Raw genomic sequence first — 69,583 nt, forward strand, 5'->3', positions numbered from 1 at the left:
CCAGGAGAGCATTTGACTCTTGATCTCGGGGTCGTGAGTTCGAGCCCCACATTGGCCATAGAGATGACTTAAAAAAAAATTCATGATGCAAAAGTCAAAAGATCAAAGATAGTGAACAGAAAGTCTCTGACCCTGCTCCCCATCCCCCCCTACTTCTCCATCCCAGAAGCAACCCCTGCTTATGGTGACAAGAATGATCTGCTCCAAATATATGAATTTGCAGCCTGGCCAACATGACTCGAATTCAAGGCCATCCATTCACTCGCTGTGTGCCTTTGGCAAGTCATGTGCCTTCCCTGGGTCCCCGTGCTGTCAACCTGTCCATCAGGAATGATCATCCTTGCTACACAGAGGGACAGAAGTTGCATGCAAAGGTAGAACTCAGAAAACCGGAGCTGATGTTACTTTGTACCCTGGGACAAATTTGTTTTGAGACAAGTGTGCCAAGTATTTGTTGGTTTGCGTGTTGTTTTACTGCTAAGATGGAGCTTGTCTTGACACACTCCGTAAACCTTTTTGCCAAGTTTATCTTACGGGGGTTTGCCGATGAAGTAAAAAAAAAAAAAATATGCATTGAGCGTGTGTGAACTTTTCATCTTTGAAATGTGGGTTTCATCGTCGTCTTGGCCAGGAACAGGAGCGGGGTTTGGCCCAAACAGTAGTAATCATGTCAATATAATAACATCTATCGTGTATGGAGGGCCTCTCTCCTGCCGCACCGTGGGGTTTACGAATGTTACAGGTACCATCTTAGTCTCCCCCTTGTTACAACCCTTCAGGAAGCCTCTATCAATATTCTCTGTGAAGGACTCTGAGGATCAGAGAGGTCAAGTAATCTGCCCAAGGTCACACAGTAACTCAGTCCTTTAGAACTCTATTAGCTTTTAAAATAGTATCTACTTGGGTATATTTTTTTGGGGGGGAGGGGAGGTCTGGACAAAGCTTTGCCTCTCTCTTTGTTTTTACTTCAGGGACAGGAGTGAGCATGGGAGATCGGGGTATGCCATCCTGAGGGACCCCCCCCACCCCCAGCCCTCCTGGCAGGGTTCAGAGCCAGGTGGATGCTGGATTTGACATCCCGGCTCATTGTCCCTCTCTGGGCCTCAGACTTTGCTGGAAATCATATCAGTCCTGCTTCTTCTGGGGCACGTTGAGGATTAGATTCAATGCCAAGCTTCTATAAGCATTCCCTGCCCCTCTGAATCAGGTCATGGGGTGTAGAGAAACGGTGCGGGATATTCCAAGCTAGGTGGTACAAGAGGGGAAACTGAGTCACTCCTGTACTGGCCCAGTGGGCGGAGCTTGGGGGTGGGGGTGAGGTGAGACCATTCAGGAGTGAGGACCCCGGCTCTCATTATCCGGGGGAGTCCAGGCACAACCCTGAGACCTGAGACCTGCGAATTGTCTCTCTGCCCGGCCCTCTCTAATCCCAAAGCTGATGGCAGGGTGGCATAAGGAAGGAAGAAGGGCTTGTGTCCCAGGCAGGGTCGTTAGAGCAAAGTCCCGGGTTCCACCCTCACACGGGACCCACGTGGCCCCTCCCTCAGTCCCTTCCCACCGACTGGGGGCTGGTTTCAGGCTGCAAGTCCCCGGGCTGTCACTTCCCCTCTGGGGGCCTCCCGGGTTTCCCCTTGAAGCCAAATTATTATTACAAAAGCCGATTCAACCCGTTTGGGAGTTGAAAGGCGCCTTTAATATGTTGTGCGTAGAAGTAATAAAGTACAAGGGGCGGTGGGACGCTTTGAAGTCGCAGAAGGACGGACCGAGTCCCCTTCACCCACCGCAGCGCAAGCTGCCTGCCCGTAAGGCAATGGTGGTAGCGATAATAGCCATAGACGAGCGTAATGCGATTAGATGTCGGAATGGAGGTAAACAGGACCCCGGACAGAGCCAGCCACTCGAGAGGCGCGCAGGCAAAGGCAGCTGGAAAGCAGGTGCCGGCCCTCTCCGCGCAAGGCAGGGAGGAAGGGGAAACTGAGGCCCGGCGCACCAGCCCTCGCGCCCCCGCCCCGCCCCGCCCCCGGCGCCTGCTGCGTGCGGCGGGCAGCGGCCGGGCCGGGTCAGGCCGTTCTCAGCGCTCGTCCCCTCCTCCCCCTCCCCCGGCCCCCGCCGGACCTCTCCCACGACCGGGGAGGAAGTGGGAGAAACGGACGGAGAAAAAAGTTGGGTCGGGCCAGCGCCGCCGCGCTCCCCATCGCCGCCCCTGCGGAGCCACGCAGACCCTGGCGCGGGCGGCCCGCAGGACCCAGGCGTCCGGGGCCCGGCGCCCGTCCAGCCCCGCGGCCCGCCGCCGGGTGGGGGAGCTCGGAGAGCCGGGAAAACAACCGCCCAGCCCGCCCCTCGCCAACCCCTTCCCCCGCTACGCCCCCGGCGCGGCGGGCGGAGGCGACTCTTTTATATAATCGCGGGCGGGCAGGTTGGCCGCTGCATTTAGGGACGCGGGAGCCCGGCGGACCCGCGGCGTCCCTGGAAAGCCCGCGCCCGGGGCCCCTCCGCCGCCGGGCAGAGCGCGGCCTCGGGAGGGCCGGCGCCCGGCCCGGGTCCCCGCGCGCTCGCCCCCCGCCCCCGCCCCCGCCCCGGCCCCCGCCCCACCCCCGCAGCCCGCGCCGCCGCGACCCACGCCCGCGCCGGTCCTCGCAGTGCGCGCAGCCCTCCCCGCCCCCGCTGCCATCCTGCCACGCCCCGGGCGTCGGGGGCACAGCCCGCGCCCCCCCGCGCCCGCCCCTGCGCAGAGGCTGGGGGCCTGTTTATCTGGAGGCCCCCACCCCCCTCCACCCCGGGGGGCCCGCCCCCCCCGCGCCCCGGGGAGCTCTGGGGCCAGATAAGCTGGCAAGCTGGCACGGCGCCGCGCAGCGGGGCGGAGAGGTCAGAGGAGGGGGGCGCGCCGGGGGCGGGCTGGACCCCCCCCCAACTTGACAAAACCTAATAACAGCCCGGTCTCCCCGGCGCGGCGGGCGAAGCCCCACGGGAGGGCAGAGACGTGGCAAGAGGGGACCTGCCGAGCCTGTTCTGGCCTCCGAGGCCGGGGTGGGGGGGGCGGGCTGGGCGTGGGGGGGGGCCGGCGGCTGCGGCACCTTTAAGACAAGGGAGGACCCCTCTTGCCCTCGGAGAAACCAGGAAGGGAGTCGCGAGCATCATACGGGGCTTTGGCTGTACTGTACAGTTACTGTAGGGCAGTGACGCCGCCGCCGCCGCCGGAGCGAGGGAGCGACGAGGGGAGAGCGCGAGAGGCGAGAGCCGGAGACGCCGACCCCGGAGGCGAGCGGCCGAGGAGCCCAGTCGCAACTCCGGGCCCCGGCCCCTCGCGCCCCGGCCCGGCCCGGCCCCGGCCCGGCCGCGCGAGGTAAGTCAGCGCCCGGCGCGGCCCCCCGCGCGGGGTGCAGGGCGGGGACGGGCCGGGGGCGCTGCGCCCACCTCTGCCCTCTCGGGGAGGGGGGATACGCGGAGCCGCCGACGCTCCGCAAGTAGTTCTGAGGAGGGGGTGGCTGGCAGCTGCCCGGAGGCTGGAGGTGCCCTGGATCCCGGGCGCGGGGAGGGGGCGCCGCCCGGGGAGGGGGGTTGGGGGCGAAGTGCATGGGCTTGTGCCCCGGCCTGCCCCCCCCCACTCGAGTGCACGGCTTTTCGGGGATCCCAGGCGCGCGGGGAGCGGGGGAGGGAAGCGGGGCCGCATCGAGGGTGGGGGAAGCCGGCGTGGGGAGATAGGGGGGCGCGTCGCGTGCTAAGTTTGCAACGAGGCGCTGGGGGTGCCCTCGCCCCCCGGGGGCCTATTCGGTGCTGCGTGCATACGTTGGAGTTGGCCAGGATTGAGCTCCATGGGGGATGGGGGGGAGGGGGCTGAAAAAACAGGGAGGGGGGCTTTGCAAAGGAGGGGGAAGGGGTGGAGTGTCCCGGTGGGCGGGCGCGGCCGCGGCGGCTTCTGGACGTCGTAGTCCCCCCGTCGCTTGCGGCCGGCAGGTGGCAGGCGGCTCGGACTACAAGTCCCAGGGTGCCTCGCGCCGGCGGCCCGCCGCGGTCCGCGGGTAGGGGCGGTGCGGAGGAGGGGCGGTGAGCGGCGGGCCCGCGGACCAATGGGCGCGGAGCGATCGCGCGGCGCGGCGCGGGGGCGGGCCGAGCCGGCCCGGGGGCGGGGCCTGAAGCCGGGCTCCCCTCGCCGGGGGCCGGTGGCGGTCCCCGGCTTCCGGCTGCGCGGCCCGCGGGCCGGCCCCCTCCCCGCCCCGGGGCCCCTCCCCGCCTGGTTGTGTAACCGTCCCCAGCCCCCCTCCCCTCGGCCCCCCGCCCCGGGGGGGGGGTCACCCACCCGGCGCTCCCCGGGGAGGGCGGCGGCCCGAGCGGCCGCGCGGCGCAAGCGAGCCCGGGGATGCGCGGCCTAGTGCAGGCCGGGCCCGGGCGTGGGGGAGGCGGGCGGGCGGACCCAGATCCGGGGTAATTTGCATCGCCCTCCCCCCAGCCCGGGTGGGGATTGGCCGCCGGCGGCGGGGGGTGGCGCGGGGCCAGGCTCACTGCCGCCTCCCGGCCCCTCGGAGGGAGCCAGCCCAGCCGCAGCCGCCGCCACCGCCGCCGCCGGGGCCGGGCCCCCTCGCCGCTGCCCCGGGAAGGAGGTAGGAGCCCCCCGCGCGGGCGGCGCGGCGGGGGCCCGCGGGCCGGGCGGGGGCCGCGCGCCGCGGCCGGGGCGGGGGAGGGGGCCGCTTCCTGCCCCCGCCCGGGCCTGACTCAGCCCTGGGTGGGGGGACCGGCCTGGCCCCTTGCCCCGCCCGCGCGGCCAGGCGGCTCCGGCCCCCGGGGAGGGGGCGGGGAGCACCCCAGTCCTCCCGCCCGCGCCCCCAAAGCGCGTGACCCCGTCTCCTGCGGCCCGGACCCCCCTCCTTCCCCTTGACGCCACCACCACGTGCGAACCCTGAGCCCCGGCAGAGGAGGGGGTGAGCTGGTGGGATCCGGCCCCCCCCCCCCCCCCCCCCCCGCTCTTCCTCCCTCCCTGGCTTGGGAACCAGCCCCCTCCCCCTGCCGCAGGCCTGGGAACCCGGCAGGGGCCTGAGCCGGGCGCCGGGGCCGGTGCACCCCCAGGCGCAGGCCTTTGCGGGTTCTGGGAGGCTCTGCCCGCGCTGGCTGGCTGCGGGGGAGCTCGGTGGACCGCAGCGAGAGACTGCTGTCCGACCAGGCTGGGGCACCCAGTGGGCGCCCACCAAATGTTTGGGGAATGCAGCCAGCGGTGGAGTGAGCGGCAGGGGGAGGCAGACAACTCCTCTGTCTCCCCCTAGCCGGGCGGCGGAAGTGAGAGGGCTGCTGGTGCCCCTTCCCCGGGCGTGCCCACCTGGTTCACCCATGGGTGGCAGGCTTGGTTTACTCCCCCCTCCTCCTCCCTGCCAGCTGCCTCCGGGAGCAGGGCCGGCTGGAGAGGGCATCCGGGATTCCATGTCAGCCCCCCCCCCAACAACACGGCCAGGGCGTAACCCTGAGTGTGCCGCTCCCACACTGGGGGGGCCTCCGCAGGACCAGCCGATCACTTCCTATTGGCAGAGCTGGTCTTGGGAGAGGTCCGGGGCGCCCAGGCCGGGCCCTGCTGCGGCCCGATGGAGGGCTGCAGGCCGCGGGTATCTTCCCCTCTGGGGGCCACCCCCCCGCCCCCGGCGAGGCCCCTGGAGCACACCGGGCCTGGCACTTGTCGGCTGGGCTCGGGGCTCTGTTTACCGCCAGCCATCGCTGTGGAGACGGGAGCCTAGGGGAGGGGGGGGCAGGAGCCGGTGACTGGAGGAGCGAAGCCCTGGGATCCGCATGCCTAATGAAGGAAAGAGGAGCCAACGGGGACACTGAAATTTTAATTCGTGGGTCACTTTGGGGGGGTATTTATTATTCAGTTCTGATTGGCTGCGTGGTGACCAGTCAGCACCCTGGCCCGGGCCGGGAGCCACGAAACTCTCAGCACGGGCAGGCCTTAGGAGAAGCAGCACTAGGGTGGCCGCAGGGAGCCCAAGCACCCTCTTCTCCGCGGGGGATACTGAGGCCTGGCAACGCTCAGCCTCCGTCCGGCGGGGCAGGGTCCCGGGGCAGTAGCAAGGGGCCTGTGTTCGCTTTTTTCCCCTTGGTTTCTCTTCCTTGGGGCCCCCTGACCCGCGGCTGGTCCAGGCCAGTGGCAGCCCCCGATGCCCCCTTTGCCCTGCGAGGGAGCCCAGCAGGGGGCTTGCGGAAACCCTCCGAGCGGGTGCCCAGCACGTGCCGGCGCTGGGCGGGGGAGACCGAGGCCTGGGGGGACACAGAGAGCAGCCCAAGGTCACCTAGCTGGAGCTGGGTCTGACCATCGTGGTCCTGCCTCTCGGCTCAGGATGAGGCCCGGGTGTCCTTCCTCTCTGCTGAGGGACGGCCGCCCACCGTCTTCCAGAGAGCCTGGGGGTTGAGAGCGGGCACCTGTAGGCCAAGGGGAGCTTTCCTGGGGCTCCTGAAACCCTTTGCCCAAAGAGGCCAGGGAGGCTCAGAGAGGGCCAGCAAGGTGCCCAAGGTCACACAGCACCGGCCGCGTGCACTCGCCTCCCAGCCTTCTGTGGCAGGCACTTTTATGGCTTGCCAGCGCCTTTCCCACCCCCTCCGCGCCACAGTCCCGCACCTTGGCCCCTGGAGACGGGCAGGGCTCTGGGTTTTATGACCCATTTTACCCAAGATGACCGAGGTCACCTCGCAAAAGCCACGTCTCAGGGCCAGCCCCTGTGCAGCAGAGCTGGCCCGACGTCTCCCGGGGTTCCGACTGCCGGCCCCCTGGCTATTGCATGACTTCGGACAAGCCCCTGGGCCTTTGGGGGTCTGGGTGTCCCCCTAGGTAAATTGGGGCTTATAGGGTCCCCGGTGGGTGGTGCCTGCAGATCCACCTGTGTTCTCGTTCTTTCCCCTGCTCTTGGACGGAGCACCTGGGTCAGCTCGGGGCACAACCAGGATTCTGCGGGAGTATGTGGCCGGTCGAGCCACTTGAGACACGCGGCACCCCCCACCTGTCACCTGGCGCTCCAGGCACCTGAAGGAGCATAAACCGCCCTGCAACAGCCCTGGGCGGTGGGGCCAGAGGAACAGGCTTGGGTGGGGGCCAGTGTGGTCCAGTCGCGGCCCGGCCCTCACCTCCACCTGGGGTTTACCTGGGGAGATCACTACCCCTCTGTCAACCTGTCTTGCTGCCAGCCCGAATCTGTGGTCCTGAGGGTTTAGCCCGGGGTTCCCCAGGAGCCTGTGCAGGGTCCCTGGCGTGCGGGGTCAGGGCCCGGGCGAGCCCCTCCTGCCCTCTCCTGGTGACCAGGGGTCAGCCGACTCCAGTCCTGCCCCAGGCTCCCTGTGTGACCTCAGGCAAACCTCTCCCTTCCCTGGGCTATCACAAGGCAGCTCTGAGGGGGCGTGGGAATAAGCTGTCCTCGGCCCCAAGGCCCCCCCCCCGGGGTAGGGGGTTTAGTGCCTTGCTGGTGCCTGGAGGCAGCGTGGAGGAGGGGGCACGGAGCCACGGTACAGAGCCAGGGGGCTTGTGTTCCCGGTCAGCTCTGCGATGTGACCCTGGGCCAGTCACCTCCCCCCTCTGAGCCTGTTTCCTGACCCGTAAGGTGGGGCATGACGGCAGACCCCGTGAGGCTTGATGTGGAGATGATCATGATCAGCCCCTGGACCCCGACCCCCAGCCTGTTGAGGAGCAGCCCTTGCCCTCGGGCCCCAAGTCCTGAGTTGGGAGCACCAAAGTGGGAAAGGTGCCCTGCGGAGAATCCGGCGCTTGTGAGGAGCGTGGCCAAAGGACCAGCCCCTCCATCTGTCCCCCCAGCAGGCTGTGAACGGCCACTCAGTGGAAGTGTCCCCACCCACGCCTTTCTGGTTTAACTGGAAAACAAGGTCCCGTCCCACCTCCCGTCAGGATGTGTTTGATGGCGGGTTTGCGGGCACAGGACTCGAGCTTCCCCGCGCCTGGGGCTCCCAGGCTGAGCCCTCCACCTGCCCAGGCTGGGGGCGGGGCGGGGGCGGAGCGGTGCAGGTACCTCCTGGTAACAAGCAGGCCTGGGGGAGGGAGGGAGAGGTCTGGAGGTAGAGGGGAGTACAGCTTCTGGAGGCCACGCAGGCCTCTCCTGGGCATTTCGTACCAGCAGGTGCAGCCCGAGCAAGGGTGGGATAGGCAGTGACGGGATTCTGGGATTCTGCGAAGCCTGGCTTTGCTTACCCCGGGTGATGGGAAGCTCATTCCTTCTAACTCACCACGAATGGCTTCGGTCTTCCCGGGGCTTCCTCTTGGAACCCGGTACTGGGGTCAGGGCTGTCACTTCCTGAGCCCTGCCGGCTTGAGCGTGGGAATAGGGCGAGCGTCAGCCCCGCCCGTGAGTGGGGGGTCAGATGGGGTCCCCTTGACCTCCTCGGCGCCCCTCCCCCCGCACACACTTCCCACTGGGCCCGCAGCCTTCCTGCCTCTGGCCCTTTAAGGGCTGGGCAGGAAGCCCCTCCCCATTTAGGGCAATAAATGGACACAGAAAATGGCCGAGGGCCCGTGTGCTGGTGCCGGCCTGCAGGGAGGCCCGGAGGACAGGGCGGGCGGCAGCCGGGCCACGCCGGGCCGCTGGTGCCCCCCACTCCCTAATCGGGACACTGCATTCCTGTCCCATTAAACCCCAGCCCGGGGACCGGGCCAGGCAGGGATTGGCACCAGGTCAGGGCGGGGTTACCCGTTGGGACCAACCTTGCAACACAGGCCGCTGGCCTGGGAGGGGGTGGGGGCGGCTGGGCGTGGGCCTGGCAGCCGCACCTGGGCACCAGCCTTGCTGGGCGACCTTGGGCCGGCCACCCGCCCTCTCTGGGCCCGGTTTTCCCCTCCAGGTGACGGCTCCTGTGCCCTGGCTTCCACCTGCCCCCCCACGCCCCCTCTCCCTTGACACACAGTAGGTGGGGAGGGGCCCGACTCCTGCACTAAGGCTCAGAGGTCAAGTTCAAGGCCGCCCATCCACGCCCATCCACGAGGGGAGGGTCGCTAAACAGCCTCACTGGGCCTCTGGGGCCCGGGTCCGGCACACAGTAGGTCCTCAGGCAGAGCGCCCAGTGGGCGAGAGCGGGGCCCGGAGCCACTGTCCTGCCCCCGAGGCCAGTGAGGCACCGAGCCATGCCTCCCGCCCCGGGTCCAGCGCGTGGCAGCGGGAGAGCGGGGACTCGGGCCCTGGCTGCTGTGCGTGGCACACAGTAGGTGCTAGAGGTCCCTCTGGTTTCCCGGCATCCTCTCCGTGGGTGGGGGACGGAGGGGCGCTAACTCCGCATCAGCTGCCCCCCAGCACTCCCCCGGGAAGGCCTCGGGTGCCAGTTACCTGCCCACCTGGTGCTGGCGGCCCCCTCTCCTTCCCGAGGAGAGGAGCGTGGGGAGGGGGAGGAGGCCGCCCCAGCCTCACCTTGCGCCTGACCTTGGGAAGCCCGGTGGAGGCAGCCTCCTTCCTTGTCCCTCTCCCGGGCGCCCACCTCCAGGCCTCGGCAGGGTGGCCATTCCCCGGGCTCGGGACACCCCTCCCACAGGCCCGGGGTCCCTCCCAGGTGACACCTGCTACTCCTGGGACCCGGGGAAGGTGCTCCCGACCTCACCCCGAGGCCCCGGCACTTGAGCGGCAGCAGCTCAGGCCCGAGGGTCAGCCCCAGCCCGGCCGCCCGTCTGCTGTGTGACCTTGCCTGGGTGTCCTCACTACTCTGAGCCTCTCCTCGTCTGCGGAGGCCTGGGCTTAGGGCTTCCAGCAGGAAGGATGAAGTAAAGGTGCCCAGTTAGTTCCTGAACCAGCCAGGGCTCAGGGGAGGCCCCCAGGAGGGTGGAAACCGGCCTGGGTAACTGCCGCCTGGGAAAAAGTGCAGCAAACGACCCTGGGTTAGATGGGAGGTGGGACCGGAGCCCGCCAGCTGGGTGGGCGGGGCCGGGTGTGGGCGCTCCAGCGCCTCGCTCTGTGGTCTTCGGTTCATCCGGTTTGCTGCGCCCCTACTGTGCGCCCGCAGCAGTGGGGGGGCGGGGACACAGAGGGAAGGGGTGCCCCACCTCTAGCCCGGGAGGAGCCTGCTGAGGCCTGCCCCTCGGCCGCCGAGTCAGCACCCAGCGCCCCGGAAATCCCACGGAGGCGAGCGCGGGGGCGGAGCTCTGATGAAAGACGGCCCGTGGGTGTGGGCCCGAGCCCTGGGGACCCTGGCCGCCCAGGGTGGGGACCCTGCCGGCGTGGGGGTGGGGCTTTCTGGAAGAGAGACGTTTGACTGGATCGTCGTCACCCAGGAAACCGCGTGGTGTGGGGGCACCTACTGGGTGCTGGAGCGCAGGAAGCCACGGGCTCCCCTGGTGCGGAGATGCAGTGGCGCACAGTGGGTGCTCAGCACACGCCCGCGTTTGCCGCGGGGAGCCCGCCTGACCCACCGAGGGGGCTCAGCTGTCTTCCTCTGGCGTCCTGCTTGGCCTTCTGCCTCCTCGTTGGAGGGAGGGCCCCGGAGGCCGGGTGGGGGCAGTGGCCAGGGCGTGGCGGGCAGGTGGCCTGTGTTCCTGGAGAGAGGGTGTGGGCCAGGTGTCTGCAGAGTTTAGTCTCCAGGGTGAGGGATGAGGGGAGATGGGAGGCCAGACCCTGAGGGTCGGGCTGGCCGGGCCCTGGCTGGGATCCCAGGTGTGTTCTCTTCTGTACGTGGGGGTCGCGCTGCTGGCCCGGGGGTTTTCTTTGGCTGGCATCGGTCTTCCCAGGCCTGGCCCTTTGGGGGACGATCCCTGACTGTTACGTAGGGAAGGAGCAGCTCTGGGACCCGGTGCAGCAGGCTCCACAGCCGCTGGAGACCCGGACCCGGGCTCCGTCCAGTGCCCCGCGCCCGGTCCGAGGCCCACGCTTGCTGCTCCCCAGCCGGGTGGCTTCCAGCGGCCGAGGGCCTGGGCATCTTCGCACACGAAGTAGGGCTGTGCCAGCCCCTTGCCCCGCAGGCCCAGTGCCCGTGGGAAGGCGGGGGTGGAGCGGCCGTGGAGGGGGCTGGTGAATCATCTGAACCATTTCGGGGCCCCTGGAGACATCCCAGGGCCCGAGGGGACGCTGGGCCACCTGGGGGGGCCATCTTGAGGCATCGGTGGCCTGGATCAGAAGGGGGTGAGGAGGGCCGAGGCCAGTCTGATCCGGAGCCCATCTGCCCACTCGCTCCCTGGGGCCTGGGGCCAGACAGCAGATGGTGGCAGGGGGTGGAAGCCGCCAGAGGGGCTCCTCCGAGGCTGAGCCTCAGATGGGGTCAGCCCCCCGTCCTCCTGCTCCCAGCAGCCACCTCTGAGCCTCCCCCACCCCCACCACGCGCTGGCGGAACAGAGGGGGGAACCGAGCAGCTGGTGTGGTCAGTGGGAAAGAGGGCGGGCCGCAGAGAGGCGTCCTGGGAAGTGTAGTGCCTGCCTGAGCGGCCACACAAAGGCGTCTGTGTCAACCCAGGGCCTGGACCCTGTTCCCAGGGCGGCCCAGGGTTGGGACGGTCCGGCCGGACCAACCCCGGGGTCCCGTGCCAGGCTGGCCCACTCCCGGCGGCGACGGGGATCTGGGTCCCAGCTGCGTCGGGCGGCTCCGCTCGGGAGGCTCAGGCTCCTGAGGTCCCTGGGGGGCCAAGGAAGGCACATTTTCGCGCCTCTCCCGGGACAGGTCCAGGGGCATTGTCCCCGAGAGCTGACCAGTTAGAGGAATGTGGGTTGTGTTGGGTGGCTTGGGGCAGCCGGGGGCTCCCCAGAGAGGGTGGAGGGGTGGGGACAGGAGCCAGAGGGTTGCACAAGCGCCCGAGTGGGTGGATGAGTCACAGCCCAGGGGAAGGCGGAAAAAAGGAATGGGGGAGACGGGCAGGACAGAGTGGGCCCCCCCCACGGCCAGCTCTTCCAAAGGTCTCTGTCCACTTGACACATGGGGAGACTGAGGCCCTGGGCTGGGCATCAGTGGCCAGGGTGGCCAAGAGTTGGGGAGGGGCTGGGTGGGCGTGAGGCGGACGGGAAGCCGCGGCCCCCTGCTCCTCCTTCAGGGGTTCAGTCTGGGTGGGCAGGGAAAAGGAGCGCCAGGCACTCCGCTGCTGCTGGCAGCCAGGCCAGACCCACGGCCCCGGGGGTCCTGGGGGCTCCACGGGGCAGGAGGGGTGGTGGTGCCGCCGCTGGCTCCCCCTCCAGGGCACGCCCACAGCCTGCTGACCCCGGCCCGGTCTCCGGGTCTCGGCCGCTCCCTTTCCCTCTGCCCCAGAGCCCCTCGAGGACCGGGCCTCGCTGGGAGGCAGGAGCGAGGGGCGGGGAGGCCCAGGGGCAGGGGGGGGGCGGTTGGCCCTGACCCTCGGGTCCTACACCCTGTTGGGCTGCAGCTGCGGGGCTGCGGGCACCGCTCTCCCCGCTGGTCCTGGTCTCCCGCCTCCACGGCGGAGACGGGGTGCCCGCGGGCTGCTGGGGGCTCGGGCCTGACGGCGCACAGGGGATGCCTTGCGTCCCGGCCTCCGGGAGGGGGTGCGGGCAGAAGCCAGCGCTCAGGTTCCTTAGGAAGCGAGTCGAGCGAGGCCTGGACCGAGCACCTGCGTGGGCTCCGGTACCGCCTCCGACCGTCCCTCGCACGGCCCGGGTGGAGGGGGGGTGCCCGGTCCGTGAGAGGCGGGACCGGCTGGGGAGGGCTTCCCTCCGGGCCCCCGCCCGGCCCCGCAGCCTCACGAGCCCCCCCCCCCCACGCTGCAGGTCTCGGCGCGGAAGATGGCCGGCGGCGTGGACGGCCCCATCGGGATCCCGTTCCCTGACCACAGCAGCGACATCCTGAGCGGGCTCAACGAGCAGCGGACGCAGGGCCTGCTGTGCGACGTGGTGATCCTCGTGGAGGGCCGCGAGTTCCCCACGCACCGCTCCGTGCTGGCGGCCTGCAGCCAGTACTTCAAGAAGCTGTTCACGTCGGGCGCCGTGGTGGACCAGCAGAACGTGTACGAGATCGACTTCGTCAGCGCCGAGGCGCTCACGGCCCTCATGGACTTCGCCTACACGGCCACGCTCACCGTCAGCACGGCCAACGTGGGCGACATCCTGAGCGCCGCCCGCCTGCTCGAGATCCCCGCCGTGAGCCACGTGTGCGCCGACCTCCTCGACCGGCAGATCCTGGCGGCCGACGCGGGCGCCGACGCCGGGCAGCTGGACCTCGTGGATCAGACCGACCAGCGGAACCTGCTCCGGGCCAAGGAGTACCTCGAGTTCTTCCAGAGCAACCCCATGAACAGCCTGCCCCCGCCGCCGCCGCCGCCGCCGCCGCCTTCCCCTGGTCCGCCTTCGGCGCGTCCGACGACGACCTGGACGCCACCAAGGAGGCCGTGGCCGCGGCCGTGGCTGCCGTGGCCGCCGGTGACTGCAACGGCTTGGACTTCTACGGGCCGGGACCGCCGGCCGATCGGCCCTCGGCCGGGGACGGGGACGAGGGCGACAGCAACCCGGGTCTGTGGCCGGAGCGGGACGAGGACGCCCCTGCCGGGGGCCTCTTCCCGCCCCCCGTGGCCCCGCCGGCCGCCGCCACGCAGAACGGCCACTATGGCCGGGCCGGGGAGGAGGAGGCGGCCTCGCTGTCCGAGGCGGCCCCTGAGCCGGGCGACTCTCCGGGCTTCCTGTCGGGCGCGGCCGAGGACGGGGACGGGGACGGGCCCGATGCGGACGGGCTGGCGGCCAGCACGCTGCTGCAGCAGATGATGTCGTCCGTGGGCCGGGCGGGGGCGGCGGCGGCGGGGGACAGCGACGAGGAGTCGCGGGCGGACGACAAGGGCGTCGTGGACTACTACCTGAAGTATTTCAGCGGCGCCCACGACGGGGATGTGTACCCAGCCTGGTCGCAGAAGGTGGAAAAGAAGATCCGGGCCAAGGCTTTCCAGAAGTGCCCCATCTGCGAGAAGGTCATCCAGGGCGCCGGCAAGCTGCCGCGGCACATCCGGACCCACACCGGGGAGAAGCCGTACGAGTGCAACATCTGCAAGGTCCGCTTCACCAGGTGAGCCTGCAGGGCCGCGGCGGGGCGGCGGGTGTCGGGGGGCGGCCGGGGGCAGCGGGGGGCAGAGGGGGAGCCATGGGCAGGGGGGTGGCCAGGTCGTGGGCTGAGACCGCAGCCACGTGTGCACCCCCCACCCACCCACCCCGCACATGTAGGACCCATGCGGGAAGAATGGTGCGTCCTGTTTTGGGGCCCTGCCTGCCCAGCGCCCCTGGGGAGCAGCCTTCGGGTGGGGGGAGCGTGCAGGCTGCGGGCCCGACCCCGGGAGGCGGGAGGGAAGGGCCCAGGGAGAGTCGCTCGTCTTTTCCCCGGGGGGTTCTTGTCGTGGGGCCTGGAGTGGGTCTTTGCCTGGGGAGACAGTGGCTGCCCCGTAGGGCTCAGGGCGCTGTGCTCTCTCCTGGAGGCCGCCGCGGGCCCCGGGGACTCACTCTACGGGCCAGCGTTTGCGGAGCACCTGCTGGGAGCTGGGGCCCTGTTCTAGGCACCAGGGACCCAGAAGGGGGGAGATGCGCTCGCATCCCCGTGGGGGGTGATGGGGCGTGCGTGAGATAAAACCACAGCACTGATAACGAGTCGGCAGGGAGAAAGGGAGCAGAGGACAGGGGCGCGGCGGCAGGGGAACGGCAGAGCGAACGGCCGCTGCAAAGGCCCTGAGGCCAGTTGAGCGCGGAGGGTCGCGGCAGCCCGCGGAGCCACTGGGCAGGAGGAATTGGAGGCCAGGCTGGGGGAATCTGTGATCGGATCTTCAGAGTCCAGGGCTGGCTGGCCGGGCCTCGTGGGCCAGCCCAGTGGGGGTGGGGGGCTGGCGTGCAGGGGCCTGGCCAGCCTGGGTGACTCAGCATCACCCCCTACCCCCACCCGCCCTGGGGTTCCCCCAGCCACCCCCACCCAAGCTGAAGAAAGAGGCCATTGTCCCGGCTTCCCGGCCCTGCCCCGTGGGGACAGGACCTAGGGGCTGACCCCTGGCCCCCTCCCCAGCTGGCCAGGAGGAGAGGCTGTGGCCCAGACCACAAGGCCCAGGAGCCCTGGCAGGGGCGAAGGCTGCCCTGGGGACGTAGGCAGTCTGGTCAGTGGCCCAGCTCCCATCTGCAGGTGAGGTTGGGTGCTGGCGGTCTTGGGGCCACCTCTTCCTCCATGCAGGAGTCCTCGGGGCTGTGGGTCTGGGAGGGCCAGCCTGGTGGAGGCCCAGCAAGCCAGGGTCTGGAGAGGGGCAGGCTGAGCAGAGGCCCGGACCCCCCCCAGCACCCCTAACCACAGCTTGGGGTTCCTTCTGACCTCATGGTCCCCCTGCTCTGATGCGGGCTGATCCTGTTTACCAGTCAGGGAGACTGAGGCACGGGGAGGGCCACTGGGCTGGGCCTCTTCCCCCGTGCACCCACCTGGCTCCACTTTGCCCCCAACCCAGGGGCCCCAGCCCCCACGCCTTCCTCCAGGCCAGGGAGCCCAGGGGCCCCTCTGAGTCACACTAGAGAGTTGAGTAAGCGGGGCCTGTGGCAGCCGGGGCTATAATTACCCGGACAGGGCTTGGGGTGACGAAACAGGCTGCTTCCACCCCCACCCCAGCACCGTGCGGCCCCTGGCCCGCTGTGCAGCTTGGGGCAGGGCACTTGCCCTCTCTGAGTCTCACCTGGGGAGATCTCTGCGCGGTGCTCAGTCCCCGCTGTGCCCACCTGACCGGCCCCCCTGCTGGACGAGCACGTTAGTGCCCTCGGAGGGGTGCGGGGAGGGCGCTCCTGGCAGTCGCATCCTCTTGCTGCCGACTGACCCGCTCAGTCCAGGGAATGATGAGTTCACTGCGGCCTGAGTTCTGTTGACTCACGTGGGAGTAATAAGGCTGGAGGACGAGCAGGGGTGTGGCCGCCGAGGGCGGCCTTGGCCCTCAGAGCAGTAGGGGCCACAAAAGGGTTAGAGCAAGTAAGGACAGCAGCTCTGTGGGTGATGCCGGAGGGAGGGACCCGGGGCTAGAAGAGCCTGGGGAGACCAAACCTTTGCCTGAGGGGTGGGAAAGGCTTCCTGGAGGAGGAGGGCATTTGAGATGGGGCTTTGAAGGATGAATAGGAGTTTGCCAGGCCTGGCACTGACCAGGCTGGTGTGTGTGTGGGAAGTGAGCGGCCCGGGGTGGCTCAGACGTGGGACGCAAGAAGCTGCAGCGAGGAATGAGTCAGACGCTGCCTGGGCTCCAGTGACCCGGTCTCTGCCCTGCCCCGTGGGTCCAGGCAGGAGTCCTCTCCCCGTGACTACAGACCCAACACGGTGCCACAAAGCACCCTGCGGGGCACTTGTTGATTTTCCATTTTCTGATAGCCACGTTTTTAAAGAAGTACAAGGAACACGTGAAAATAACGTGAATCACGTGAGTTAAAGTCTTTGTGTTAACGGTTAACGCGTAACTAGTGTGTGTATTTCCCGTCACGCTAAGTGAATGGGGGCTTTGGGGTCTGGGTGCCTCCTGTGCTCCTGGCGCCTCAGGCGGGGCATGCCACGTGTCAGGGCCCGGGGGCCACGTGTGAGCACGCGCTGCCGGATGGGACGGAGCAGCACCTGTGCCGTGGTCGCCTGAGGCCCATAGGTGGAGCCGGGGTGACAGAGCCGCGACGTGCTGTTCCCCGTGGGGCAGGATGGGCGGGGAGGGGGTCCTGGGGTCACCCAGACCCTGCTGTCTTGGGGCTCACGGTCCAGTCCGGAGGACAGATGAGGAACTAGGAACTCGGTTCGCCAAGGAGCATCAGGCGGTGGTGGCAGGAGGGCCATGGGGCGGGGGTGGCTGTCGCGGGTGGGAGGGCTCTCTGAGGAAGTGACAGTTGAGCTGGGATTCAGACGTGAGGATCTGGGAATAAAGCGCTCTGGGCAGTGGCGGGAACAGCCTGTGCAAAGGCCCTGAGGTAGGCGTGTGCTTAGCGAGCTGCGGGGACAGCCAGGAAGCCGGTGCGGCCAGAGCAGAGAGGGGCACAGGTGCTGTGGCCTTGGCAGGGACTGGGGTCCGGGGGGTGGAGGCCGGCCCCTCGGTGTTAGGAACCAGGGCCGCTGGTGCCCCCACGTTACCACACAGCCCGGCACCCCAACTCGGGCCCGGTCGTATTTCGCGGTGCCTGGAGCGGGTCCGGGGGTGCTCCTCGCAGACCCCGTGACCTTCCTCCTCCGATGGAGGCGCCGTGGGCCCCGCGCCCCCCTACCCCCCGGTGCCCCAGGGGTGGGTCGCCCCCGGGGCGGCGCCCGCTGACCCTCACCCCGTCCGCAGGCAGGACAAGCTGAAAGTGCACATGAGGAAGCACACGGGCGAGAAGCCGTACCTGTGCCAGCAGTGCGGGGCGGCCTTCGCGCACAACTATGACCTGAAGAACCACATGCGCGTGCACACCGGCCTGCGCCCCTACCAGTGCGACAGCTGCTGCAAGACCTTCGTCCGCTCCGACCACCTGCACAGACACCTCAAGAAGGACGGCTGCAACGGCGTCCCCTCGCGCCGCGGCCGCAAGCCCCGCGTGCGGGGCGGGGGGCTCGGGGGGCCCGACCCGTCCCCCTCCCCGGGCGCCGCCGCCCCGCCCGGCGCCCCGGCCCCACCCGGCTCCCCCGACGCCCCGCGCAACGGCCGGGAGAAGCACTTTAAGGACGAGGAGGAGGACGAGGAGGAGGCCCCCGACGGCCTGAGCAGGGTGAATGTAGCGGGCGCCGGCGGAGGGGGGGGCGATGGGGGCGCCGGGGCCCCCGCCGAGGGCAGCTTCGCGGCCGGACTTGCCTGAAAACCAAAAAGAGAAAACAGAAACCCGAGAGAGAGAGAGAGAGAGACAGAGAGAGAGAGAGAGAGAGAGAGAGAGAGAATCACCCACCACCCCCCCAAAAACACAAAAAAAGAAAATCTATCTATATACAGATATCTATATCTATATATATATATACAGATATATATATATGAAGCGTCACAGAATCTAGGGTAGTGCTTTTCTCAGAGTTTTCTCCTTCATGATGTTCTCTCCCTCCACGGGGACCCTCGCCCCCGCTCCGGCTCCCCGTCCCCCCACCCCGTCGATGGCTTTCGGGGCTCGGTTTGGGGTTTTTGTGGGACACAGGGATTCGGACGCCCCCACCCCCTGGGACACCCCTGGCGCAGCGTCCGGGGTCCCCTCTGAGGCCTGGTCAGGGCCCCGGACCCCAGGTGGGGGTGAGGGTGGCCGCGGGGGGCGCTGGGGAGTGGGGCGGGCTTTTGTTTTCATCCCCTCGCTGGTTTCTACGAGTCTTTCAGACAGGACCTTAAATGATCTCTGTCCACTGTGAGTGGACGTTAAAATGCACCCCGTCCCCACCCCCACCCTCCTTCCTCAGGGCACTTACTAAGTGGGGGTCCCCCCCCCACCGATCTCCCCGACGGCCTCCCTGCCTCCCGTTCCTGCCTGTGGTCCTCTGTGTCTCCTGGCCGCTGTGACACAAATTTATTTATTTCCAGGCCTGGAGAGAGGGGAGCTGGGGCGGGGGGTCGCCACAGCGGCTCCCGGGGGCTCCCGCCGCCTCCCTTCACGGCACTTACACCCCGGCGGGCCCCCCACCCCGACCCCACCCCGGACCGCCGCTCAGGGCGCCCCGCCACCCCGGCCGCGCTCCCCGACCCAGGCCGCCCAGACCCCACGAGATGTTTGGAGATTCAAAACTGTTTTGTCTTCACTGCCCGCCCACCCCCAGCCCTCTCCCGAGTTTTTAAAGCACTTTTTAGATTTTTTTTCTCCTTAAAAAAAAAAAAACAAACAAAATTTATATATAGATATATATAGATATATATATATAAACTATACTTTCCTCAGAGGAGCAGGCGACAGTGTGGGGTGGACGAGCCCAGAGCAGAGGGAGCCCAGGGTCTCACGGTGGCAGGGAGGAGGGGAGAGAGTCCAGAAGTTCCAGTGTCACAAAAGCAATAAAAACAAGATTTTACAAAACGAAAGGAAAAAACAAAAAAAACAAAAAACAAACAAAAAAAAAAGGAAAAAAAAAAAAGACAACCAACCACAAATAGAAGTCTTGGCACTTTGTAACAGAACGGGTACTACACTTTATCTTAATTCTTAATTTAAAAACATGTTTACAAGTTGCAACCAACTTCTATGAAAAGTCGAAAAGACAAAAAAAAAAATAAAAATAAGAGAGAGAGCGAGCGAGAGAGAGCGAGCGAGCGAGAGAGCAAACAAATTCCTAAAAGTCAATTTATTTTTGTACAAAATAATAAAAAAAAAAACCCACCACAGACGCAGAATCCACTTCTGTTCCCCGAGGTGAGGCGGGGTCAGGAAGGCACGGGCCGAGGTCCCCGGGCTCCTCTCGGGGCTTCGCCGCGGGGGGCTTGCCTTGCAGGCAGGACCGCGGGGTTTTTGTGTTTCTGCCGTGTCCCCCCCACCCCCACCCCACCCCCACCCCCACCCCGTCCCCTTTTTGGTTCTGATTCGGAGAAGTCTCATCACCCGCCAGCCATACGATGGCCGCCCGTGTCCGCGGGGACCCTCCTTACTGACTCCCCAGCTCAGGGACGGACCGAGAGAGGGCTGGCCTTCCGACCAGCCGGAGCAACCCCCCCACTTTGGGGCTCCCCCCCAGCATGGCTGCCCCCCCCCCCCGCCGCCGCCGTGGCCGCCAAGGAGCCGCCATCTAGGACATGCCATCCCCGTCGAGGTGGGTGACGGGGCCCCACCTCCAGGGCCTTACATCCCCCAGGCACCCCTCTTTTTATTCAAGGCACTGACTGTAATCTGGGGGCCGGCACCCGCCTCCCCCCAGCCTCTGGCCCCCCAAAAGGCCCGGTATCGACCGAGCCACAGGCCACGGACGGGGGCCAGGGCTGGGGCGACCGTGTTGCCAGAGGCCAGGGCACCCTCACCCCGATGCCCTCTCGCATATGCAATGCCTAGCGTGGGACCCTGTAAATAGACGCTCTGCCAAGCCGAGACCCTCCCCCATCAAAGCCCAAGGTGAGGGGTGCCCCTGCCCCCCCTCCAGCTGCTGGTCCATCTCCCCGCACCCCTTGGCTCTGTGACAGACCCCGTCTTCTCGTCTTTTCTTTCTTTCTTTTTTTCTTTCTTTTTTTTTAAAGGGAAGCTTTTTAAGAAGGCAACTTTCATCATTGTTTCTACAGGATAGTTTTCGTGCCCCACCCCACCCCCCGGGCCCATCAGCCCCCCAAATGTCTCAGGACCCCCCCTCCTGAGGGGGGTGGCAGGGGAGCCCAGGGCCGGGTGGCCTCGCTCTTTCGGAGAACCATCTGTGGAGGCCAAGCAGGGAGCTCAAGCGCCCAGGCCAGGGACCCCCGCCCCCACCCCGGCCAAGAGGTTCCCTGAGGGCGCGGCCCTCTCCCCCTGCCCTACCCCATACACCCCCCTCGCAATAAAACCAACTGAAAAATCACAGCTGTCGTCCTGGCCAGTGGGGGCGACTGGATTGGGGGATCGAGGCCTCTGGGACTATGGCGGGGGAAGGGCTGAACCCCCCCGCCGAGCACACTTTTAACACAGACTTCCTCGGGAATTGCACTAAACCCCTGCCCCTAGCTCTGAGCTCAGCTTCTGACAGCCCTGCCCACCCACTCCGCCTTAACCCCTCTCCTGCTGCCCGCCAGCCCGTCCTAGGGGCCGCAGCGTCTGCATGGGCCCAGCGCCGGGACCCCAGCCCCCCAACTCTGCGCAATCACATACTGTATATAGACGTGGATCGATTTTATTTTTATTCTTTAAATTAAGGTCGTGATAAAGTGTTGCCAAAGATACTGCTGAATTCTCGCGTTTCAGGAAACAAACAAACAAAAAAAAATATTTGAGGGGGAACGTGCTGACTGGTCAGAAAGGACACAGCAAAACGTTTTTTTGTTTGGTTGTTTGGGGTTTTTTTGTGTTTTCTTTTTTTGGGGTGTTTTTTTTTTTTTTTAAACTGCCTGGTACAAAAAAAAAAAAAAAAGAAAAGAAAAACAAAGCGAAATTGTTATTTCCATCATCTTGGTGAAGTTGCGTGGATGTGTGTTGTGCGCGCGTGTGCAAGAGTGAGGTCCCGGCCTGGGGTTCCAGGTGGGGGCTCCGGGGGAGGGGGCACTCCGGGGGCAGCCCCCACCCAGAGCCGTCCACCGGCCTGCGGGACCTGGGAGAGAGAGAGAGGTGAACACCCTTGCTACTGCTCCCTGCCTAGCCTCCCCCACCCCAACCCTGACCCCGCCTTTTGAGATTAAGAAAAAAAAAAAAGGCAAAAAAAACAAAAAACAAAAAAAAAAAACCTTAAAACCCAGTGAATGTAAAGTGCCGGAGCAGACCCAGCCTGGCGCGGGTGTGGGCCTGCGCCCAGCCGGGCTCCAGCAGGCCGAACCAAAGTCTGCCCGCCTTGGGGTGGCTTGCCCGGGAGACCCCATGTGGCATCTCATCCCGTTTCCGTTTGTATATGGCTGTCCCTTTGCTTCCTTCTGGGGAGGGGGGGGCCCCCAGCCCCTTCCAGGGCCTTCTGGGTAGTCTTTGCCTACTGAGACCCATCGACCGTGGCAGGAGTGCGGGAGGGGCAGTGTCGGACAAGTGGCACGCGGTGGTCCCACCGAGGCAGGGGCTGGGGCCAGGGTGGGGGTGGGGGGGCGGCCCCCCCCAGGACCAAGGCAGTCCAGGCAGCCAGGATTGTAGGAGGCCAGACAGAGTGAAAGGAAAAGCAGGACAAAAAATTTAAAACCCATAAAAAAAAAAAAAAGCAAAAATCCTATTTTTTGAGAAAGAAAGATATTTATATTTGCAGTTTTATTTTAAAAAGTTATTTAAGCTGAGGAAGCAGCCTTCCTGGAGGGGCGGCTGGCGCAGGACGGGTCAGGGCCTGGGGGCTCAGGCGCCCCGGGAGCCATAACCTCAGAGTTAAGACTAGCTCGTACTAAATACTTAGATTTACACGGGGGGTGGGCGGGCAGGGCCAGGAGCTGGAGGGGGCCCGGGAGACCCCCGTCCCGGAGCCGGGGCTGCCTGGAGGCCGCGGCCAGGGGTCCTCATACCCAGGTTCCCCCCTGCCCCTCCCAGGCCCAGATAAGAGGTGCCTTGGACTTTGGGGGGGCCGGGCCGGTGAAGGGGGGGCAGGGGCGGCGCCCGGGGGCACAGAGCACAGAGCAGACATTCCATAGACTGTATCTGAGAGTCTTTATAAAAGTGTGGGAGATTAAAAAAAAAAATCAATTGATAAAAATGCACTTTTTGGGGGTGGGGGGGAGAAGCTTTAAAAGTAATAAAAACAAAAACAAAAAGACAAAAGATGAAAAACCAGACAAAAAAATCATTTTTCTTGTACATAAAAAACCACTAAACGCAGCCTGTTACGAACGCTGCTGCCTCACTTGCCTGATTTTGATGTTCCTTGTGTTTTGTTGGGGGAGGGGAGGCTGGGGGCGGGGACGGAGGGCCTGGGGCCCCTTCACCGAGGGGCACCCCTCATGCACCCACGACCGTGGGGCCCCCCAGCTCAGCCTGACCCTGCCCGCCAGGGGCCTGGGCCCTGGGGAGCGCCAGCACCGGCAGGCCTGGGGCCCCTGCCGAGGAGGTGACCCACATGCCCGGCTTGGGCAGGTGGCACCAGGAAGGGGCCCGGGGGCGGGCAGGGAGAACTGGCCGGACGGGCTTCTCGGTCACCTCCAGCTCCAGGGTTTCCGGAGGCTGGGGGCGGGGCGGAACCCCAAGTCCGTCGGAGGCCCCCGGGTGCGGCCCCATGCTGGGCCCCAGGCACACGATCAAGATCTGAGCCCAGATCTGCGCGGCCGGGGCACCGCCACCCCCAGGAGGAGGGGGGTTCAGGCCGCGGTGCCCACGTCCGGGCTGGGGTTACCAAACACGGCCACTTGCAGGGCCCCGAGTGGGGGGTGTGGTGACAGGACCCAGGGGCCGAGACGGCCATGCCACGGCCTGGAGAGCACTAGTGGGGGCTCAGGGGGGGCCTCGGGGGCGCGGGGGCAGGCCACCTGCCCCTGGGCCTCCTTACCACCCCGCTGGGAGGAGGGGTGGTCTTTGAGTGAAATCGTGTTCACACAGGACTCACCCTGAAACCAGGGGTCTCAGCGCGTTCCAGGAACCCACCCGTCTGGTTCTAGAACATTCCATCAGCCCAGAAGCCCGACCCACACACACTGCCCCCCGAGTGCCCTGTGCGTGGACGAGCCCGTCCTGGCCATGTCACACATGTGGACTCGCGGCCCGGGGGGCCTCCCGTGTCCAGTCCATTCCATGAGTGTCCTGGGCTCGGGGTCCGTCCCAGGCCGAGGGTCGCACCCTTTATCTGTCATCTGTCGCCGGACGCGAGGCTGTGCCTTCTGGGCGCCCGCACATGCGGTCCAGACCAGGAGAACTCGTCTTGCCGACCTAGGCTGGCACGGCTGCCCTCGGTCACTCCGGGTCTCCCCGTGGGTCACCCGTGGACCTGTCCCCCGGGGCGGTGGCCCACGCCCCACCCCCGCCAGCCACACAGGATGGTCGCCCTCCCGCCGCAGCCTCGGCCGACACTTGCCGCCGTCTGATCGCAGCCCTCGTGGCGGGAAGGCCGCGGCCCATATTTCCCCGTGACCCCTGAAGCTCGGCGTCCTCCCGCCAGCTGCCGGGCCACCCAGGGGCGCGGGGACCGTCCTTGCCGGGCCCAGCAGGACGACACTGGGCCCGAGGCGCAAAGCGACGAAACCTTCCGCACTCGACCAAATGCCGCGCCTCCTGCACCGGGATCGTCGTGCAGCCAAACGGGACGGTGAACCGGCAGCTTGTGTCCCGTGATCCGTCACCCGCAGCCAGCGCCCCGACACACAGAGAAGCGGACGCCTCGGTGGCTTCACCTTGACCTTTTTTATTTGCGTTTTTTAAAAACAATTAAATTAGAATACAAATATTAGAAAACCGCGGCCCGCAGCTGCCAGTGCAGCCGGAGGGGAGCTGCACAGCCGAGTTTATACAGTAAAACTGAATTTGCCCTCGGCCAGATTGATGTCCCTTTCTTCTTCAGACCTGAAACGGTATTGCTTCCTGACTAGAAGAGCTCTGTTTACACAAAGGAAATTATTCTGGGGCGGGGGGGGGGGGGCAAGGAAAAAAAGCAGAACAGAACGGAGGGCAGAGGCGGTGGGAAAACCAAGCGTGGCCTCCAGAGGACACGGATGCTGGGCGGGGGGCCGGGCACCCAGCTGTGGGTTCCTGGAGGCATCTGGGGCAGTTGTGGGGGCCCCCCGCGCTGGCCGGACCCCCGAGGCCAGGCGAGTCGCGGAAGGGTGGCCCTTGGCCCGGTCCTGTTGGAAGACGAGAGTGAGGCTCCCGGGGGAGGGGGGGCCAGGCAGGCCTCTACCCGTCGGAAAACCCAAGAGCAAGAAGAGGGGGAAGGGGCCCCCCCACGTGGAGAGGGTGGGGCGGGAGTCCCTGCTGCCCCTCGGGTAGTGGCCGCCCGCCCGCCCGCCCCACCCGCCGAGGAGGGCCGGTGGTGGTGGTGGCATCTGTGGACATCTGCGCTGTTCCGTAGGGAAGTTAACCTGAATTGGAGTTACCGAGGTAGCTGGCTAGAGAACTGAGACCCCCCCACGCCACACGCCGCCGCACCCTGGGGCCCCCGCCTTCCACGGGGGGTCCTGGCCACATGCTGGGTCTTCAAAATACCAAGTTATTGCACTTTCAAAAAATACAACACATCTGTGGCTAAACCCTCCCCGGCCCCCCACCCCCGGCCCGCCCCCCCGTGCCCCCCCGCCCCCCTCCCCGCCCCAACCCACTCCATGGCTTCTTGGCTAAAATGCTCCCTGCTCGGCGGCGCGCTCCAGGGTCTCTGGGCGAGAGAACGTGTTTGCAGAGAAAAAAAAGCAAAGGAACAGACGAATGTCAAAGTCGTGGCTGCTGCCAGGGAGGGGGGCCGTGTGCCCTTCGGTCTCCCCGCTGCCCCCACTACCCCCACGCGCCCCGTCCCCCTGCACCAGCTGGAATGGTCACTGGAAGAGGCGAGGCGGGGCGTCCGAGAGCGCAGCCCCCGGTCTGCCCGCCCCTGCCCAGGGCCGGCTTCGGCTCCAGGGCTCGGGCTCCGGCTGGGGAAGCAGCTGTGTGGGTGGCTTGCCTTGTTTGAAAGAGTTTGATTTTTTTTTTCATTTTCATTTTTTTTTTTGTACTTTTTTTTGTCATTTTACTTTTTTTTAATCCTCCGATAGGAGAGTCCAGAGGTACAGGTGCCAGGAGCCAGGAAAAGGGGTGGAAAAACAAAATGAACAATAAAAAGAAAAAAAATCACTCCTCCCTCTGTACCCCAAGGCCCGCCTGCGCCCCATCCGCGTGGGTGAGCACCAGGAAAGTCGAGTGTCCAGCCGGTGGTGGTGGTGGTGGTGGTGGTGGTGGCGGCAGCGAGCAGTCAGCAGGCCGACACCAGGCCCTTCTGGAAGGGACAGCGTCGCTTGGGCCGGGGGCCCTCCTCATCCTCGTCCTCCTCGTCTTCTTCATCCTCTTCCTCCTCTTCTGAGGATGACGAGCTGTCCAGCGTGAGGTCCACCACGTCGGCTCCTGGCTTCCCGTTCTCAACACCGCCTACCGCGCCGCCCCCTCCACCAGCGCCCCCGACTGCGCCGCCGCCACCACCACCACCATTGACGTTGGGGGTGGACAGGAGCCCGTTGGCGTCCGAGGTGCCTGAGGGCAACAGGGAGAGGTGCTCGCAGCAGGGACACGGAAGCCAGTGAGGCGCAGGGGCCCGGGGACATCCCCTGCGCCTCCTTGATTGCCGCTGGGTCCCCAGAGTCCCGTACAGGGCCCGGCACACGGCGGGCGTCCCGTCTGCCCCTCCCTCAGGAGCCCACTCACCGAGCACGAGGATGGGGCACTGCGGGCTGCAGCTGCGCTCCTTCTCGGCGCGGATGGGGCACCACGAGCCGTCCACCAGGTACTCGATCTCGTCGGCATCCTCGCACTCACTCAGGATCTTGGAGAGGAGCCTGGGGGGGCGAAGGGCTGACTCGGGCCCGCAGGGCCACTGTCTCCCCACCCCACTCCCCTGGACTCGGAGGAGCTCGCTAAGTCACTCCCTCCTTTGCAGAGGCGGTTCTAGGACGGCACCCAGCAGGGCCTGCGCCCTGAGGGCCGGCTCAGCCGCCCTCTCTCCCCCCCTCTGAGCAGGGGCCTGCTCCGGCAGGGCTCCGCGTGTCCGCAGTTAGCGCCCTGCTCGGGGCACAGGGACTGCCCTCTGCTCCACGGCAGGAGCCCAGGGAAGCTGGTCTGGGCCCCCTACCCTCCCACCCTGATTCTGCGCTGTCCCTGTTTACGGACGAGGCACCAGGTGTGGGCAGGTGGGCCGTGCAACACGCAGCCCCCTGGAGCGGCTCTGGGCCGGGCAGGAGGTAGAAGGGGGCTGCTACATCCCTGCACATGTGACAGCACCCACAGTGAGCCAGGCCCAGGGGGATGTGCTCTGGCCCTGGACGCCGTGCCACTGACGTACTGGCAGCCAGGCCGCTTTACAGATGGACAAACAGGCCTGGGGGTATGGTAAGCTCCCCAAAGCAGCCAACGAGGCCAGAAAGCAGCCCTTCTTGGGTCCATTCCTGGCCCTGCCACTTCCAGGCCACGGAGCCTCCATCTCCCCGCCCAAGAGGCATACGCAGCGCCCACCACATGCAGCAGCTGGGGGCCCACGCCAGGTACAGGGCACGCGCGTGCCCCAGCAGCGCTGCACCACACCACCCCCGGTACTTGTTTCACGTCAAAGCTGCATCTGCCTCCAGGGGACTCCAAGCACCTCGGGTGCAGTTGCACAGGAGGGAGGCCCTTTCCTGCTCCAGGACACCCTGGGGCCCTCCCTCATCACACTCACAGACCAGCCACCCCAGGGCCACTCTGCTGTCTATGGCAGGCCCCAAGGACACCTGCCACGGAAAGGCCCTGTCCACAGCGCCTCCCCTTCCTCCAGGCCCAAGTGAGAGCAGTAGGTCTTTCTGGTGAAGTTCCCCATGGCCTGCTGCCCCCCCGCCCCAGGCCCAGCCGGGAGTGCTCTGAAGGCACTCTGGGACAGTCCTCATGGGCCCCCCCAGAATCACCCAGCTCCGGTACAAGGGTGGGACAAAATACCCAATCCTCCAGGAAACGCACGAATCAAGGACCCTGCCTCCAGGAAGCCTCCCTGGCTATGCCCAGGCCCTGGGGGATGCTGGGACTGTGGTCTGGGTGAGGCACAGCCACACCTCCAAACCCCAGGCCCATCTGCCCCTGGAGCTGTCGGAGCTGCCGCCACTTGAGCCTGGGTGACCCGCTCTAGGCCTGTGGGGGTGGGGGGGAGAGGCAGGCACGGGGCCGCACAGCTGCCAGGCCAGGAACAGAGCAGCCATTCAGCCCTGGCCCTTGTGCCCGGCCCCAGGGGCCTCCTCACTCCACCCCAAGGCTAGACGGCGTGGGGGCACTGGGGCGCGGCAGCTCAGCCCCTCCAGGGAGGGGACCCGGGCTCCGAGCTGGCCTGGCCACCTATAAGCTGGGCACGCCGGGGCAGGTGATGGCCCCTCTGAGCCTCAGTCTCCTCATCTGTAAGGTGGGAACGATCAAGGCCCACCTCCCGTCATAGTGGGCGGGGATGGCTTGACGACAGCCAAGAGTGGTGACCCCATGGAGACAAGCACCAGAACTTGGGGACGGATTCATACCAAACCCCCAGAGGCCACGGGCACACCCCCCTGTAACATGTGTCTGGGCCCTCACGGACTGCCAGGTGCAGCGTGTGGCCACAGACCCAGCCTGGCCACGGCCTCTCCCCCCCACCCCCAGCTCCGGGGACAGAACATGGGTGCGGCTGGCGCCTGGCAGGAGCTGCTCGGTCAGGTGCTAGGCTCAGTTTCTGGAACCTAAGACCTGAGCAAAGTTTCCCTTTTGGGGAGAACGGCCTATTTCCCCTTGTCCCCCCTCCAATCCGTGGCACTGTGGGGGGGGACCTGGTGGTTAGGTCACGGGGACAGCCTGGCTGCACACTGGCGCCACCTGGGAAGGCGTCACAGGGGGTACTGTTGTGTGGGAAGCAGCTCTCTGGCTTGTGCAGCGGCCATGAGGTTGAGGCTTCCCAGGGCTGCTGCTCAGCGCGGGGGGGAAAGCAGGCTCCAGATCCAGGAGTCACAAGCACCGTGGGCTTCCTGGGCCCAGGGTGCCTAAGCTAACAGCCTCCACCTTTGTAGCCAAGGCCCCGAAGAACCCCCTGCTGCTCCCTGCCCCAAGGAGGGCTCCCCAAGCAGAGGGCTCCCCAGAAAGACAGGTGCCCCAGGGGGCGCGCAGGGCTACCCAGAGCCTCACCCGTCGATGATGAGCTGGTCGTAGGGGGCCGGTTTGTCGCACACGGGGCACATCCAGGTGGGCTTCTTCTCGTTCATCTGGAGGTAGAAGACGGCGTCGAAGCACTGCAGGTGGGCGCAGGTCTCCGCCCGGCAGGGCACCGACAGCCGCATCTTCACCAGCTGCGGGGAGGGAGGGGGTGGCGTCAGCGGCCCCCGGCCCCGCACTGCTCACCCTGGAAGGCCCCACGCCGCGGGCATACCCCGACTCACTGGGCAGATGAGGGAGACCCGCACGCCGGTGGTGGCAATCTCGCTGTCGGGGTCCAGACGCAGCTTCTCTTTGACTGCAGAGAAGGGGATGGCCGTCGTTAGCACAAGGGACAGAGACATCTGTGGGGTCGGAGCCAAGAGGCCAATTTTTCTAGCACCCGCTGACGCCAGGGTAAGACGGTGCGCACATGGAGCAGCCCAACATCCACCTCCCAGGAGGCTGGGATGCACATCTCAGGGCCAGGGCCAGGGCCAGGGCTGCGAGGGTCACCTGTGGAAGCGTCCTGGCAGCGGCTGGTTATTCCAGACAACCTGGCATGCCAACGAGGCAGGCTGTCCCAACAAGCCCACCCTGCTGCACATTTCCACAGCTCCAGGCCTCTCTTGGGAAAAAGATGGGAGCCCACGGGGCTGTCCACCACAACTGTGTATCCCACACAAACCATCCCTGACTCAGCAAGAAGGGAGACGGGCCGCTCCGGAACGGTCCCGGCGGCTCCACACCACATGTGGGGCGAGGACGACCAAGGCTCCTGTCCTGAACACCCCAAACCCTGCAGGGCATGAGCGAGCCCAGAAGCACAACTTCTTGCATGACCAAGTCCACCCAAATAAGTAAAAGCTGACTGGCGCCTGAAGCCAGAGGCCTTGTGGAAAATGCTGGCAACAATATGCAAGGCCCCCTTCTCAACTGTGAACACAGACTAGAGGAAAAACTAGAGGAAAACGCATGCAGAGCAAACCCTGGGGTGGACCCGCAAGGAATTGTGGGGTCTCCCTCCCTCTGGACCCTTTCAGGCTCGTTCTGTCTGCGTTTGTTCTGCTCTCAGTGGGAACGGGAAACCGGCTGACAGACGCCTAGAGGACAGACTGACCGCAGACCTGCTCCTCCTTCCTCCAGACCTCCTTCCTCCTCCTCCCCGCACAGGGTTGGCACATCCCCACCCCACTCCCCAGCTGTCCCGAAGGCCACATCAGCCCTTCACACCTCCATGTGAGTTCCCACCTCGGGACTTGCCTCTCTGGTAAAATGCCAATGATGACAGAGGCACATCTGTTTTTGAAGCGAGGCCCCCTCCCTGTGACACACAAGGCTGGGGCTACAGGTGAGACAACTACAGGACTTCCCGTGGCAACTAGAAACCCAGGGGCCTGACCTGAGGCTGGCTTCAGAGAGGAAACTGACCATCAGAGCCAAGCAGGGGCCCCACATCCCATACACACTGCCCCCGACAGCACTGCGGCCCCTGCCCCTCCCAGAGTTCCACGCCCCACCTGTGGGCCGAGGTTGAATCCTGCCTGCCCCCAGGCCAACACCTGCCCCTCTGGTCAAGTCGGGCATTGTCCCCACAGGGAGACGGGTAGGTGGGGGACGCTTATGAAGAAAGAGCTCTTTGAGGGAAGCGGGAGGTGCTGGAGTGGGGTACACAGGCGGGAGCCCTGCCACTTTGCGCCCAGAGTCCCCAGAGGTCAGATGGAGACCCTGCCAGGTCCCTCGGCCCAGGACTGTGAGATCTGGTCAGAAGGGGCATCACCGGAGAGGGCCAGTGACTTGCCCGAGGCCACACAGCCACCATGGACACAGACACGAGAGGAAAAACTGATCTGGTTTTGTCTGCCCGTCCTTGGTGGTTCACGTTCAGCCCTCGCTGTCCCCCCGGCCTCCTTAACACAGCCGGTCTGGTCTCCATCACTGCCCTGTACCTGCAGCAGTGAATCGGGTCTGCCCTGGCTGCCTGTGCCCCAGGCCCCCGCCTCTCAGCACCCCGGCTCACTGGGCTGGGGGGTCCGCCTCCCAAGGCCCTGACTCAGGGCCTCCTCGCAGGCTCTTCTGCTGCCCAGCCCCCCTCCTCCCACACCCCCTGGGGTGACACAGGCCCACAAGCTCACCAAGCGCCTTGCACAGCTCTGGATGCTTGACCCCGATGGTTTTCAACCTCTGCAGCAGCTCCGAAGAGGTCAGCTGCCGCACCAAGTACAAGGCCACGGAGTAACTCTGGGGGGCAGAGGTGGGGGAGGGGCGGTCAGGGCCAGGCAGGGCTTGTGGGAGGGTGGCGGGGGGGGGGGGAGGGGAAGGACAGGAGGGCAGCACCCCCACCCCACTCACCTTGCCGTAGTTTCCCCAGGTCACGGTGATGCGGTTGGTGGCCGAGGACAGGTACATGAGGTGGGTGAGGTTGATGGGGCGGCAGGGCCTCTTGGGCTCCACTCCAGGCTTATTGGAGGGGTAGTAGCCCTGGAAGCAGACATGGGGGCTCAGGCCTCAGAAAGATGTTCCCTGTAGGCTCTCTGCCCTATCCTGCACAGGAGGTCCGGGGTTGCCTGGGGGCCTACTCACCGGGACTGAGCAATAGCTGTGGTTGACCTTCACGGCGATGTTGGGTGGGTACTGGTCCTCCTGAGGGCCGCTGGTGTCTGAGTAGCAAATTCTGCAACGACAATGTGGACCGTGAGGCCAGCAGGGACTCTGGACAGAGGGGCGGCCCTGAGAGGAAGATGGGTGCGGGGCCAGGGTGGAAGAGCCCATCCGGCAGGCGGATCACAGTTCTGGATGGCACAAGGGGCTCTTGGGGCTCCGGATCTGGTCTGAGCGAGCCTGTCCTGTCCACAAGCAAGGACAGATGGCAGGAAGAGAAGAGGAGCAGGGAAGAGCCCAAGAGAAGCTGCCAGGAGGGAGAGGGGCCTGACGGGGGTACACCCAGGGTGGACACGGGGCTACGGCCAGCAGTGGTCCAGGCTCGCCTGGGCTTACCTGAGGACGACCTGCACGGCCTTGATCCCGGGCTGCAGTTCTCTGTGTGTGCCAAGGAATCAGAGGGGAGGAGAAGAGGGGTCAGTGAGGCAGGAGAGCACTCGGCCCGCCAGGCTGGTCCCTTCACCTGCTACCTTCCCTAGCAGCCGAAGGTCAATGGCTGTTGACTACATTCCCTCCTGTTTACTCACTGGTGACTTGGGCAAATGACCTGCTCCTCTCTTTGTACATATGGGGGGGGGGGTGTCCATGGGATACATTAAGTCAGTTGGTGGACTCAGGCCTGGCATGTGCCAAGTGGGCCAACAAATGGCTGCTCCAGTGGTGATTCCGGTCTCAGCTGGAGATCGAAGGGCCTCAGACAGCAGGACTGACAATGGCCTCTGTCCCTCAACTGTTATGGCTCAGTGTCCTCATCAGGGCGATCCTGCCCCTGCTGGACCCCAGGCAGTGCCTGGGGACAGGTGTGGTTCTCACAACAAAGGAGACTCCTACCGTCCAGTGTGTGTGTGTGGGGGGAACGGGCCGGGATGCTGCTCAGCCCCTCAGCGTGCCTGGGGCACCCCACTCCAAAGGGTGACCCAGCTCCAAAACCAACAGTGCCAAGGGGAGCCCCATTGAAGGGAAGGGTACACCAGCCCACCTCTGGGGGCTGCAGGTCAAAAATGGTATGAGCACGCAGACTCAGCACAACGCCCGGGACATATGGCAGGTGCTGAGCACAGGGGGCAGGGCTTCCGCTTCCCTCCTGCGGAGCACAGGATCTATAGCAAGTCTGCTGAAGGCTCCCTAGCCCAGCCCTCTAGATGGCCCGAGACCGTGCAGTCTACTGCCTGCCACGGAGGCCAGCAGGGGTGCAGGGAGCAGCGCACCTGGAGTTCCGGATCAGCTCCACTTGCCTTGGCGTCAACGCAAAGATACATGGGCTCTCTTGAAGCTTCTCATTATTCTGTGGAACTAAAGATAAACGCAGAGTCAGGGTTGCCTCTGGTCCCCGGCACAGAAGCCAGCCACGCCCACTTCCACGGGCCAGCCCCTCCTTAGACTGGGAAGCTGGGAACAGGAGGTTGAGCCTCACTCAGGCAGCTGGGCCTGTGGGATGGAAGCAAGACCTCTAAGGACGAAGTGCCTCCGATTCAGGGAACACCCCCAACCCTGGAAGGGCCCTGGGAAGCAGCAGCCTTCATGGCTCTCTGGGGTTCAGGTGTCTCTAAGGAAGACAGAGAAGCTCTGGGCTCAGGGAAAGGAGCCTGCTGGGTCGGCAGGACGCAGTGGGACAGCCTGCATGCACTTGGGCCAGCTGCTTCACCCGGAGCCTGTAAGATGCCAGCAACAACTCTAGGCCCACCTTGTATGGCTGTTCCAGGCGCCCAAGGGACAGAGGTCCTGCCTCAGTCATCCATGGCCGATGGCGGCAGAGATAGGAGTGAAACAGTGAATCTCCCAAGTGCACAAAACAAGAGTCACGGAACAGCCCAGCTCACAGCGGGAGGCATGAGGGCAGCAGGGAACACCATACAGAGCCACACCAGCCATCCCAAAGCACCCACTGGGTGCAGAAATAGAGGAACATCTGCCAGCAGATGGAGACCATGGTGGTGACAAGCTGACTCTCCACTCTTAGTTATAACTACATCGAGAACCCCTGGGGTGATCAGAAAGTCTCTGAACTGAATGAGAGTATACAGTGCTCCAAAACTTGGGGGAAGCAGCTAACACAGTCATTAGAGGCAAAATCATAGCTTTAAACACTTCTGTTAAAAAACACAGAAAAAGGTTTTGAATGAATAACTTGCATTTCTTCCACAAAAAACTAAAAAAAGAAAAGCAAATTAAGAATGAAAGTAATTAACAGGAAAGAAATTAAAGATAAAAATAGAAAGTCAGCAACAGAAAAATCATGCCAGAGTTCTTTCATAAACTAGCTAGAATGAGCAATAAAAAAAGATCATAAACATACACACTGTCAGAAATGAAAGGTAGACAGTAGTACAGATCCCACGGTCTTTTGGTTTAATATTGGAACGTAACAACTTTATGGCAATAAATCTGAAAATTCAGATGAAACGGACAGACTCTTCCAAAGATCCAAATGACCAAAACTAGCAAGAAAAGATAAAGGAAGTTTGAGAAGCCCTTTACCAGTTAAAGAAACCGAATTCAAAATTAAATACTTTTCTGGGCAGCCCAGGTGGCTCAGCAGTTTAGCGCCACCTTCAGCCCAGGGCCTGATCCTGGAGACCCAGCGGGCTCCCTGCAGGGAGCCTGCTCCTCCCTCTGCCTATGTCTCTGCCTCTCCCTCTGTGTCTCTCATGAATAAATAAAATCTTTAAAAAATAATAATAATAAATAAAAATAAAAACTTTTCTGCCAAGAAAATCACAGATCCAATTGGTGAGTTCTATTTTTTATGAAACCATATAAACATTTATGAACTTTCAAAAAATAAAGAATTGCTAACTCACTTTACAAGGCTGACATGACCCTGATTCTAGAACCTGACAAAAAGATATCAAGAAAGGAAAATTATAAACATTTCTTATGAACACAGTCACAAAAATCCTTTAGAAAATATCAGCAAATATCCAGGCCCTTGGGATTTAGCTCAGGAATGAATGCAACATTGGTCTAAAACCCCTATACATCCTCTAGCATGGCTAAAACAGAAAGAGCAACAACTCCAAGTGCTGACAGGGATGCGGAACGAGCAGGATTCTCTGCTATAGGCACAACCCCTCTGGAAAACTGTATGGCAGTTCCTAACAAAGTTAAACATGTACCTACCCAGTAACTCAGAAACCCCACTTTTAGGTATCTGTCCCCCATATAAATGGAAATAGGTCTACACAAACACTTGCACGAGGACGCTCATGGCAATCTTATTCCTAAAGAGCCCTAAACTGGAAACTGCTGAATGCCTGCCAATGGAAAAACAGATAAACAAGCATTGGTAGTTTCACACAGTAAAATAAAACTGATGACCTAGACAAGCGCCCAGACATATCTAAAAGTCAGGGTGTCGAGCCACAGTCGGTGGATGCCCAGAAGTACCCGCTGCACGTGTGCTAGGCCACGTCCACAACGGGCGCAGCTAACCCACAGTGACAGGAACCGGAATGAGGGCTGCCTCTGGGAGTGTGGGAGGCGAGGGATGGGAAGGGGGGTGAGGGGTTTTATATAACGGGTATGTTCCGTTTGCCGGTGTTTGGGTTCCTGGGGTACACTCACTTAGCAGGACTCCGTACATAAATTACGCCTCAACTTAAAAATACTGACATCTGGGATCCCTGGGTGGCGCAGCGGTTTGGCGCCTGCCTTTGGCCCAGGGCGCGATCCTGGAGACCCGGGATCGACTCCCACGTCGGGCTTCCGGTGCATGGAGCCTGCTTCTCCCTCTGCCTGTGTCTCTGCCTCTCTCTCTCTCTGTGACTATCATAAATAAATAAATAAATAAGTAAATAAATAAATAAATAAATAAATAAATTTTTAAAAAAATTAAAAAAAAATACTGACATCTATGCTGAATAGGAGTGCCTGACTGGCTCAGTCAGGGAAGCGTACGACTCAATCCTGGGTGGGGGTTGTGAGTTCAAGACCCACCTTGGGTGTAGAGATGATTCAAAAATAAAATCTTAAAAAACCTAACCAATGACACCGGAAAGCCACCTGATCACAAGACTGGATGAGACGTGGCTGGCAGGAACAGAAGCCTGGAGGGCAGGCCATCTCACTCCATCTGCCCACACCAACACACAGCGTGGGACACAGCGGCCCGCCTGTTCTTAGAAGCCCAACTGCAGGCGTGCTCACACACCACGGATGGGCGAGGCCCACGGGCAGCCAGTACTCGGAACGGTTTCCATCCGATGACTGACGACCTAAGTGCCCGCCGATCTGGTCTGGTGAAGATGCGCTCCAGAATGGCAGACAGAGGCAGACTACGTGAACCCAACACAGCGAAGAATCCAGAAGCTCTTCACACTCTGATACAGAGTAGCTTCCAAGATGTTTTCTTCAGGTTACAGCAGGTGGTGCGGGCAGGTGTGCATCACACGCAGACTCCGGTCGCCGGCAGAGAGAAGGGTCAGCGCAAGTGCAAGTCTGCTCATCTGTGCGACAGCCATCTCGGGACTGGGGGCTCTGTGAGAACCAGCCACAGTCACCCCCTCGGAGTGACTAGGAAAGGCACGGTGCCAGCTTTCTTTGTACCGCAAACCCCTTCCAACAGAGCTGTACATGCTGTTCCCATAAAGGGCTGGAGTGTAAATATAGTTTTGGTTTTTAGTGAGCTACGTGGTTTCTGCCTCAACGTCCCCACTCTGCCTTCTACCACAAAAGCCATCAGAGACAGTAAAAGGAGAAATGGGCATTGCTGTGTGTCAATACAGCTTGGTTTAGTAGAAGAGGCAGCCAATGAAGTTGGCCCCAGGCCCTAATCAGCCAACTCTTGCTCCAGAACCTTCTGAATTCTAAACCACAGCAGCAGGTAACCTATTTAAAAAGCAGACACAGGGACGCCCGGTGGCTCAGCAGTTGGGCATCTGCCTTTGGCTCGGGGCGTGACCCCAGGGTCCTGGGATCGAGTTCCGCATAGGGCTCCCCACAGGGAGCCTGCTTCTCCCTCTGCCTGTGTCTCTGCCTCTCTGCCACTCTCATGAATAAATATTTTTTAAAAAATAAAAACAATAAATAAAAATAAAAAGCACACACAATTTGGATTTAAAACCAGCTCAGGGTCAGAAGCCAGACTACCCAGGGTTCATACCTGAGCCCTGCCTGGGGCACACTATCCTCACCCAACCCTGGGTGCCTTCTGTACACGGGACCCATTTCTCAGGGCAGAGAGCTGCATGCTTGTTTATTGAGGGCCTGGTCAGTCCCTGCAGTCCTGGTTAGAGCCCCTGAGGAGGGCCATCTAACTGGGGAGTGGGAATGCACAAAATCCACCTGCAGACATGCCCAGACCTGCCCAGAAAACCAAGGGGCAATTATTTCTGACGGGGTGGGGCAGCGCAGGGGTGCTCACATACCCTCAGCTGGGCTGTGACAGCTGAGTGAAGCCAAGAGTACCACCCTTGACCCCACCCACTGGCCAGGGAGCTGTCCCCAGAAACAAGGAAGGCAGGTGAGTTCTATCATGGGAGGCCAGGAGTCCGGGGTCCCCTCCAGAGCTCCCACTTCTATTTTTTTTTTTTTAAGATTTTATTTATTCATGAGAGACGGGGGGGGGGGGCAGAGACACAGGCAGAAGGAGAAGCAGGCTCCATGCAGGGAGGCGGACGTGGGACTCCATCCCAGGACCCCCGTATCATGCCCTGGGCTGAAGACAGGCACTATATCGCCGAGTCACCCAGGTGTCCCCAGGGCTCCCACTTCTAGATGATGTCCCTGCGGAGACAACATTTGGATCTTCTGCTGCACCACTGACCCCAGGTAGCTAATTGCTCTCTCAGTAAGCCAAGTGGCCAGTGGGAGGCAAGCTGCCACCTCAGCTGCAAAACAGCAAGCCCTACAGAGGAAGGGGGTGGGGGGCCACCAAACCCAGGCCTCCATCATCCACTGCCAGTGGCAGCTCCACCCTCTCAGCTATTCAGGGCTGAGCCATGGGCAGCATCCACGATTCTTGGCACCCCCAACCGCCCCCACTCCCGCATCAATTCCCAGTTGGCTCCAATTTAAAAACACAGTAGCAAGGTCCCTTCTCCATCACTCCCGCCCCTCTGTTCAGTACGCAGAACCCTCGCTGGCCACCTGGTTCCCCAAGCTCACCGCCTGCCACTCGAGGGATGCTGTCCCCACCCCCAGTGGACTTGATCCCATGGCAGCCATCCTGGGCGCCACCTCATGCTCCTCACATGCTAAGGACAACCTGCCTTGGGGCCTTTGTATTGGACATCCCCTCTTCCAGAACATTCCTCCCCCAACTACTTAGATGGCTGATGTCTCTGAAGTCTACTCAAACGCTGCCAGAATGACAGCCTTCCCCAAGCACTTTTATTTAGAAACTGCAAGCCCCCCAGCCCCCTGCAATCCTGGTAACTCCCCATGTCTCCTTGCCTGCACGATCTTAAAACTCTTACCTCCTGAGAATAACAACTTCTCAGCGTCTTTGGATCATGAACACGAAACCAACCCAAAAGTACCTCTGCTGTGTCACACAGGCTGCTGCAAAGCCATGGGGGGCCCTGCCAGGTGGTGTGTGGACTAGAATGAGGTGTCCGTCCCAGGTCTCAGAGCCCCCCAGAAACTAAAGGGAGGGAACCCCCTGCTCCCAGATCCTCAGAGAACCAGCCTCTGGTTCAATCCAAGACACTAACAGAGAACCCCAGCACGACTGTCTCTACTCTGGCTGCCAGGCCCATACAAACCACGACCAGCAAACAATGCTTAGTGACCTGAGTGGCCACTCCTGATATGGGGGGGCGGGAGGTGTAGATAAAACAGTAGTTAGGACATTGCCACCATTTCGGAGGATCACACATGCAGACAAGAGTGGCAAGGACAAGCCCAAACCTCCAACAGGGGCCGGACTCTGTTTCACACAACACACACACACTTTTGACAAAAGTTTCAATAAGAAGCAAAAGCGGGCAGTCCAGGTGGCTCAGCAGTTTAGTGCCGTCCTCGACCCAGGGCATGATCCTGGAAACCTGGGATCGAGTGCCACTTCAGGTTCCCTGCATGGAACCTGTTTCTTCCTCTGCCCATGTCTCTGGCTCACTCTCTCTGTGTCTCTCATGAATAAATAAATAAAATCTTTAAAAAAACAGAAGCAAAGAAAAAGATCGCAAATCAGTTGGGACAGACCTGGTCTCCCTCCCACTGACCTGTAGCCTCCTGCACCCTGGGGCCTGAGAGGGATCAAGGCTCGTCCTCCAGACCAATGCCCCCAGACCCACACATGGTCTCAAACTCCGGCCCCAGCTCCCCAGATGGAGAAGTCAAGGTCTGAGAGACAGTGTAGGCAGGACAGGTGGTGCTAGGGTGGCGCTCGGGGAGGAGATGGGAAAACAGGTGCCCCAGGCTGGGTGCAGGGGCCCTTGCCAACAGCAGGGAGCCAGGAGGCATAAGCCCTGGGTCAGGGGCTCTGGGCTCACACCCCAACTCCTCCACCCAGCTGACAGGCTCTTGACTTGCTACTTGTGAGATTATGGGGATGGGACAGGGTCACACGCTGAAGCAGAGCCAGAGAATGCCAGTTCACGGTGATTCTCACTGCAGCCCCTGGGCTGCTTCTCAGGTCCTGGACTGGGCGCCTCCTGCTCCGCTCTACACCATGGATGCAGTGACGGGATGAACCCTTTCCGGGCCCAGGTATTAAAAAAGAATACCTACAATCAAATAAGCCACATCAGGGCTGGCGGCAAGGCCACAGGGGAGGACAAGGTGGTGAGGGAAGGTAAGCAGGAAAGGAAGGTGAGGGGATCCCTGGGTGGCGCAGTGGTTTAGCGCCTGCCTTTGGCCCAGGGCGTGATCCTGGAGACCCGGGATCGAATCCCACGTCAGGCTCCTGGTGCATGGAGTCTGCTTCTCCCTCTGCCTGTGTCTCTGCCTCTCTCTCTCTCTGTGTGTGACTATCATAAATAAATAAAAAAATTTAAAAAAAAAACTTAAAAAAAAAAAAGGAAAGGAAGGTGAGAGGGTAGGTGGCAGGGGAGGGAAGGGCCATGTGGCATCTGGGAAAGTATGACAGACAAGGTACAGCACACGCAAAAGCCCTGGGGCAACTCTGGGCCTAGTGTTTTAGAGGAACAGTGAGGCCTGTATGCCTGGATGGAGCACAGTGGGCAACGGGAAGGGAGAGAGAGGAGAGGAAGGCAGGAAAGAAACCAGGCAGAAACAGTGGTCACGTATGTTTTGAACAGAGGAAGTTTTTTCCTCAAAAAACAGAGAAAGTTTCCTCTGGCTTCTGGGGAGACTGGTGATGTGTAGGGAAGAAGTCAAGGAGGCAGCTGGGCAGCTGGGCTGTTGGGGGTGCCCTGTTAGCCTAGTAGGTTGGCCCGCCGGCCTCTGGAGCTAGGAGACCAGACCTGGGATGCCACATGACCACCCAGGCTCTCAGGGCACAGGATGGACCTGAGGACCCAGGGAGAGAGCATGGGCCTTCGTTGCACCCCGGCTGGCCACTAGACGGTACATAGGCTGCTCTGCCTCTGTGCACCCCGGGCGTTAACACCCACCTCAGAGAGGACCCCAGGAAACGAGACCTGGAGAAGCTCACCAGATTTTCGAGGATGCCAAAGCCCTCAGTACAGTCTCGCTGGTCGCCACTCTCCCCGTGGCCTGCCCACCTTGTGTTCTCCAGCCTCTCCCTCCCTCTCCTCCCACGCCACACTCCACTCTAGTCACGATGACTTCCGTCCCAGAGCCCTCGTTTACTGCCAGGCCTGGGCCTGGAACACACTCCCCTCCTCCTTCCTCTCTGTCAGGCAAATGGCTACCCACCTCTCAGGTCTGGAAGGTGGTCTCCTCCAGGAAGCCTCCTGACTGCCACCTCCCCACATATAAGTAACAAAGGGCCCCTGGCCCTGACTGCCCCCTACGAAGCCTGCACTCCCCAACCAGAGCATTCCTCTCCTGGCACCACTTATTCACCTTTAGTGCAGCTTCCCAGCAAAACACACCAGGCCAGGAACCCCACACCTCCTCTGTGGCTTGGGCAATACCAACCCAAAGGCCTGAGAGGCTAGATGAGGGATACACGTGTGACCTGCACAACAGGTGGGTGCTGGACCAGTGGTCCTCCACCAGCATTGGTGTTGGCTACCCCTAGGGGTACCGCAGAGAACCAGGGACACTTGAGAGTTGTCACAACATAGGGTGGCTCCTTCATTGCTCAGCAGCAAGGACACAGCCCCACAGCCTGAGATGCTGGCCACGGGTTGATGAGGAGCCTCCCGGAGCAGCACTGCACGAGATCAACGTGTTTCCTTCCTTCCACCCACAAGTCTCATGACGGCCTCTCCTTTCTGCCATGCACCCTGACAGAGGTCTGGGCCTTCCCAGTCAGTCTCTGGCCACTGCCATCTACCTTTAGGCTATCAGGTGCCCAGTAAGCCCCCAGCTGCAGTGGCATGACCAGGACAGTGTTCCCCGGCCCCACTTGGGTCCTGCTGTGGTCAAGAAGCAAGTGCCCCTCCCCTGGCTGGGATGGGTAGAAGAGCCAAGCTCTCTCAGCTAACAGGAGGCCTGAGGTCCAGAACCTCTACATGGTTCAAAATGGGTACCTCCCCACAGGGGTACAAGGCACTATGACTCAGGGAGGGGTCAGAGTTGGGAAGATGGGAAGACGGTAAGATGGTTGAGCATGTGGCCCCAGAGCCCCTTCCTCTGGATGCCGTGTGACCTTGCACCGGTCTCCCGACCTTTCTAGGTGCCAGCCACCATCCAGAGAGATCATCTGTCTCCTAAGGTCCTTCCAGCTCCATTATTCTCCTCCCCTCCCCCAACCCAAACATTCCACTCCCTGTGATTTATGTCTCCTCTGCACCCGGCGCAGTCTCCATCCCGAAGCTGGAGCTGGCTGGCGGCTCTTCCGGGGAAACAGACTAGAGTGTTTGGACCTCATTCTGGTCAGCATGTCATGGTCAGGAGCAAGGGGGAAGGGGAAGCTGGCTGAGCTTGAGCCTCATGAAGTGGCTCTTGGGCAATGCCAGTGCTGCAGAAGTCACCAAAGGGAGGGACCCAGGTTGAGAAGTGGGTGGACAAAATCACTGGTCCTGGAACAGAGGGGACCAGACTGCTTCAGGGCCAGGTCTGTGCTCATTGAGGACTCTCCCTAGGAACCTGGCAGCTGCTGGGGGGTTCCTGAGGATGGGGGTTCCAGGGAAGGAGTATGTTCAGGACTGGGGCAGGGGAGTGGGTGGAAGCCAGGGCAGGGCGGGGTCAGCCTCTTTGTTCTGAGCCGCCAGCAGAGTAATTCCCAGTGTAGACAGGGGAGCAGACTCTCCCGGAGATCAGGTGACTGGGGTCCCCAGGGGCTCAGGGCAAAGTGATGCATTGTGGGGCGGGAGTGGGAGCGGGCCATGCAGGAAGGAAGCCCATAGTCCAGGCAGGGGAGGGAGACCGCTGGCCCTTGAGTTCAAAGTCACCTCTGTCCCCCGCCCAGTGCTGAGCCTGACTTAACTGCTTCCCGGTGAAAACCCAGCCTCCCTATCATGAACAGCATCCCTGAGTCCTTAGAAACCTGAACTGTCAGCCTGACCTTCAGAGCCAGCCAGTCCCAAGGCCCCCAGAGCCTGCCGGAGAACCCCCTGGGGGTAGGGGTGAATGGGTTCCAACATGTACAGAGGGGAGTGGGGAGGAGCAGAGTGTGGAGGCTGGGATCGGGGGAGGAGTGAGGCTGTCCTGGAGAAACTCAGGTTCTCCAATGCTGCCACATTAAGTTTACGACAGGTGCCGCTAGGGCAACTTACTCCCCACTTGGGGGCTGGTGACAAACACTGCAGAGAGAAGGCAGGAGAGATCAGAGCCTCAAGCCGAAATGGGGCCTTGGGACTCCAGAGCCTGGATGACCAGCAACTCCTCCCGCCACCTCCTACAGCCTCACCCAGAACCACAGCCCCCTTGTCCAGCCTCACAAAGCTCCAGAGCTACAGGAAGGAGGAAGGGAGGCAGCCGCATCCCTCCCACTGCCCCCCAGCTAGGGCTGACAGAGTGGGCTGGCTGGCATGTGGCTGGCGTGGAGCTCTCCGTGCACAGAGGGGCCCCTTGGCTGAGCAAGACAGGATGCTGGGTCAGCAGGGAGGGAGGGAATGAACCACACGGCAGAGAGCCCGGTGGGTGGGGGCACGGAGGGGCTGTGACCTCTGCCACGTTACAGAGAAAACCAACTCACAACCAGGGCCAGAGGCTGGTGTGCAGCGGGGGCTCGGCAAAGACGTGGGAGGTTGAAAGGGAGATGGGGATGAGGGGCTACAGGGAGACAGCAGGACCCACGGTGCCGACACATGCTCAGGGCACCTCCAGGACTGCCGGAGGGAACCTTCATGAGGGTGGGGTGCTCTGCTTGCTCCCTGCTGTGTCCCCGGGGTGGGCATCCCCAGGGAGGGCTTCCATGGGCATCCACCTGGCAGGTTCTCAAGGCAAAGAAGACAAGAGAGACAGGAATGATGACGAAAGGGGTCTCCAGGACCACACAGGGACCCCATCAAATCCAAGGGGGGGCCAAGAAGCCCTCTTACTAGACTTGCTATCTGGAGCCCTGGAGGCGCAGGCAGCTGTGGCTGGTGGGAGCACATGAGGCCGAGGCCACACTGATGCTCACCCACCCCACCACTACCACGGATGCCAGAGAAAGACCAGGGGCCCATCCGTGTGCAGCACACCATCAACCTTGGGAGTCAGAGAATTTGTCTGTGGCAGACAGGAACCACAGGGCCCTGGCATTGTCTCCTCCACTCCTGGCGGTGTCCCACCTCTTGGGAGCACAGCTAGCCATTCCCTAACCAGCTGGCCCATGGTGACCAGCCTGCACCCCACTGGCCAAGGTTGCTCCGAAGGCCGCCTACCAGGAAACAAGCCTTTTGCAGGAGGAAGGGAGATCAGATCCAACTTCCAGCCCCTCTGCCACAGGGAGTTAGAGCACACAAGCCAGCATCCCCGGTGGCCCCCAGAGATGCCTCCCTCCGATGGTCCAAGCCTGGCCCACAACATAGAGCTGTTCTGTGTGACTAATAGAGTGTGGCAGTTAGGCCACTTCCAAGCTGAGGTCATGGAGACGACTTCTAGCTGCTTCTGGCTTCTCCCTGTTCTACATTCACTCTCAAGTGCGCACACTAACTCTCCCACTCCATCACTGGTTCCAAAGGAAGCAAGCCATCATTCCACGCTGTCACGACGCTCAAGCAGTCTATGGAACCCACATGGCAAGAAGTGGGGTCTCTAGCTGACAGCCAGCAAGAAACCAAGACCTGCCAGCAAGCATGGGAGTGGGTGGCCCCTAGCCCTAGTTGGGTCTTCAGATGAGACCTGACGAGTGACCGTGTATCAGGACCACTCCACTAAGTCACTCCCAAGTTCCAACCCTCACGAGCTGAGAGCAGATGAATGCCTGTGGTGCTAAGCTACTGAGATTCAGGGTACTCATGAGACGACTCACCAGGTCGCTGATAGATCCAGAGGAGGCTCTTGTGCTTCCTGGGAAGGAAAGCCCTCCCACCCCCACCCCTTGGCCCTCACTGCTTCCCAGGAGACACTCTGGGTCAGTGACTGTGGCTGGCCAGAGGCACTGCGAGAGTACAGGTCGGGGCTCCCCACCCCTAGTAGTGGCAGACTCACCCAGCTCTGTAGGCTTCAGCAATTCATCCAGCATGTTAAAGAAGGGAAGCTTCACCAGACGCACTTCCGGCTTGAGGGTCTTGGTGGGCAAGCGTCCAAGTCCATTCAAGTACTTCCCATAGAGCACGGGGTAGTCAATGTTGGGGCCTGAGAGGGGAGTCCTGGGCACCGTGCCAGCCCGATCGTAGGTTGAGTGCATGGTCAGGGGGTCCAGGGGCCGGTGGGGCTGGGGGACAGGCTCTGAGCTCTTCTTGGCGTAGCGTGTTTCGTACAGCTCCTTGATTTTCTTGAACAGCTCGGGGCTACAGTCAAACTGGACCAGCTGGAGGGCCCGGGTGACAAGTTCGTGTTTAAGTCCGCTCTTACTCCGGCCAACAAAACCCAGGAGCATCTGAAGATCGGAGACTCGGAAACTCATCACCATGTTCTGGGGAAGAGCAACCACAGATACACACGCTCAGAGGAGACACAGCCAGATTCGGGGACTGCCAATGGGGCAAGGGGCTTCGTGGAGCCACCTGGGCCCTAAACGGGGGGGGGGGGGGACAGCGAAAGGAGAGCCCATCAGGTGCTGCCTGGCCCTCTCCCCAGACCCCCTTCACTCTGGTGGGCAGGAGCAGGAGCCCAGGAGGAGGAGGAGGCGTAGGCACCAGGCCCACCAGCCCAGGCTCAGTCCCACTTCCATGCCCTTGCTCATGCTGCCTGCTCACCCTTCCCTATGATGCCCCCTCCCAGCTTAACCCTGCTCCCCTCCACCTCTTCCTCCTCAAACCTTCCTCAGCATTGCCAACGCAGCAAAAGCTTCTGACCGCCCCCCCCAACACACACCGCTGCCTTCTATTTTAAGTTCTCTTTTCCCATCTTCAAGCCTGAAAGCATCCCCAGGGCAGGAACTGGGAATCTTGCTTTACCCGTAAACAGCCTCAGCCACTCCCTAGCCAAGAACACTAATGGCCTCTGTGACCCTCAGTCTCTTCGTCAGGATGACAGGACCCACTTTGTTGGGATGTGGGAAGGACCAGATGAAGTAACATACGGAAAGCAGAGAAAATCAACGTTGGCCACAAACACATTTTCCCTTCAGTCTGGAGTATGGTAGCCACGACTTAATACCAATCACTCGCCAGGAACTGAGCTGCACATGTGATCATATACTCAACGCTGATTCTTCTAACAATCCTGCTGGGCTGGGGGGAGCTCCACATGACAGCCAAGATTCAAACCTAGGCCTGACTCCAAAGCCAGGGGTAATTTCTCTCTATTGCACTAGGGGTGTCCACATGGGGCTGAGCACTGGTGAACATCAAACATCTGCTGATCATTCCAGAAGGCCTTCTCTGCCTCAACCCTGTGGACGTTGGGACTGGATTGTTCTCTGGGGCGGGGCCATCCTGGGCACTGTTGGGTATTCAGCAGCATCCCTGACCTCCACCCACTCGATGCCAAGAGCTCTCCCCAAGCTCCCGTGGTGATGACAAAGGTCCCCCAGACACTGCCAAGTGTGCCCTGGGAACAGTTTTGGCCCATTTAGAACCACGGGTCTGAGGAGAAGGCTTTGGGAATACAGCAGCCACAGAGGCTGTGAGCTGTGGCAAAGTGATGAAAGAGGACTAGCAGAGACTGGCACTTACTACCTGGCAGGGTCCCTCCAACTAAATCAAACCAAACACGAGAGCTCAGCTGACGCCGATGTTTTCTTTGGGGCGGCCCAACCATAGCCTGGCCTCGGGGAGACTCTGGGACGCCAAGGGGACTGACACTCCGCAATATGCTACATAAGCAAAGTATCCTTGAAGGATGGATAGGCCGGCAGGGTTTCAGGGCCACCCACACTGAGCCCCAAAGCTGGCCTGAGATGAATGAAATGTGGTGGGGAAAAAGAAACTTCCAGGGGAATGGGGAAAACAGGTACAAGTGATGAGGGTGTATATGGGAAGCTGGCGGCACAGGGCAGGACAGCACCCAAGGAAACCAATAAAGCCCTTAAATTCAACTTGAGAGGGATCCCTGGATGGCGCAGCGGTTTGGCGCCTGCCTTTGGCCCAGGGCGTGATCCTGGAGACCCGGGATCGAATCCCACGTCGGGCTCCCGGTGCATGGAGCCTGCTTCTCCCTCTGCTTGTGTCTCTGCCTCTCTCTCTCTGTGACTATCATAAATAAAAAAATAAATAAATAAATAAAGCTCAAATGAATTAAAGCTTGGAAAGATGCGGGCAGAAAATTAAAAAAAAAAAAAATTCAACTTGAGAGTCTGACAGTCAGAGGTGGGTGGGAACCCTGCCAGGGTGTTTACGTAGCCGTCTCACTGCCAGAAGGCTCTGGTGTTTCCCGTTTCCTGGCTGTTGAAGGGTGAGGCGTGTAGTCTGAGGGCAGCACCAGGACTCAGGAGCCCTGGGTTCCTAGGCAACCCCAGGTCCTCTGTCAGGCCCCTCTGCACTTTGGGCACCTCATCTACCCATGCAAGATGTGAGCCCTCTAAGATTTCGGCAGCCGTCCACTAGGTTCCTGCTGACAGCAGAGAGGCTGTCAAGGCACAAAATGACAGATACACACAGATGCCCATCCTGCCTGCAAAATCTCAATGGGGAGCCTTTTCCCGCTGCAGGACCTTCCTCCTATTCCCACACTACAGACGTGGAGCATCCGCCACACACCAAGCACAAGGGCTCTTTGCGGTCACAAATCTCACAAGGGTCCACGCCCACCAGGCAGGTTAGAAAACCGAGGCCCCGTGAAAGACGTGGCTGGCACAGAGCCTCCCCACGTGTCAGTGGCAGGAGCCATTGGAGTCCCAAGGGCACTTCCTTCCACTCCCACCCAGCTATCTGGGGGCCTGGGGACCCCTCACATCCCAGCACACCTCCTGCCTTGGGACCTAAGCAATCTGTAGGCTCTCAGAGAGCCCAGAATGCTTACAAAAACACAAAGACTTCACCTTCCTTGGCCTGACTTCCTACCTTGAGCAGAGAAAATAGGCTTGCAGACAAGATGTTTCTTCTGGAAGAGGCCCAAGGCCTTGGAGGGGAGAGGAGACGTCATGTGGAAGCTGAGTGCCCTCCATGGAGCTAAAGGCAGGTGGGCTCGGTGTGCCGAGTCTGACCACAACACATCTTCTACCATCACCCCGCCCCTGGGAGCACCCTGCCCCCGCCAAGGCCCAGCCCTTTCACCAGGTTGGACATCCGGAGCTGCCGCACAAGCATCCTGGGGCACATCCCTCAAGCTGCCATATGTTCACGACTCGGATTTCTCAGCAGCTGCCACCACCAAGGAGCCTGACCTTGACACTGGGAGGGGGGACAGTGTGAGAGGGGCACAAACATTCAGGAAGAAGCCCCAAGCTCTTTGCAAATCACTTCCTGCCATGGCTTCATCCTACCCGCCTGCCCCTCAGATCTGTGTTTATAAACAGCACCAGGCCCCCACGGCTTCCACAGTCTCAACTCTGGGCTTGTTTGGAGCTATGTGGAAAAGCATCAGTCTGGATAGAGCTGCCGCGCTTAACTTAACCCGTCTCGGGTATAGGTTCCTCCGAATGTGGCGGAAAGTTAAGGTCCTTATCGCCAGGAAATGGGAGATCTGTGCAAAATGCTCCCATCTCAAGAGGTTCCCAGACTGCCTCTTCTCCCCAAGCCTTCTCACGGGCCTCAGGCAAAGGCGGATTTCCAAGTTTACCAACAAGCCCCTGTCATTCTCCCCAAGGACCAGCCTGTTTTGAACTCCAAAAGACAAAATCTCCAGCCCCTGTTACTACAAAAGGCTAGGTAAGCACCTAAAAGAAGAGAACACTTCAACGACAGCTAAGACACTCCACAGTGGCAGCCACAGACTAAAGAAAGGCGCCCGAGGCTCGGAGCGAGCTGTGTCACTGAACAGAGGCTCACGTTCTAGAGAACTTGAAAAAAGGGTCAACTTGATTTAATTGGGGTGGGGGCCCCAGCCACCGGAGGGTCAAGTAGAGTTCATGAGATCATATTTCAAGGCCCTGGATGGTATAAAAGAATTCAGTCCCTACCGTCTGGCTGGGACTGGGACCGGGTGGGGGGTGGGGTGCACCCAGAGTCACAACCCTATGGGATGGCTTTATTTGAGGGCTCCGGGGGTCCTCAAGCCCACTGGCTGCTACCTTGGGCATGCAGAGTTCAGACTTCCACATCTCCAGGGCATGTCCCAATTTCTCAAAACCCTACAGAAGGGCAGAGCGTAGTACAGGCATTGAGGGGGACGCTCCAGGGGGAAGGGCGCTGCATTTCAGATCTCCGCAGGAAGAGAAGGGAGATGGAGGGAGAGAGAGAAACAGGAGAAAGAAAACATTTACAGGTCAGGACCTGGGGAGGGAAGACCAGTGGGAGGGGGGAAAGGCGGAGCCTCTGTCCAGCAAAGGTCCGGTCTCCCACCTCCCGGCCACCAAAGGCCTGGAGTAAACTTCTCAGGGAGGAAGGGAACAACCCCACTGTAGTGTGGGGCAAGGGCCCTGGAGGTACCTGGAAAACAGTACATCCCTAGAACAGGAATGGCCTCTATGGGATGTGGAACCTGGACCCCAAAATGGAGCATGAGGGAGAAGCACTAGAAGCACTAAAGAGAGAGGGTGGGGACTCTCCATGAACCAACACAAGAAACCAGCAGAAAGGAAGAGGCAGCCTCAGAAGCCAGAGTTGGGGCGTATAAAGGGATCTAAAGTAGGTTCGGGGGAGCTGCGTAGACACAGTACCACCTGAGTAGACGCACTTGGGAGTATAAAGGGAACAGCCGGCACAGGGTCCCATTCTGTTAGCGTGGAGTTGAGAGACCCCAGGAGCAGAGTCCAAAATCTCACAAACGCTGTCCCGAGAGTAAAAAGGGGGAGCAAGGCAGAGCCCAGGACCCAAGACCGAGGAGACGGGCAGGGAGGAAGGCTCTGAACAGGGAACAGGGGCAGGGCTCCATCCCAGGCGGGAGAGCAAACTCGAGAGACCCGGTGCCCACTCCGAGGGCGAGCGAGACGGTGTCGGGAGGGGGGCGGGGCTCCGGGACCAACGCGGGAGCCGAAGCAGGGGGGGGCGGCCTCCAGCCCGGGTACAAACCCCCACGCGGACGCGGCGTCGGGGGGTGCTTCGGGACCCCGGCCCGTCACCCCGGGCGCGGGAAGCGGCGGCACAAGGGGCACGGGGCCCCTCTGAGCAGGGAGCCGCCAAGCCCGGCCGGCCTGCTGGGCAGGGAGGCTGAGACCCCGGGGCCGACCCTCGCTGCCACGGGGGGCGGCGAGGCGAACACGCTCCCCCAGGCCAAAGAGCAGGACCCCGGCTCGGGGCGCGGAGGGGACGAGCAGCCCAGCCCGTCAGGCTGTCCGGGAGGCGCGGCCCTGTGCCCAGGCTCCGGGAGACTCGCCCCCAGCCCCTCGGGCGGGTGGGGGGGCGACCCCGCCTCACGCCCGGGAACCAACCCCCAGCGCGGAGGCTGGGGTAAGGTTTGGGGGGCCCCGCCCCCGGCCTCCCCGCCCCCCGCCCGCACCCGGCGCGCCGGGGCCAGGGGCGGGCGAGGGGGCCGGGCGGCGAACCGCGAGCGGGCCGCGCCGCGGGGCCCCGGGCGGAAGGCGCAGACCTCCGCCCGCCGCCCGGCCCCCGCCCCTTCTCCCGCCCGCCCGGGCCGGCGCCGCCGCCGCTCACTCACTTTGGCCTCCACCAGCTCCGCCGCCATCTTGGCCACCAGCGTCCCCCGCGCCGGGAGCCCCCAGCCGTCGCGTCACGTGACCGCCCGCCACTCGCGGGCGGGGCCGCGGCGGCGGCCAATTAGCACCGCGCGCCCTCCTGCCCCCCCACCGGCGCGCGCTGCCCGGCAGCGCGCAGGCGCGTGCGACCGCCGCCCGGGCCCCGGGCCAATCAGGACGGCCCGAGGCTGCCCCCCCCACGCCTCCCTCGCGGCGACCACGCCCACCCCTGGCGGCGTCTGGCTACTTAAAGGGATACGCGTCCCGCACAGGTGGGGGCGGGCGGTGGGTCGGGAAGGGGACAACAATGCAGCCAGGTGCGCGGCCCCCGCGCTGGGCCGCCGGCCAGGTGCGCGCCCGGACGCCCGGCGGCGTCGGGGGAGGGGCCGGGGCTCCGGCGCTGCGGCCTCCGGCGCGTGCAGCGGGGAGCCCGTCCGCGCGGCCCGGTGCAGCCCCGGCCGGCCCGGCGCCCCGCGCGCTCACATCCGGGTCCCGGCGCGGCGCCCCCCGGCTGGCCCGGGGCCGGGCAGCGAGGACCTCCCCCCGCCCGCTTCCCGCGGCTCGCGCTGCCCCGCCCCCGCGGGCGACCCTCGCGCGGGTCCCGCCTCCCCGCCCGCTGCAACCTTTGGAATCGGCGCCGCCTGGAACCTCCCCTGCTCTAGAGCCTTCCTGGGCTCCCCAGCGCCCGCCGGCAGCGCTGCTGCAACTCGCCTGTGCCGAAGGCGGGAGGCGACAGGACACCCCTGCGTGCCCCGGCGGCGCCCCAGCGTGCGGCTCTGATGCGGGGGTCGTGAGTTCCAGCCCCACGTTGGGGCGCGGGGGGGGGGTGCGAGCTTACTTAGAAATAATAATGCTGACATTTGAAAAAAAAATTTTTTTTCCAAAAAAAGTATGTTCCAGGGCTCATACCCTGAGTTCATGATTCTCAGGAAAGGAATTAAGAGACATTTAGGGAAGCACCCCCCAGAACACTCCAAATACGTTAGAGTAATTTTTTTTTAAATAAAATGCAAGAGGAAAAAAAAAAATCCATGGTGATGACCATTTCAAAATTCTTAAGTTAGAATCCAGCTGCACTTGCAATTGCAATTGTAATTGCACAAGACCTCACTGACCTCACCCCAACCCTAATTCTACGGGGTTTGTTTTGTTGTCATTGCAATTTTTAAACTTTCCGAACGGTTTTCAGATTTTGTAAGAAGCTGCAAAGACCGTGCATAGAGTTTTACCTACTCTTTACAAGCCAGCTTCCCCTAATGATAACATCTTTCATAAACACCGTCTGTTGTCAAAACCAGGACAGTGAAGTCGGTAAAACGCAATGCACTTGGGTACAGATGTCTACATTTCTCCAGTTTTTACATGTACTTTTTGGTGGTGGCGGTGTATAGTTCTAGGAAATCTGATCACACATGTAGATTCTTGAAACCATCGTGGTTCTAATGGTTTAAAGCGTGATAATGTTTTTTATGGCTGTGTTTTTTTTTTTAATTTTTATTTACTTATGATAGTCACAGAGAGAGAGAGAGAGGCAGAGAGACAGGCAGAGGGAGAAGCAGGCTCCATGCACTGGGAGCCTGACGTGGGATTCGATCCCGGGTTTCCAGGATCGCGCCCTGGGCCAAAGGCAGGCGCCAAACCGCTGTGCCACCCAAAGATCCCCTATGGCTGTGTTTTAAGAACAGTCGGTGAAGGGGCAGAGGGGTGGCTCAGTGGTTGAGCGTCTGCCTTTGACTCATGTGGTGATCCCGGGGTCCTGGGATCCAGTCCTGTATCAGGCACCCTGCAGGGAGCCTGCTTCTCCCTTTGCCTGTGTTGTGTCACTGTCTCTCTCATGAATAAGTAAATAAAATATTTGATAAAAAATAAAAAGTCAGGGATCCCTGGGTGGCGCAGCGGTTTGGCGCCTGCCTTTGGCCCAGGGCGCGATCCTGGAGACCCGGGATCGAATCCCACGTCGGGCTCCCGGTGCATGGAGCCTGCTTCTCCCTCTGCCTGTGTCTCTGCCTCTCTCTCTCTCTGTGACTATCGTAAATAAATAAATAAAAAACCTTTAAAAAAAAAAAGTCAGCGAAAAGTACTTGGGGCATATTAACAGAAGAAATGATGGAGGATTTGCTGTAATAATGAGAGTGTGCAGGCGGTGGGGAGAGAAGAGGTGAAACTAAACGGAGGGGGAATTGCTCATTATTGAGGCCAGGGCCTGGATCTCTGAAGGATTGTGATAGTAGCTAAGACTGCTGTGCTCTTACTCTCCCAGAACTGCCAGGTCAAGCTCTTTCCCGGAAGTTAGCACTCTAGTTGGCCTTCATCTTCTGGAGTTGAAACCCAGGCTCAGAGATGAGAAGCAGCCTGACTTTGGCAGAGGGAGAAGCTTAACCCAGGTTTGACCCGATCCAAGACCACAGTCATAAATTGCATTAATCTCTTCTGTGAGATTTTTTTTAGATTTATTTATTTGAGAGAGAGAGAGAACACACACACACACACACACACACACACACACACACAGTGGGGAGGGTCAGAGGGAGAGAGAATGCTAGTAGATTCCGTGCTGAGCATGGAGCCTGACCCAGGGCCTGATCTTATGACCCTGAGATCATGACCTGAGCCCAAAGCAACAGTTGGATGCTTGCCAGGTGCCCCTCCATGAGATAGTAATAATTTATCCATAAATTGAGCAGTTAAATACCAGATACTATTTTGGATCAGGGGTCCAAACACTTTCTGTAAAGGTCTAGATAAGAAATATTTTTGTCAGGCACCTGGATGGCTCAGTGGTCGAGTGTCTGCCTTTGCCTTGGGTCATGATCCCATGGTCCTAGGATCAGGTCCCACATCAGAATCCCTTTGGGGAGCCTGCTTCTCCCTCTGCCTAGGTCTCTATCTCTCTCTGTGTCTCTGTTGAATAAGTAAATAGAATCTTAAAAATTTTTTTTTCGGGGATCCCTGGGTGGCGCAGCGGTTTGGCGCCTGCCTTTGGCCCAGGGCCCGATCCTGGAGACTCGGGATCGAATCCCACATCAGGCTCCTGGTGCATGGAGCCTGCTTCTCCCTCTGCCTGTGTCTCTGCCTCTCTCTCTCTGTGTGTGTGACTATCATAAATAAATAAAAATTTAAAAAAAATTTTAAAAAAATGTTTTTTTCTTTTTGTCTTTGCAGGCCACATACAGTGTATCTAACAACTACTCAACTTTATCATCAGGGGGCAGGAGTCTTGGGTTATATGTAAACTAACAGGCACAGCTATGTGCCAATAAAACTATAGATATTGAAATCTGAATTGTATATAATTGTCTTATGTTAGGAAATATTCTTCTGTTTTCTTCAAACGTTTAAAAGAGTGCTCACTTCGGCAGCATGTATACAAACATTTAAAAGATAAAACAAAAACAAAAAAAATAAAAATAAAAAATAAAATAAAAGATAAAACAAAATAAAATAAAATAAAAGATAAAACATCTTAGGGGCACCTGGGTGGCTCATTCAGTTAAGCATCTACCTTCAGCTCAGGTCATGATCTCAGGGTCCTGGGATCCAGCCCCACATGGATCTGCTCAGCAGGGAGACTGCTTCTCCTTTTCCCTTTGCTGTTCCCCCTACTTGTGTGCACCTTCTCTCTCTCTCCTTCTCTCTGTCAAATAAATAAAGTATTTAAAAAAAAAGATAAAAAGGTAAAACATCTTTGGATCAAAGGCTGTACAAAAAGTTGTGAGGCTAGATTTGGCTCTTCCTCCTCTCTCTTCCATTCTTTCTGTTTTCTTTCTTAATTTCCAATTGTGATAAAATACAAAATAGAAAATGTACCATCGTAGGGGTGCTTGAGTGGTTCAGTCTATTAGGTGTCTGACTCTTGGTTTCGGCTCAGCTCGGGGTCTCATGGGTCCTGGGATGGAGCCCCGTGGCAGGCCTCTGCACTCACCTGGGAGTCTCCTTGTGGATTTTCTCCTCTGCCCCTATTCCCACTCTCTTAAATGAATGAATAAATAAATATTTTTTTAAATGTGCCATCTTAACCATTTTAAGGTGCACAGCTCAGTGGCATGAAGCCCACCCACACTGTTATGCAACCACCCCCACCACCCATCTCCAGAACTTTCCATCTCCCAACACGGAACCCTGTCCCCAGGAAGCACTGACTCCCCACTCCTGGCTCCCACCATCTACTCTCTGTCTCTGTGGATGAGATTCCTTTAGGTCACTTTTATAAATGGAATCATACAGTATTTGTCCTTCAGTGTCTGGCTTATTTTGATGAGCGTGATAGCCTCACGGTTCATCCGTGTTGTGCCAGGTGTCAGAACGTCCTTCCTTTTTCAGGCTTAATATCTTCTGTTGTATGGATGGGCCACCTTTTGTTTATCCATTCATCTGTCAATGGATAGATACTTGGGTTGCTTGTACCTCTTGACTGTTTCTGAAAAATCCTGCTGTGAACATTGGGTGAATGAATAGCTCTTTGAGAACATGCTTTCAACTCTTTTGGGTAAATACCCAGAAGTGGGATTGCTGCATCATGTGGTAGCGATATGTTTAACTTTTTTAGGAACTGCCATACTGTTTTGTACGGTGGCTGGTGCATTTTCCATTCCTGCCAGCAGGGCACCAAGGTTCCCATTTCTCCACATTCTCAACAACACTTGTTACTTTCTGCTTTTCTATGTTTCATTTTGTTTTAACAATAGCCATCCTAATGGGTGTGAAATAGTATCTCATTGGGGTTTGGGTTTGCATTTCCTAAGGATTCATACTCCGAATTCTCATTTCTTCAGGCAATTATTGGCCATGTGTATATCTTCTTTGCAGAAAGTCTATTCAAGTCTTTTGGCCCCCTCTTCTTTTAATAGAGTTGTTTGTGTTTTGTGTTGTTGAGTTATAGTTCTTTATATATGTGGCCATTCACGCCACATCAGATGTATTATTTGCAAATATTTTCCCCAGTTCCCTGGGTGCCTGATTTAATATTATTAAGAGGTGATCGGTCTACAGATTCAATGCAATCTCCGTTAAAATCCCAACTTTTTTTGCAGAGATAGAAAAATTCATCCTAAAATCTATATTGAATCTCAAGGGACCCCAAATAGCCAATACAATTTTGGGAAGAAAAAAAAAAGAGCAAATCCGAGGACTCACATTTCCTGATTTGAAAATTTACTATAATGCTATGTGGTCGGAGCACCTGGGCAGTTCAGTCAGTTAAGCGTCTGCCTTCAGCTCAGGTCATGATCCCAGGGTCCTGGGACCAAGCCCCACATTGGGCTCCCTGCTCAGCAGGGAGTCTGCTTCTCCCTCTCCCTCTACCACTACCCCTGCTTGTGCTCTGTCACTCTCTCTGTCAAATAAATAAAATCTTTTAAAAAATAGAAATTCACATATTAAAAACAAAAACCCTATGTGATTAAAATGGTATGGTTCCGGCCTCTGCACAAACATACTGACCAATGAAATAGATTTGAGAGTAAACTTAATGTTATGTGTATTTTCTTACCTTTTTTTCAAGTATAAATTAAAAAATTATCAGGGCGCCTGGGTGACCCAGTTGGTGAAGCTTCCGACTCTTGGTTTTAGCTCAAGTAGTGATCTCAGGGTGGTGAGATTGAGCCCACCCTTGGGCTCACACTTGGCATGGAGTCAGCTTGACTTTCTCTCCCTCTCCCTCTGCCCCTCCCTACCCCTGCATGGGTGCACATGCTCTCTCGTATTCTCTCTCTCTCTCTCTCTCTTTTTTAAGATTTTATTTATTTAATCATGAGAGAGAGAGGGAGGCAGAGAGACAGGCAGAGAGAGAAGCAGGCTCCATGCAGGGGGCCCGACATAGGACTCAATCCCGGGTCCCCAAGATCATACCTGGGCCAAAGGTGGCACTAAACCGCTGAGCCACCCGGGCTGCCCTTTGTATTCTCTTTTTCTTAAATAAATAATTAATGACTGGCTGCCTTTTTTTTTTTTAATTAGAGGGCATAATGTGCAGAAGAAACAAAACTCCAGTTCTTGCTTCCCCAATTAATTTTTGTGACTGCTTTATCTTTTGCCTTTTCTACCTGTTCCAGGTGTTTAGTATTTTATTTTATTTTTTAAAGGTTATTATTTATTTATTTTAGAGAGGGAGAGAGCTAGCAGAGGGGGAGGGAGGGAGAGAAAGAAAGATTCTCAAGCAGGCTTCTCACTTAGCTTGGAGACAGACCCTGAGCTCCATCTCAGGACCCTGAGATCATGACTTGAACCAACATCAAGAGTTGGATGCTCAACTGACTGAGCCACCCAGGCGCCCTAGTATTTTATTCATTTAAAAATGAGAAGAGGGGCTGCCCCGGTGGCGCAGCAGTTTAGCGCCGCCTGCAGCCCAGGGCGTGATCCTGGAGACCCTGGATCCAGTCCCACATCAGGCTCTCTGTATGATGCCTGCTTCTCCCTCTGCCTGTGTCTCTGCCTCTCTCTCTCTCTCTCTCTCTCTGAATAAATAAATAAAATCTTTAAAAAAAATGAGAAGAAAGAGAAGCTGGTAATATTTCAAAGAACCAATGTGTAAAATGGCTGACTTGATTGCCTTTCTGGAAAAGGAAGTTAATTAGCCTTTGACTCACCAATTCCACTTCCCCAGGAAATAATAACGATGTTAGTGATTATAACGATGATAATAATAAGACTGGCTAATATTTGCTTGAATGCTGCACCCTGTTTTATGCACCTCACATATGTTATCACATCACCCCTCGGAAACCCGTGAAATAGGCCCTATTATTGGTTCCAATTTACAGCTGAGAAAATGGAGGTCATGAGTGGTTAAATGAGTTGCCAGGGTCACTGTAGGAAAATAAGGGCATAAAAAGATATGCACCCCAATGATCAAGGCAATGCTATTTACCCCTGTGACCATCTGGAAATAACCTACGTGCTCAGCCACAGAGGATCGACTTACTAAATTACATATCTATTTACATAGTGGAAGAGCACAACTCCAGGGCTGTTATCCTGGGTTTGAATACCAACTTTAGGACCTGTGCTCTGTGTAACCCGGGGCAGGTTATTTAACTTGTCAAAGCTTCATTTTCCTCATCCATAAAGGAGAGGAAGGAGATAATGTATCGGTTATATACAACTGTAACAAATGACCCCAAAATTTGGCAGCTTCAAATAACAGCCGATATTTGTTATTCCACCCGTTTTCTGTGGGTCAGAAATTTGGAGGGAGCTTATCTGGGTCGTTCTGGCTTGGGTTTCTAATGGGGTTGTAGATGGGATGTTGGAGAGAGCTACTATCATCTGAAGGCTTAACTGGGGTTGGAAGGTCTGCTTGCAAGGTAGGTTCCATCATAGGGCTGTTGGTGGGAAGCCTCAATTCTTTACCATGTGAATCTATCCACAGGGCTACCTCAGTTTCTTCACAACATGGTGGCTGACTTCCCAGGTGGGTGATCCTGCAGCCAGAGCAAGGAGGGACCCATGCCATCTTTCCTCACTGAGCCTTGGAAGTCACTCTGTACCATTATAACAATATCCCATTGGTCATGAAGCTTAGCCCTGTTCAGTGGGAGTGGGGACCAGGCTTGGATACCAGGGGGTGAGGATTGCTGTGGCCGCCACAAACAGCATCTGCTTTCTAGGTGACCTTAGGGCCACAGGGCACCTTGTCCAGTGCCTGGCACTCAGTAACCAGTCCAGAATTGAAATGGTTATTATAGCACTAATTGAGAAAGGACAAAATAATTTCAACGGCATTGTGCTGAATGGGGCAGAAAACAAAGCCAATCTCAAAATGTTACATATCATATGATGCATTCATTTATTTTTTTTTAAGATTTTATTTATTTATTTCCAAGAGACACAGAGAGAAGCAGAGACATAGAGGGAGAAGCAGGTTCCCCACAGGGAGCCCGACATGTGACTCAATCCCCGAACTGAGATCATGCCCTGAGCCAAAGACAGGCACCCAAGCACTGAGCCACCCAAGCGTCCCCATTTATTTTTTTAATTTTTATTTAAAATCAATTAATTTCCAGTAATTTGCAATGTATTACTGGCTTCAGAGATAGAGGTCACTGATTCATCAGTCTTATATTAACACCCAGTGCTCATTACATCACATGCCCTCCCTTTTTTTTTTAAGATTTTATTTATTTATTCATGAGAGAGAGAGAGAGAGAGAGAGGCAGAGACACAGGCAGAGGGAGAAGCAGGCTCCATGCAGGGAGCCCGATGCAGGACTCGATCCTGGGACTCCAGGATCACACCCTGAGCCAAAGGCAGGCACCAAACCGCTGAGCCACCCAGGGATCCCCGCGTGCCCTCCTTAATGCCCATCACCCAGTAGGCAGCAACTCTCAGTTTGTTTCCTATGCTTAAGAGTTTCTCATGGTTTGTCTCTCTGTCTCTCTGATTTCATCTTCTTTTATTTTTCCCTCCTTTCCCCTATGATCCTCTGTTTTGTTTCTTAAATTCCACATATGAGTGAGATCATACAATAATTGTCTTTCTCTGATTCACTTATTTTACTTAGCATAATATCCTCTAGTTCCATCCATGTCATTACAAATGGTAAGATTTCTTTTTTTTTTTTTTAGTTGTATTCCATTGTATATATACACCACATCTTTATCCATTCATCCGCCGGTGGACATGTGGGCTCTACGCATAGTTTAGCTATTGTGGACATTGCTGCTATGAACATTGGGGTGCAAGTGCCACTTTGGATCACTACATTTGTATCTTTAGGGTAAACACTCAGTAGTGCAATTACTGGGTCCTAGGGTAGCTCTATTTTCAACTTTTTGGGGAACCTCCAACCTGTTTTCCAGAGTGGCTGCACCAGCTTGCATTCCCCCATGATTCCATTTAGACAACATTTTGAAATTAAGAAAATTAGAGAGCTGGAACAAAGATTAGTAGTTTCCAGGCATAAGGGCTGGGCCATGGGGAGTAAATTAAGGGAGACAGGAAAGGAATAGTACAAGGAAGATATTCAGAGCAATGGAATAGTTCTGTACTTTGATTACAGTGGTGGTTATGCAAATCTACACATAAATGACACCAAACTCGACACACATAATACCAATACCTTCCTGACTTTGATACTCTGCTGTAGTTATATAAGATGTAACCATCAGGAGGGAACTTGGTGAAGGGTTACAGGGAACCTGTCGGTGCTATATTTGCAACTTCCTATGAATCCATAATTCTTTCAAAAAAAATAAAATTAAATTAAGTTTTTTTCTTAAAAAAATAGCAAGATAGACTGTTACACAACATGACTTAAAAAAATCCGGGGGCACCTGGGTGGCTCAGTGGTTGAGCATCTGCCTTTGGCTCAGGTCATGATCCCGGGATCCTGGGATCAAGTTGCTGTAGGGAACTTGCTTTTCCCTCTGTCTGTGTCTCTTACTCTCTCCGTGTCTGTCATGAATAAACAAATAAAATCTTAAAAATAAATACATACATACATACATACATACATTTTAAAAATTCAAATGTCTGTGGTCTTCATGTTTTAATGTCACTGAAATTAAGATGCTTCTTAAAAATCAATTGTGTGGGGATCCCTGGGTGGCGCAGCGGTTTGGCGCCTGCCTTTGGCCCAGGGCGCGATCCTGGAGACCCGGGATCGAATCCCACGTCGGGCTCCCAGTGCATGGAGCCTGCTTCTCCCTCTGCCTGTGTCTCTGCCTCTCTCTCTCTCTCTGTGTGTGACTATCATAAATAAATAAATAAAAATTTAAAAATTAAAAAAATCAATTGTGTGATATAGATTGATGGATGATGTCATTTCTTTCTTATTTGATACAGAAGTTGTGGTAATAATGGCATGCTTACAGTGCATGCATTTTGGACTCAATGGAATAATGGACAAGGCTTCACAACGTGATTTTACATGGTGGGGAGAAAGCAGCTTTCAAAGAATAATGAGGTGACCGCAATTGACCAGACACGTTGCAAATATAGAAACCCGTAAGTTCCTAATGCTACTTCATAAAAGCAGCAGCAGCAGAAAACTAAGCTACCCCTAGTCACCCTTGGAGGTAACTAGGGCACCCACTCCTATCAAAGCAGGCTTTCAAAGGTAGAGAATTAAGCATTTAATCAGCCTTTACCCTACAAACTATTTCAGTGGAATCAGGTAGCTGTAGCTGATAAGGGGAAGGTTTTGTTGTTTGTTTTTTGTTTACATAATTCCAGCCAGTCTGTATAGGAATTAGCAAGTGTATGTTGTTGTTTTTTTAAGATGTTATTTATTCATGAGAGACACACAGAGAGAGGCAGAGACATAGGCAGAAGATGAAGCAGGCTCCCCATGGGGAGCCCGATGTGGGACTCGATCCCAGGACCCTGGGATCATGACTTGAGCCAAAGGCAGACACTCAACCACTGAGCCACCCAGGTGACCCTAGCAAGTCTATGTTTAACATGAATATTAAATCAATCATTGTATTACACACTGGAAACTAATCTGTATATCAATTATAGCTCAATTTTTATTTATTTTTTTAAAGATTTTATTTATTCTCGAGAAACACACAGAGAGAGACAGAGACACAGGCAGAAGGAGAAGCTCCCCGCGGGGAGCCCAATGTGGGGCTCAATCCCAGAACCCCAGGATCATAACTTGAGCCAAAGGCAGGCGCTCAACCACTGAGCCACCCAGGCGTCCCTATAGCTCAATTTTTATTTTTATTTATTTTTAAGTTTTATTTATTTATTCATGAGAGACACAGAAACAGAGAGAGAGGCAGAGACACAGGCAGAGGGATAAGCAGGCTCCACACAGGGGGCCCGACGTGGGACTCGATCCCTGGTCTCCAGGATCACTCCCTGGGCTGAAGGTGGCGCTAAGCCCCTGAGCCACCCAGGTTGCCCAACTATAGCTCAATTTTTAAAAGGGGGAAAAAAGAGAAAGCCTACATTTTGATGGAATTAGAAAGCTGCCATTTTGCAACTTTAAAAAAATTATTGATTCCAGCAGAAATGATTCTTGGCCAAAGCCAATCGATGGAATGATAAGTTGATGTTGAAGGGGTTGGGTTGCCGTCACCTGGACACGCAAATTTCTCTTAGAATCACTCTACTTGGGGGATCCCTGGGTGGTGCAGCGGTTTGGCGCCTGCCTTTGGCCCAAGGCACGATCCTGGAGACCCGGGATCGAATCCCACGTCGGGCTCCCGGTGCATGGAGCCTGCTTCTCCCTCTGCCTATGTCTCTGCCTCTCTTTTTCTCTCTGTGTGACTATCATAAATAAATAAATAAACAAATAAATAAATAAATAAATCACTCTACTTGGGACATGCAGCATTCTAAGCCTTCTGGTACAATGCAATAGGAAGCGAATAGCTCCACCTAGGAAGCATTTTTGCCCCAAAAGTTGATCCTGAATTCAACCAAGACTCCAGCCCTAACTGCCATTTTATCAAGACTAGACCAGATGGTTAACAGACACAGGCACCCTGAGGAAGCACATTAACACATCCAAGAATGTGCAACACTTTTCATCACAACTGACCCGGTTTCTTCAATGAGGTCAGATCTGGAAAAGTAAGCCGGGGGAGGGAGAACAGTTGTAATGAAGAGACTCCAGAGATGTAGCAACTAAATTTAACCATGGACTTTGTTGAATCCTGTTTGTTATGGGTTGAATTGTGTCTCCCCAAAAGATCTTAGAGTCCAGACCCCCAGCACCTGTGAATGTGAGTTTGTTTGGAAATAGTGTCTTTGTGGATGATCGAGAGAAGATGAGGTTATTACAAGATGGCCTCAAACCAGTATGACTTGTGTCCTTATAAAAATGGGAGATTTGGACATATATAGAGAGAAGACAATGTGAAGACCGGAAGAAGTCAGCCATGTACAAGACAACGCCTGAGGCTGGCTATCAGAACTGGGGGAGAGGCATGGGACAGATCCCTTCCTATGGCCTCAGAAGAACCAATCCTGCCAACACTGCCAACACAACTTGATCTTGGATAACTGTCCTCTAGAACTAGGACACAAGCTCCTGTCAATTACAAAGCCCAAGTTTGGACATATTGTTATAGCAGTCCTAGGAAACTGATATACTGTTCAAAAGAAGAAGAAAAAAAAAACAGGAAAATGACATTTTTGAGAAATTCCATAGACTTCTAATGTATTTCATGATAGGAATTGTTGCAAACTTGCAAAATCTTGACTGTTGAATAACTGATACCTGATGATTCTTTATACCGGTCACTTTAACTTGAATGTGTAGCTATTGCTGTGTAACATATAAGCACTCATGTAGCAGCTTAAAATAATGCCTGTTTTTTAGTCACAGTTCCTATAGTTCAAGCATCCAATGGGCAGCTTATGTAGTTCTTCTTCTTAGAGTCTGAGCTGAAATCTAGATGAGTGCCGGGCCATGGTCTCATCTGAAGGCCCGAAGAAAGAAATGGTTCCATGTGTGCTGTGGTCATGGGCAGAATTCAGTTCCTTGTGGTTGTAGGACTGAGGGACTCAGCTCCTTGCTGGCTGTCAGCTAGAAGCCAACCTGCAGGACTTGTCACAGGAACCTTCCTAATGTGGATGCTCACTGCATCCCAACCAGCAAGTGAGAGAGACAGCTCACATGCTGGAGACTGCAATCCTATGGAACAGATTCATGGGAACGACATGCAGCACATCTGCTGTATTCTGGTAGTTAGAAGCAAATCATAGGTCCCACCCACACTTGGGGGGAGGAGTGTGCACAAAGGTGTAGATACCAGGAGGTGGGGATGCGGAGGGCCACCTAAGAGTCTGTCCACCACAGTATATTTGAAAATGTTCCTAATAAAAATACTAGAAGCATCTTAAAATTTTTTTAATTTTTTGTATTTATTTACGATAGTCACAGAGAGAGAGAGAGAGAGAGGCAGAGACACAGGCAGAGGGAGAAGCAGGCTCCATGCACCGGGAGCCTGATGTGGGACTCGATCCCGGGTCTCCAGGATCACGCCCTGGGCCAAAGGGAGGCGCCAAACCGCTGTGCCACCCAGGGATCCCTAGAAGCATCTTAAGAGTAGTGTACGTAATTTGATCCTGTGTACATAATTTGATCCTATGTACAATATTAAATATTCGTTTTATTGTTTTTTGAGCAATCTGTACCCCCAACATGGGGCTCAAACTCAAAACCCTGAGATAAAGAGTCATATGCTCCACCGACTAAGGCAGCCAGGCACACTGACCTTTGTGCTATTATTTTTTTGTGACTTTTACTCATTTTAGAAAGAGAGAGAGAACATGAGAGCATGAGTAAGGGGAGGGGCAGAGAAAGAGAAGGAGAGAGAGAGAGGGAGGGAGGGCAAGAATTCTCAAGCAGACTCCCTGTTGAGCACGAAGCCCAACATGGGGCTCAATCCCACAACTTATGAGATAATGACCTGAGCTGAAAGCAAGAGTCGGATGCCTAGCTGACTGAGCCACCCCAGTGCCCCACATTCACATCATTATTAAAAATTAAAGGTAGTTGGGACACCTGGGTGGCTCAGTGGTTGAGCGTCTGCCTTCGGCCCAGGGACTGATCCTGGAGCCCTGGGATCGAGTCCCAGATTGAGCTCTCCACAAGGAGCCTGCTTCTCCTTCTGCCTGTGTCTCTGCCTCTCTCTGTGTGTCTCTCATGAATAAATGAATACAATCTTTTTTTTTTCAAAGATTTATATATTTATTCCTGAGAGACACAGAGAGAGAAAGAGACAGAGACATAGGCTCAATTGCCGAGCTACCCAGGCGTCCCATGAATAAAATATTTTTTCCATGAATAAAATATTAAAACAATAATTAAAAGTAGGCATACAAATTGGCCTTGCAATTTCACTTTTAGGTATTTATTCCATAAAAGTGTGTGTGTGTGTGTGTGTGTGTGTGTGTGTGTGTGTATATCCCAACACACATACACATATACGTACACACATATATCCCAACCTCTGAACTGGTAAATTTGGAAGTTTGTGATTTGCAGAAAAATTTGTGCTGGGTGTTCCAAGAGGTAGCAAGGCTCACAGCATTCTTAGCATTATCACAGGATGGTAAAGCTGAATTGTTCCCCTGTATCTGTCCTCTCTGCCAGTAATAAGACTTCCTCTGCTAAGCTTGGCACAGCCTCCCAGAATAAAGACTACATTTCCCAGATTCCCTTGCATCTAAGTGTGGGCATGTGACTAAATTCTAGCCAATTATGGTAGTGATATGCACACTTCTTTTCCCTTCTTGCTTTTGGCTGCAAGGTGGTCATGTGGTGCACGGTCTTGGGCCACGAGGGTGGGGGGAATCAATACTCTATGGAGAATGAGGCAAACAAGGATCTTGGGGCACCTGGGTGGCTCAGTGGTTGAGCATCTGCCTTTGGCTCAGGGCATGATCCTGGAGTCCTGGGATTGGGTCCTGCATTGGGCTCCCTGCATGGAGCCTGCTTCTCCCTTTGCTTGTGTCTCTCATGAATACATAAATAAAAGTCTTGAAAGAAAAAGAAGGATCTTGGGGTGTTGATGGTAATATGTATGTCACAAATATATTTTACAGATACCCTGTATATGTGTAATAAGATACATGTTACAGGGATCCCTGGGTTGCGCAGCGGTTTGGCACCTGCCTTTGGCCCAGGGCGCGATCCTGGAGACCCGGGATCAAATCCCATATCGGGCTCCCGGTGCATGGAGCCTGCTTCTCCCTCTGCCTGTGTCTCTGCCCCTCTCTCTCTCTCTCTGTGACTGTCATAAATAAATAAATTTTTTTTTAAAAAAAGATACATGTTACATAGAAACAACACAGGCGGGTGGCTCAGTGGTTTAGTGCCTACCTTCGGCCCGGGCATGACCCCAGGGTCCTGGAATCAAGTCCCACATCAGGCTCCCTGCATGGAGCCTGCTTCTCCCTCTGCCTGTGTTTCTGCCTCTCTCTCCTTCCGTGTGTCTCTCATGAATGAATAAATAAAATCTTTAAAAAAAAACCACACAGGCAGTATAGATCCACAGGTACACATGTGTGTGTATATGTGTGCATGTGTGTAAATATATACACTGCATGTGTGCGTGCACATGTGTGTTTATGCATGCACACATGGGGGTGTGTGTCTGCATATACGGATGCATGTATATACATATGTATGCATTTGCTGGTGGGATTCTTGCTTGGGGAAGGGCAGTCTTTTTTTTTAAGATTTTATTTATTTATTCATGAGAGACACACACAGAGAGAGGCAGAGACACAGGCAGAGGGAGAAGCAGGCTCCGTGCAGGAGTCCAATGCAGGACTCAATCCTGGGACTCTGGGATCATGCCCTGAGCCCAAGGCAGACACTGAACCGCTGAGCCCAGGTGTCCCAATCTTTTGGTTTTATTCAGGCCTTCACCTGATCGGATGAGGCCCACTACATTAAGGAGGGCAGCCTGCTTTGCTTATTAGTACACTGACTCAAGTGTTAATTTCTTTTTTTTAAATATATTTTAATTATTTATTCGAGAGAGAGAGAGAGAGAGAGAGAGAGAGAGAGGCAGAGACACAGGCAGAGGGAGAAGCAGGCTCCATGCACCGGGAGCCCGATGTGGGATTCGATCCCGGGTCTCCAGGATCGCGCCCTGGGCCAAAGGCAGGTGCTAAACCGCTGCGCCACCCAGGGATTCCCCTCAAGTGTTAATTTCATCCAAAAACACTTTCACAGAAACATCCAGAATACTGTTGGATGAAATATGCACGCCATGGCCCAGCAAAGTGGACACATACAGTTAATTAGCCCGTAGAGTACAGTAGGATTTCCATTTACAGACATCCCTCTGGCGGCTGTGGAAATTGGACTGGGGGGGGGCATACAGGGAGGCAGGAAACCTGGGAGGATGTGGGTGCAGTCACCCAGACAAGTGACGATGAGGTCCTGGACCAGGGTGGGGGCAGGGGGGATGGAGCAAAGTAGATAGAATCAATTTTAAGTGTACAGCGAGTTTTCATAGCACCATGTTCTAATTTTAAAGCATTTCTAGCACCCTAAAAAGAAACCCTGTAGTCCTTAGCACTCACTCCCCATTCCTCCTCCCCCAGCCCCTGTTAACCACTAACCCACTTTCTGCCTCTGTGGATTTGTTGGTTCTAGACATTTCTCTTTTTTTTTAAGGTTTTATTTATTTATTTGACAGAGAACATGCAGGGGGAGCGGCAGGCAGAGGAAGAGGGAGCAGCAGACTCCCCGCTGAGCTGGGAGCCCGATGTGGGGCTCCATCCCAGGACCCCGAGATCATGACCTGAGCCAAAGGCAGACGCTTCACCAACTGAGCCACCCAGGTGCCCGTGTCCTGGACGTTTCTTACAAATTGAATCATATGGTATGTGACCTTTAGGTCTCTTTTCACTGAGCATGATGTGAAAAAGGTCCATCCACATTGTAGTGTGAGTGCCAGTGCTTCTCTCCCTTTAAGGCTTAGTATTCCAGTGTGCAGGGGGCATGCACCAGCAAGATCCCCACTGTCCTCTGCTGCCCCCAGTCTGTCCTCCCTGCAGCAGCCACCAGAGGGGACCCGTGAGCACCTGAGTCAGGTCCTGCCCTCCTCTGCCCACAGCCCTCCAGGACTTCCAGCTCCCTGGAGGGTAAAAGCCTTAGTCCTCCCAGAGGACCTTAAGGCTCTGGAAGATACACCCTACCCCCTCCCTGCTCTTCCCTCCTCCCTCTCTCCCTCTCCCTCACTATACGCCAGGCACAGGGCCTCCTCACTCTTCCTTCAACACTCCAGGCATGGTCCTGCCCCAGGACCTTTGCACATGCTGTCCCCCCCCACACACACACACTTCAAATGCCCTTCCCCCGGACACTCACATTGCTCTCTCCCTGATCAGATGTCTGCTCTGCTATATCCTTGGACATGTGAAATCTGTACTGCCATCTGCTCCCTAGTCCTTCCAGCCCCTAATCCTATTTCGGCTTCTTCCATAGTGCTTGTCACCATCTGACATACGATATATGGTACTTGTGTATTTATGGTTCTCCCTGCCATGTCCCACTGGAATACAAGCCCCACCAGAACAGGAATGATTGTTCGGAGTCCCCAGCACCTCAGTCAATGTCTGGCAGATGGGAGGTGCTCACTAGATATATGCAGGATAGATGAATATCATTCACACTCTAAAAATTTAGAACTAGGGATGCCTGGGTGGCTCTGTGGTTGAGCATCTGCCTTTGGCTCAGGGCGTGACCCCAGCGTCCCGGGATTGAGTCCCACATCAAGCTCCCTGCACGGAGCTTGCTTCTCCCTCTGCCTGTGTCTCTGCCTCTCTCTGTGTGTCTCTCATGAACTAATAAAATCTCAAAAAAATAAAAATAAAAATTTAGAACTATTTATTTTTAGTAATCTCTACCCCAAATGTGGAGCTCCCATTCATGACCCCGAGATCGAGATCAAGACTCACATGCTCTGCTGACTGAGCCAGCCAGGCGCCCCGTAGAGCATATTATTAAAAAAAAAAAAATCACACAATAGGTTTCCGCTCAGTCTCCACACTGTGAATATTCAGGACCTGATCATTTTCTAAAGTGGGGCTATGCTGGGCACTGTGGGGTCTCCTGGGCACTGTGGGGTGGAGTGTTGAGCAGCATCACTTGATGCCAGGAGCACCCCCAGTTGTGACAACTACAGATGTCCTCAGACACAGCCCGGTGTCCCACGGGGGACGGAATTGCTCCAGGGTGCTCTCCACTGATGCAGAGTGAGGATTACCTGTTCCAGTTTACAACTGAGGCTTACAGGAGGCGTGCCAAACATCAGGTTCTTCTCATTGGCATCTCTACTCATATGTTCCCCTATACTCTGGGGGAACCACATGTCCCAGGGTCCTGGGACATTCTTTTTGCTTTCAAAATCATCCCGGTTTGCACTTTGGTAGTCGGATGCATGCACTGGAGCTGGAATCAGGCACGGTTGTGTGACTCAGCAACTCCACTCAGAGGTATGTACCCAACAGAAATGCTGTTGGGACATGTGCTAGAATGTTCCACAGCAGCGTTAGTCATAACTTCCCCGAACTGGAAACAACCCAAATACCCACCAACAGTGAAATGGACCAATATGTTGTGCCAGGGTCTCAAAAGGAAAAGACAGCATTGAGAATAGGCCATGCTGAGTGACTGAACATACACAAAATTCACAAATAGCACCCCATTCATCTGTGTGGTTAGAAGACATGATGGTGCTTTATCTGGGGTGGTAGTGACTGGAAGAGACGTGAGGGCATTTCTAGGGTTTCTGAGCGCGGGTTGCAGTCTGTCTTTTATTTTATTTTATTTTAAATTTTTTTATTTATTATTTATGATAGTCACACACACAGAAAGAGAGAGAGAGGCAGAGACACAGGCAGAGGGAGGAGCAGGCTCCATGCACCGGGAGCCCGACGTGGGATTCGATCCCGGGTCTCCAGGATCGCGCCCTGGGCCAAAGGCAGGCGCCAAACCCCTGCGCCACCCAGGGATCCCCATGCAGTCTGTATTTTAAAGATTTATTTATTTTGATAGAGAGAGGGAGACAGAATGTGAGGGGGTGGGGTGAGGGGGAGAGAATCTCAAGCAGATTCCCCGCTGAGCCTGTGGGGCTCGATCCCAGGACCCTGAGATCATGGCCCCAGCCAAAATCAAGAGTCAGACCCTGAACCAACTGAGCGCCACGGTCTGTACTTTAATCCTCACGTCGGTTATTGTGCTATGTTTAGTTTCCGAAGGGGCATCAGATTTTTTCACATTTGATTTATGCCCTTTCTGTAAAACTGGTTAAACTTCAATCACAACGATATCAACATAAAATGTTCCTATTTGGGTGATAAATTATAGGGACACCCTTCTCCTAGAGCAAGGAGTGGCAACCTGCAGCCCCAGGCCGAGATCCACCCTACTGTTGGCTTTTGTATGCCCCAGGAGCTAAGAATGGCTTTCATATTTTTAAAAAGAAAAAGGCAGGTGCTAAACCCCTGAGCCACCCAGGCATCCCACGGTTCTCCCATTTTAAATGATTGGGAGCGGACTATTTCGATGTCTTGTGAAAACTGCGTGAAATCAAATTGTAACATCCATCAATAAAGTTTTATTGGAACACAGCTGTGCCCTTTCTGATTGTCTGCGGTTGCTTACATGCTACCCCGCAGAGGCTGTGGTTGAAACTGTGGGGACCCCAAAAGCTGACATGCTTTCCATTTGGCCCTTGAAGAAAGTCAGCCGTCTTCTGTCCTGGAGTCATGCCCTGGCCAGTGCCTGCCGAAGCTCCCCCGTCACTCCCTGCTGTGTTGGCCGTAGTGGAGGTAGAGAGCCACTGGGCTTTCATTGTTTAGAGCCTTTGGATTTGCTAATCCGTCTGCACTTTTTCTCAGCGAGAGCTTTTTCATCTTTCAGGTAACAGCTTCAGAGCCACCTCCTCCCAGCAGCCCTCCCTGATCCCGCACCCCACCAGATCATAGCCCTCCCTGTTCTATCATCTTTGCTCAGCCTATCTATCTCTCCTTCCAAGCCCAGTTAGAAAGGTTCAGCTTGTGCAAATATTTGATTGACTATTTCCTCCACCAGCTGGTCAGCTCCTGGAGGGCAGGGACTCTCCCAGGAGATAATCGGAGAAACTCCCCGACTGAGGGATGTGAAGAATTCCAGGCGAAAAGGTGGAACCAGGCCGCCCAGCTGATGGGCGTGTTGGCGGGCGGGATGGGGTGGGGCCCCTGGAAAGTCCCCGGGCTGGAGGTCCTAGGGGCAGCTTAAAAACAAAGAAATGCAAAACAGTTTGCCAAGGGCTCTAATCAAGTCCCTAAGGACGAGTGGGGCGGGAGAGAGGGTCACCTTTACTTCACCTCCCAGACTCTCCACCTAAGTCTGTGCAAACTGGGGCTTCAGGGCTGCCTGGAGGAACCCCGTTGAAGGGGAGAAGCAAGTCTGTCTTTTCTTTAAGGCCTCTGCAGAGTTCAGTGACCCGGACACCAGCTTTGCCCTGGAGCTGCCGTGCTCACCACGTCGCCTTGCCAGACTTCCCTAACCCTGTTTACTCCGCCCTCCCTGGGGCGCAATCTGTCTCTCCCTAAGGCTGCTTCGGGAGGATGCAACGCAACAACACTGCTTTCTCGGGACTTGAAGGCAACGCAGGCTTCTCGCAGAGCTGTGCACCGAAGAGCTGTTTGCGAGACGTGCTGGACCCTGAGGCAAAGGGAAAAATCCATAATAATGTTGGTCCTGTCGTGGTTTAAAAATTTGATGTTGGGAGGGGGATGCCTGGCTGACTCAGCGGTTGAGCGTCTGTCTGCCTTTGGCTCAGGGCGTGACCCCAGGGCCCCGGGATCGGGTCCCACTTCAGGCTCCCTCTGGGGAGCCTCCTTCTCCCTCTGCCTTTCTCTCTGTGTCTCTCTCATGAATAAATTAATAAAAATCTTCAATGGAATGGGTGCACCATGAAATCTAGTGTTTCTATCCCATAATCGGAGCTGTATCCGTT

General features: G+C 57.9%; 2 protein-coding genes across 2 annotated transcripts; one reads left to right on the plus strand and one right to left on the minus strand.

Annotated features, from left to right (window-relative positions):
* Positions 1–2,802: 2,802 nt before the first annotated feature.
* On the plus strand, positions 2,803–20,885 carry ZBTB7A (zinc finger and BTB domain containing 7A). The gene is given in 4 exon segments (XM_055343443.1): positions 2,803–3,343; positions 12,662–13,196; positions 13,199–13,943; positions 17,182–20,885. Coding segments are annotated over 3 exon segments (1,767 nt in total). The 5' UTR covers positions 2,803–3,343; positions 12,662–12,676; the 3' UTR covers positions 17,684–20,885.
* Positions 20,886–24,857: 3,972 nt separating this feature from the next.
* Positions 24,858–49,207, minus strand: PIAS4 (protein inhibitor of activated STAT 4). The gene is made up of 11 exons (XM_055343732.1): positions 49,127–49,207; positions 43,475–43,901; positions 32,068–32,152; positions 31,196–31,237; positions 30,782–30,872; positions 30,551–30,679; positions 30,334–30,439; positions 28,444–28,517; positions 28,193–28,353; positions 25,730–25,860; positions 24,858–25,558 (listed from the first exon to the last, which is right to left on the minus strand). The coding sequence occupies exons 1-11, from the start codon at positions 49,151–49,153 to the stop codon at positions 25,284–25,286; spliced, it is 1,548 nt and encodes a 515-aa protein (XP_055199707.1). The 5' UTR covers positions 49,154–49,207; the 3' UTR covers positions 24,858–25,283.
* Between the last annotated feature and the right edge of the window lie 20,376 nt (positions 49,208–69,583).

The sequence above is a fragment of the Nyctereutes procyonoides genome, unplaced genomic scaffold (assembly GCF_905146905.1).
Source record: "Nyctereutes procyonoides isolate TBG_1078 unplaced genomic scaffold, NYPRO_anot_genome, whole genome shotgun sequence".
Taxonomy (NCBI): Eukaryota; Metazoa; Chordata; class Mammalia; order Carnivora; family Canidae; genus Nyctereutes; species Nyctereutes procyonoides.

Bases quoted from the DNA above. Each gene is read 5' to 3' on its own strand.
- PIAS4 (XM_055343732.1), bottom strand. From the start codon at position 49,153: ATGGCGGCGGAGCTGGTGGAGGCCAAA. The intron at 31,238-32,067 runs GTGCGCTGCTCC...TGGCACACACAG, and splicing joins GAGCTGATCCGGAACTCCAG to AGAACTGCAGCCCGGGATCA. The intron at 30,873-31,195 runs GTAAGCCCAGGC...TTGTCGTTGCAG, and splicing joins GCCGTGCAGGTCGTCCTCAG to AATTTGCTACTCAGACACCA.